Source organism: Echiichthys vipera (genome assembly GCF_963691815.1).
Source record: "Echiichthys vipera genome assembly, chromosome: 9".
Taxonomy (NCBI): Eukaryota; Metazoa; Chordata; class Actinopteri; order Perciformes; family Trachinidae; genus Echiichthys; species Echiichthys vipera.
Window position 1 is genome coordinate 9386138 of NC_139834.1, and position 60699 is coordinate 9446836.

At 41.2% G+C, this 60699-nt stretch overlaps 5 protein-coding genes and 1 long non-coding RNA gene across 10 annotated transcripts; 3 read left to right on the plus strand and 3 right to left on the minus strand.

Annotated features, from left to right (window-relative positions):
- Positions 1-1331: 1331 nt before the first annotated feature.
- On the minus strand, positions 1332-13447 carry LOC310951566 (protein phosphatase 1 regulatory subunit 3A). 2 transcript variants are annotated; one of them, XM_083919855.1, is made up of 5 exons: positions 12335-13447; positions 8861-8907; positions 7247-7332; positions 6882-6908; positions 1332-3182 (listed from the first exon to the last, which is right to left on the minus strand). In XM_083919855.1, exons 1-4 carry the CDS (start codon positions 13198-13200, stop codon positions 6882-6884), a joined length of 1026 nt encoding a protein of 341 aa, XP_083775981.1. In that variant the 5' UTR covers positions 13201-13447; the 3' UTR covers positions 1332-3182. The 2 variants fall into 2 exon arrangements, with proteins under 2 accessions (XP_083775981.1, XP_083775982.1); XM_083919856.1 differs by having other exon boundaries at positions 7247-7329; positions 12335-13445.
- Positions 13448-15848: 2401 nt separating this feature from the next.
- tspy (testis specific protein Y-linked) lies at positions 15849-24262 on the plus strand. 3 transcript variants are annotated; one of them, XM_083919842.1, is made up of 8 exons: positions 15849-17199; positions 17310-17387; positions 17481-17607; positions 19045-19199; positions 20203-20279; positions 20526-20725; positions 21052-21099; positions 22815-24262. In XM_083919842.1, the coding sequence occupies exons 1-8, from the start codon at positions 16231-16233 to the stop codon at positions 22850-22852; spliced, it is 1692 nt and encodes a 563-aa protein (XP_083775968.1). In that variant the 5' UTR covers positions 15849-16230; the 3' UTR covers positions 22853-24262. The 3 variants fall into 3 exon arrangements, with proteins under 3 accessions (XP_083775968.1, XP_083775969.1, XP_083775970.1); XM_083919843.1 differs by having other exon boundaries at positions 17481-17592; XM_083919844.1 differs by lacking the exon at positions 21052-21099.
- A 4260-nt stretch (positions 24263-28522) lies between these two features.
- On the plus strand, positions 28523-40205 carry sema3ga (sema domain, immunoglobulin domain (Ig), short basic domain, secreted, (semaphorin) 3Ga; the record flags this gene model as incomplete). Of its 2 annotated transcripts, none has more annotated exons than XM_083920364.1 (18): positions 28523-28937; positions 30868-31004; positions 35594-35754; positions 35861-35923; positions 36042-36161; positions 36365-36458; positions 37112-37231; positions 37350-37495; positions 37609-37723; positions 37819-37888; positions 37994-38138; positions 38236-38458; positions 38553-38641; positions 38734-38775; positions 38885-39042; positions 39126-39193; positions 39284-39411; positions 39798-40205. In XM_083920364.1, exons 2-18 carry the CDS (start codon positions 30893-30895, stop codon positions 40203-40205), a joined length of 2262 nt encoding a protein of 753 aa, XP_083776490.1. In that variant the 5' UTR covers positions 28523-28937; positions 30868-30892. The 2 variants fall into 2 exon arrangements, with proteins under 2 accessions (XP_083776490.1, XP_083776491.1); XM_083920365.1 differs by having other exon boundaries at positions 28524-28937; positions 39828-40205.
- Positions 40206-41493: 1288 nt separating this feature from the next.
- On the minus strand, positions 41494-46095 carry wasb (WASP actin nucleation promoting factor b). Its single transcript, XM_083920366.1, has 11 exons — positions 45869-46095; positions 44971-45111; positions 43969-44055; positions 43731-43824; positions 43379-43408; positions 43238-43273; positions 42961-43159; positions 42657-42832; positions 41979-42550; positions 41723-41831; positions 41494-41629 (listed from the first exon to the last, which is right to left on the minus strand). The coding sequence occupies exons 1-11, from the start codon at positions 45968-45970 to the stop codon at positions 41571-41573; spliced, it is 1605 nt and encodes a 534-aa protein (XP_083776492.1). The 5' UTR covers positions 45971-46095; the 3' UTR covers positions 41494-41570.
- On the plus strand, positions 43843-50000 carry LOC310951897. The gene is made up of 3 exons (XR_014593359.1): positions 43843-43981; positions 46159-46229; positions 49943-50000. It is a non-coding gene; the product is annotated as an uncharacterized lncRNA (long non-coding RNA).
- On the minus strand, positions 46312-60114 carry LOC310951896 (sodium-coupled neutral amino acid transporter 3-like). The gene is made up of 17 exons (XM_083920367.1): positions 59984-60114; positions 58272-58403; positions 55623-55730; positions 55368-55452; positions 55110-55225; positions 53394-53467; positions 51587-51679; positions 51406-51487; positions 51220-51302; positions 50979-51037; positions 50727-50876; positions 50438-50517; positions 50249-50349; positions 49952-50076; positions 48090-48234; positions 47850-47953; positions 46312-47745 (listed from the first exon to the last, which is right to left on the minus strand). The coding sequence occupies exons 3-17, from the start codon at positions 55658-55660 to the stop codon at positions 47641-47643; spliced, it is 1440 nt and encodes a 479-aa protein (XP_083776493.1). The 5' UTR covers positions 55661-55730; positions 58272-58403; positions 59984-60114; the 3' UTR covers positions 46312-47640.
- Positions 60115-60699: the final 585 nt, after the last annotated feature.

Sequence of the window (60699 nt, forward strand, 5' to 3'; positions counted from 1 at the left end):
TCACATTTGGGCTAAATAACGGCTGTGATGGATCAGATAAAGCCAATAACCCAATGGGTGCTAATTTTTTTATTTTGAGTGCAATGGCATGTTGAAGGAGGGCTATTATTGTTTTCTTTCTGCCAAAGATATTATTTAAGTAAAATATGGTACTATTTCATCAGTTTATGGGGATGAAACAACTCATTTGGAACAAACTAAACTCCTCAGTGATATCACATTGGTTAAGAAAGAGTCAGCAGGAGTGAGGGAATACCCTCTTAAACACTCAGAAACTCTTTTGAAATCACTGCTTAACATGGCTTTCTGTGGTGTACTGCTTAAAAAAGGCATTCATTATTTTAGAGTGAATGTCTGCCGTAGAATTCACACTGATTATCCTCCTTGGGTCAGTTTAAAGTCTGCTTAAATTTTTAATACATTCCACACTCGAGCATATGTGACCATCACACAAATTAATCACTCCCACCCTTTTCCCTGCACAAGTCTATGAAATGCAAGTGTGCTCTGCTTAATAATTGTGTTTTAAGGCCAAATACATAATCCACATAATCCGAAGGATACCTGACATCAAAGGGCATTTGTGGGTTTGAAGTTAATAGCATAGATTGATTTAGCAGGAAAGTCTTTTATATGACTCTTTAAAGGGATAGTTCGGATTTTTTGAAGTGCAGTTGTAATAGGTCTTTATCCATAGTCAGTGTATTACAGATGGAGGCCACGGTTTAGAGAAGCAGAGACGAGATGCATGGAAGCTAAGCTAACTGTATTTTAGCCACATCAGTTCAAATGTATGCTATATTTGGCATATTTTCACCACTTTACATGTACCTTTCCGTCAGATAATCATTTACGATGGGGTTTTTGATAGCTGTTGCCCCCGGTTCAAAGCAATATATTGCTTAGCTTCTGTGTCAATACTCCTGTCTGCTTCTCCAAACTAGGGGCATGCTGACGAGTATTTAATGCAACCCCACTTTAAAAGCTCTGAACGATCCCTTGAAGATATCAGCCTATCATGATTATGATCAGAAATAGTCTGTGACATCTAATGATGCAGCATCTGTCGAGGTTTCCTAAGAACTGTCAGCTGTAAAACAGTGATCTCAGCTTACGATGGCCGGTGTGCTAAATTACTCTAGCATGATGACACTATGACTTCAGTGCAATGCACGACCTTTGGCTTCTGTCTGCAGCTCATGTTGCCGTGTATTTCCACTTCATGCTAAGTTGAATGCACCCCAGTGACAGAGGCGCTAAAGGTGATGTGAAACTGCCATGCTAATGAAAAGACAAAGAGATAAACAAAGACACATAGCGGAGGATACAGGATATAGGACCATGTTTAATGGCAATACACTGCAAAAACTTTCATCACTTCACACACGTCATTCAGTGCTTCAGTCTGTCTGAGGTTGTCAAAGTAGTGCTATAAAATGTTGTGCAACAACAACAATATGGTTTTACTGGCAAGAATTAAAAGGAAGACTTTTTAAATAAAATGTGCAATAGTGAGGAGACTGCTGCTCTCTAATAATAAATATCACTTTCACATGTCATGCTGTTCACTTTTCCACTTCCTCTCAAGCTGTACCATAAGTTCAAACTGTTGGTTACAGGTTGTTTTTTTAGGCATTAAGGCAAAAATAAATCACATAACCACATTTTGCTTTTGAATTTTGTAATCAAAAATCAATTTGTATGACAAGATTCTGTAATGTCCCACTATGGTATGTTTTTGTCCTTCATTAAAGACACAACACATGGAATTCACAAAAGTTAAATTCATGGCAGTGGGGTTAGACAACAACCTTATCTACGCTCACAACAACAATGAAAAAAACACAAGTATATTATAGAACTGATCAATCAGAATATAACACCACATATACGTAGACTATCTCCACATGACAAGAAAAAAGTAATCACAGACCACAAAACATCTCTGATAATATACTGCGCTTTAATTTTAGAGTGATCACAGTGTTGATGTAGAAATGGGGTAATAATAGATTGCTATTCTATTACTTAACACTTGTATTACAGAATGGATGAAAATATCGCCAATATTAGTGTAATTACTTTCTCCTTGCATTGGACTTAGCATGGAAACACTCACAAATTGTACCCTTTCATTTAATGAAATACTTATCTAAAAACTCACACAGTGATACACGACTTCATGTGTTTTTTTCTTGTGGCTTATTTTGGAATCATGAAAAGGCACTTTACTTGAGAACGGATCAGGATGAACTTTAGGGGCATAATCACAAACGGTGCAAGACCAAAAGTAGTCCAATGAGGAAGAGGGTGCTGGGTTCCTGCATCACTATCGAAAGGGAGACAACTCCACTCAGAAAGATGATGGATGGCATCAGACTCCTGATTACTTCATGCTCAGACTGGAGCTCAGAAACCTCTGACAGTGGGTTTGGTGGATTCTCTAACAATGTGTCAGGGGAACACTGGGGAACATCTCCCTTCTCTTCCCAGACTGAGGCAGACTGAAGAGCTAAGTTTTGGCTCTCTGTGAGTTCAGGTGATGGTTGAGCTTCACCTCCTGCTTCCAGAGATGCCTCTCTCTCCGCCACAGGAGACAAGAGTGAAGGCGTACTGCCTCTGTGATTTGCTGAAGACCCGGTGGAAGCTTCTGATAATCCCGCAACGAGTTCCCTCAATCCCACTGCAACCTCTCGCTCAAAGCCCTGAGTCACGCTCTGAGCAGGCAGTTCAAGACAAGTAGGACTGGCTGAGCTGTCGGTCGATCCGTCCTCTCCGGTTGTCAGCCACAGATTCGTTTCTGTGTCAGGAAGACGCACAAATGAGGCGTCAGAGGGAGGGCTTTCCTCTCCAATGGTCTGGGAACTGTCTGATCTCAGCCTTGACTCTTGTTGTCGAGAGGGAGTTGAAGAAGGCAGCAATGCACAGGAACTTCTGTCTATGGGCTGCTCGGACGTTTGGTTGCCTAATTCACAGTGGAGTCTGGGTAAAGGCTGTGACTTATTTTGCTGGACTGATTTACTGGCACAAAGTACAAAGGATGAATTAGTTTGAAGTGGGGTTTCAGCAGACATACATGGGAACTGTTCACCTGGGGATACAGTGTGAGTGGACGGTGTGCCATCAACAGACGGAAGCTCTTGGTTGGGTGGGACACGGGGACCAGATGGGTGAACTGCAATCTGTTAAAGTAAAACAGTGAGACAACAGTGACAGCCAGGAGAGTAGAAAGACAAAGGGGAGAGATTTGTATTCCACATTAACATTGCACACAGAGAGAGGAAAAGCATTTTTACTGCAGTGCGTACTAATGCTTTTCTGTGAAATGGATCCCATGCTGACAATGTAATTGTGAGGAAATGCAAACAAAACAGGTGCAGTATGAAGAGATTGACTGTCATTTTCTTTCAAAATGATATGCAAAAATTTGAATGCTCTGACTTCTCGTCATAAGTACAAACAGAGAGTTCATACAGTACAAATACATCCAAAGGAGAAGGGAATAGGCTCAATTTTATTATTTTATTCTAAAGTGTACCCAATGTATATATTTAAACATATTGGTCTTTTTTTTTTTTTGTACGTTTCTGACTTATTTCAAAGAAACTTGTGAGGACATGCCTCTCTGGTAAACACAAGATTTTAAAGTGGGGCTATTGCATGATTAATTGTAAGGAATCTTAAATAAACTAATCAAAATTGAATGCAGAACAGACTGGGGGGTGGGGGGTTTTTCTTCTTTGAACACCAGGAACTAAAACTACTGCCATCCCTAAAATACCCTCTTTTTCCCACTTTAAAAAAAAAAGGCTACAGAGCTTTGCCTTCCAAGGTCAAATCAAGATGAAATCACAAAAAATATAACGACATAACAGCAACAGCACCAAGAAGAACAAGTGCAAGACACATAAAACACACATAACAGAAGGGCTAAAATAGAGCATGGGTTTTATGAATGTGTTAAGACTTCACATGTTATTCTCATTCCAGATGAAAATCCAGCTGTGACCTGGTATTCTTTTTAAAGGCCAAACAATTAAAAATCACAACAATACTGCGTAAAACATAGGTGCATAAATTTGTGTGCTGCTGTTTTTTGGTGTTGGAATTCTGTTTAATACTTTTACAGGTTGGTCTCGAGAGAGCATTCAGAGAAAAATCTATTAAGGATTTTATGGCACCACAAAATGAGTAAAAAGCTAAAGGGAAAAACAACTTTTGCACACAACTGAATGCTCATCAGGTGAACCACTAAAACAGTGGGGTCCTGGAAATGATATACAGACAACAATTTAACTTGAGAATTATTATTACACAAAAACTTGGAGAATTAATTAGTCAAGAATGATTAAGTCTGAATGTTTAATCCCTGAATCCCACACAAAATATACTGGATGACATATAGATTAAGAAAAACAGTTACAATTGGAAGGAGCTGATGTTCATACAGTACTTGACTGGTTCATCTTCAATGTTAATGCTCTACCAAAGGGGAACAACATGCATGTGAATACTAATGTAAAAGAAACATTAATATTAACTTGATGAGTACATGCCTAACAGATATGTAGTATCACATTACATCACATTAATCTGTTAGGAGGTGGAACATCATACTGTTTTTTTAAATGACTCCGGGCTGACATCATGCCGACCGACTGTAATTTCCTTTTCTCCTGAAAAGCAAATGTCTTCCAGTCTGATATATTTTATGTATGGTACTGTCCAAAATCAACTTTTGTTTTGCCAAAAAGTAAGCCCCCAGGTAAACCTAGTTTTATGCAGCTCAACGGTTTTCTCTTCCATCATATTGAGCATCATATTGAAACTTATTTAGTCACGTCTTCATGAACCCTTAAAGACCAACCATAGACCCACTTTTGTGTTTTTTAGGGGGTGAACATACTGCCATACAAAGCCTAATTGCAGAACTACAAAACCATAAGTAACATGAGTAACAAAACAGCAGTTTTGGGCATGAAAATACGGAGGTTAGGATTCATTTGGGTAAACATTAAACCATGGCAAACCAATAAACCGTAATCTGTCATAATGTGTCAACTATTAATTTGTTGGGACAGCAAACAAACTTTAAAGCCATTTTTTATTGTTTGTATTATTTCGTAGTTACTGCACCTTGGCTTTTTAGGGCAGCATAGACTGTTTAAAATATGGATGTAGTCCCTGTGACAGCACCCATAGGAGCCCAAATGAAGCTCAAAGTGGGCGGCTCCAGCTGTCACCATCTTGACAGCCCCTGGCAACGGCTACCTCCCGGCAATTGACAAAAAAATAGGCAAAGCAGCGGAGCATAGATGGAGCTGAGGCAGGCTGAATGAAGCCCACGTGTCACTTAAAGCAGCCGGCCCTTAATTATGCAGAATTTTAAGCCTTGATACAATTTAAACGGGTGACCGGCTGTAAACATGTTTATTCGTGCTGTAATGTTGGGCATTTTAACATGGGGGTCTATGTAGATTGACTCACTTTTGGAGCCTCAGGTGGCCATTGGAGGTAGTGCTGTTTTTTGGCACTTCAGCTTTGGCTTCATTTCTCAGCACTGGAGGCTGCCGCTTGGTGCCACATGGAAGTGGTATACACAGGGCTGAAGTAGCTCAGTCCGGACTTGGTCTCGGTCTTCTTGCACTTCTCTTGGTCTCGTTACTTGCTGGACTCGGCTATTGAGAACTTGTCAAGTTGTTCCTGGCTCCTGATTGTAGAGAACATTGCCTAATTTCTATGCATTGATAAGTTTAATAGCATATACTGTAGATCAATCTTGTTTATAGATTCATCCAAACTCCTCAATCAATATATCAGCATTGGAAAGACACTACTGCCTATTATGGTCTTGAACCGGACTGCATTTGTTCTGGACTCGGTCTTGACTTGGTCTTCACTGCCTTTGAACTTGGTCTTGACTTGGACTCGACCGGACCTAGTCTTGGACCTTACTTGGACTCAGTCCCGTTGGTCTCGACTACAGCCCTGGGTTTACTTCATCTGATGTAATTTAAGATGCAGCATTGTGTGTCAAACTCTTCTATTCATAAATCAGACGTTTTTGGGTTGATACCATTTGTTGGACAGATTATAGTTTTAACCATCATGACCTAGTTGCATATACCAATATCTTCACTCGACTTCTACAGCCTCTTAAAGACAGTAAGATTGAGATTACCGGCGGTCCAACGGGGCTCGAGTTAAAGGAGCAGTTCGGCATTTTTAGGAAATTTCATTTTTGCTTTCTTGCCAAGAGTTAGATGAGAGATTAATACCACTCCCATGCATGTTCACTAAATATGAAGCTGTAACCAGGAGAAAGTTAGCTTAGCTTAGCATGAAGACTGACAGAGGAAACAACAGAAAGTCACTGCTCTCAGCCAAGAAATAGTCTGGCACATAAACAAGCTATAATGTGCCAATTAGTGAGCTGTGGAGATGTTGGTTGATCTTTTTAATGGACATATATGAGGATGATATTAATCTTCTCATCTAACTCTTGGCAATAAAGAGAATAACAGTACTTCCCAAAATATCTTACTATTCCTTTAGAATAGCACTGGGGTCACAGTCACTGTGAAATACCTTTCAGTTACATTTCAATACCAATAATTCAATACAAACACCTTGACAACAGCACATTAATAGTGAGGTGTGGTACATAAACACAAATGATTTCAACATATATTACACATGAATCAATATTAGTGTACTGCATCACTTAAAACTGAAAAGGACATGGATTCAAATTAAATGTGGACAACATCAAAAGGTGCAACAACATGAACAGCATGCATCACGGTCGTAATACAATGTGAAGCTGACAGGGAAGAAAGCATACAGTACTCGTGCTACAGCGGTGAGAAGCGAGATATTACCTAAGTTGTTGCTGAAGCTTCAATGAGCTGTGAACAATATAAACAACCAAGCCAGTGATGATGAGCTTTAAAAGTTGTACAGAAATGTTTGTTATGTTTTATTACTTGCATAAAGGGATAAAGCACTGCTTACCTGTTAAATGGCAATGTGTCAACAACTGCATGCAAATCAAGATCATTTGAACATAATCCAAGTAATCTGCTAAATGTCTGTATTCTGTTGGTAAGTAAGTAAATGGGATTTGACATTTGCAGGTCATAGATAGTACATAAAGAAAATAACCCATATGAACCCTCTTATTGGTTAACAATTTACTCCATAAAGAGCAACTCCTTTCTTTCCTATTCTTCTTATTTACACTTACCTCTATATCAATCTCCGGCTGTATGAAGACTGGGCAGACAGCTGTAGGTCTGATGAGCCCTGACCTGGAGGTCCCTGCTTCTTCTGCTGATGTGAAATAGATAGTTACTTTGATTAGTCTGAATAAAGCAATATACTTTTTTTAGGCAGTTTTTCAAGAGAGAGGGGGAGACGGGAGCAGCAAAGGGCAACAGGTTGGAGTCGAACCCACGGCCACTGCCTCGAGGACCTTCAGCCTCTTTACATCGAGCTACTGCTCTAACCACTGTGCACTCTGTCACAGAAAGGCTGCATGACACACTGACCAGGATGCTAATGAAAAACACTACTGAAGCCCCTTTCACACATGTACTACATGGAATTATCTACACATTATCTGGCTGAGCTGAACAGTTGCATTAATACACAGACTTTGACAGCTTCCTAGTACAAGGGGGTTGGTGGCCTAAAGGTTAGAGAAGCGAGCTTGTGAATGGAAGGTTCAATCCCCAGTGCGGTTGGATAAATCTGTGTGGGGAAGTGAAGAAGCAGTACTTGCCCTTCCCTCATTACTACAACTGAGGTGCCCTTGAGTAAGGCCCATAACCCCCAAATGCTCAAGTGGAGCTGCTCAGTGGCCAGAAGAGCAGACTGTTGGTGCAGCTTCCAGGTGAATGTGTAACTGTATGAATGTGATCAGGGCATTCCTGAAAAAGAGAGCATTGCTCTCAGTGTTCTCCCCCTGAATAAATGATGAATGAAGAAAACAAACAGGGAAGAAGAAGGGTGATGAAGAGTGGTTTACACCCTAGAGAGTTGACAAGATTCAGGAATTTATTTCTGTAAGGTCCGATGCTGAAATTGTCAGATCAATTTAAGGATTGGCAAGAGTGAGTTACATGTACTTAATGTAATAGGTGGCGCTTGCACATGATTGATCAGGCTGATTATACAATAAGGCGATAAGAACATCCTCCCTATCGATACACAGAATATCAGCGTTGCACAAAGTCATATGCTGTATTTCATTTCCTGGCCTGAATTTACACTGATTGCAATCATTGTCATTTGATATATTTAGCTGGTCAGTGGGAATGGAGCTATTTACTGGGGAGCTGCCAAGATTTGGACACGATATGGGACCAGCACAGTGGTACAAGTAAACATGACGTAAATAGGCTTGGGAGGATCACCCCAGGGATTTTTTTTTATATATAAACAAGCTCTATTTATATGCTTTTTCAATGTACTGAAAACATTCAGGGCCCCGACAAAATGACCTGGCGCCACTGCTGCCGGTTACCATGGTAACTCACTCCTACCTACCATGCGCATGGCGAGAGGAGAGGGAGACACGCTACTGTTGCAAGTTGAAAAAAGTGTCTGAAAAGTGACTCAGTTACGTAAGATCCAGTACATCCCGCTAGTCCGAGTTATGAGACGGAGCTGGGACTCTTTTTGACTAGACACTGCACTTCTTTGGAACCTCAGTAATCCACCAGCCAAGCATGAAGTCTATCGGATAAATGGTTGTCAAGAAGTTTGGAGGACAGACAGACAGAGTCTCCTTTTATTTCAGTTAGATAGCAAACTGATATGTCAATAGGGATTTTGGACATCAGCATTCGTACTGTACCTTCGAACTCCTCCTGTTCGTCCTCTGAGTCGACATCATCATGCATGCTGAAAGAAAAGAGAGACATTTGGGTTATCGAACAATACAAAAACATGGCAAAACTATTTAATAGTATTAAATGTCTATGTGATTTTACGCTTTACACACAAAACAATATTGTATTGATGCAAAACATGAGGCAGAATAATACTTATTCTTTTAAAATGCACAGTGTAAAGAGTTATCTTTATACAGTGTAATACCGGTTAGCTATGGGCAGATGCAGTAGGTGAGACCTTTCAAATAAAAAGATTTGGATATACGAGACAAGAAAATGTCCATTTGTATATTATGGTTTTATCAACATATCCTCCACAGGATTCAGACAGTTTTGTACACAGCATCTGAATCAGCTGATGAATGCAGCGGCCGTGTCTGAAAAAAAGAACACCACGTTGGATCCTGAGATTGAAAAACGTAGTTAATGTAATAAAGAAGGCACATTTAAAATAGTAGAGGAAGGTGGTCATCATCACTCGCTAACATCAACACCTGTTATGGATAATTAGGCTTGCAATTTGCTGATGCAGTTCGGCTGTTAATGTGCTGAATTGGCCATTTTAATAGGATATGGCTGGGTATCTCTTTGTACTGTACTGTACATTTTGTACGATTCTTTTTCTGAACTGCTGCACCGGCCAAATGCCTCAGTGATGACACATCTCATTAGAGTGTTTGTTAAAATAGATGGCGAGGTGGGAAATTACAGATTGAGGTATTGTGGGCTGACGGTGAGGGTCACTGAAAAGTGCAAGCACAATATAGGTCAGCAGAAGTCGTATTTTTATATTGAAGTTGATGTATCAAAGGTAACTGACAGTGGTGATTTTTTTTTTACTTTGATCCATGTCCTTCTAACACCCAGGATTGGTGTTTTTCATATGTGGTTACATCAGATCCTAAATATTAATAAATGGATGGGGGAGTTGATCAAATATAGCCATGATTCACTTTTAAATCATCTGCATAATAATGGCCAAGAAGCCACTTCTTCTAAAGAGGGGGTGTTACAGCATTGCCAAGAGTCCTGCAAAGGATGCCAAATGGACTTAAAGGTCAAGACGTGTGATTAGCATGTGACGGGAATCAGCTGCCCAAAGAGAGAGGGAATAACCTGAGCTGTATACTCCTGCTTATTGCACTTCCAGTTTAATATCAGCTGGGTAGATTTAGAGATCTGATAGAAATCTGACAAACATCTTTGCATTATACGCGTCTGCTGAGCTCTGCACGCCCTGTCAATAAGTTTAAAAGCTCTAGTTTGACAAGAATAGTATCCAAAACAAAAATTATAGCAGGAGAATGTCATTTTTTTGTTGAAGAAATAAACACAATTTCTGAAAGAAGCAGATATATGCAGATCATTATGCGTTTGAAAGTTGCTCTTGAGAACTTTGCTCTGGTCCTCCACACTCAGGCACATGTCTGGTCCAAACCCTTAGAAAAGATCCCCTAGTGCGACCTGAGCCTGATATTGTAGAGAAAAAAAACATGGTTTATTGTGAATTTGTTGACAGGTGTGTGTGTCCAGTATAAAATATCTTAAGACTGATTAAGACATAGGTTGGTAAGGATCAATATAAGGGTCGGGCAATATGGCCAAAATCTTCTTTCTGATAAAGGTCACTTTCATATCCTGATAATGATATAAATCGGTGTAGCATGTTTTCTGATAATCCAAAACAGTCTGTATGAATTAACCACACAGTAACGCCTATTCTGTAGGCTATACTCATGTGCATTTAATACTCAACAAATTAAATAATGCGTATTTTCTTAATTTATTAAGAACTTTTGTGCAAAAGGAACATGTCGTGCAAGGACCAGAACGTTAAGTGCGTCCAAATGACTGAATTATTGCACTAATGCAGTTTTTTCAACATCATGACAGAAACAGTATAGAAAAATATACTGTATACTATTGCCCTAGTTAACAGAACTAATTATGTTCGGCTTACTCCAGTCAGATCTGGACATGTGACCCCATTTGGCCCAATTCATGTTGCAAAACTCAGCAGCGAGTTGATGGAAAAAAAGATCAGGACTGAGGCAAAAGTCAACAACCTCACTGCCAGGATATCGACGCAGATTACATGAAACAGTAAAACAGCATTGTTGCTGCTCTAGTCTCAGTATTCACCCTCAGCTACGTCACAGACATGTGTTGTACCTGTATTTACCTGAGGTGGATACACTTCAGTTTAATATAAACTGAAACCTACTGTGTGTGTAATCCATATTAACATACAATAAGAAAAATAATGTAGTATCTAGACTTGTTTTATCCCGCAGTAACCTTTCCTCCCACTGGCTGCCTTATTAATGTGTTTGAATCCAATTATCAGTGAACTTCAAAGCACCTAATGAATGTATAATGGTTGCTACAGTGGGGATGCCTGCACAGTTTCTGCTCCCCAAACACCCCCTTTACAATCAGTGACTCATCCATCCTTAACAACCCATCTGGTCCTGTCCAACTTCCAAACAGACCTACATGACAGCTACATCAGTGTACACCCTGTTTGCTCCTTTTATGGGTCCTTATAAGCTTGGGGGGACTGCTGTCTTCTGTCTCCGTCACCGCGCATTGTGAGATTCATCACGCGCCTTCACGTTAACAATAAAAAGGCATTTAATTCCTCCTCTCAGGGATTAGCTGATTTAAGGAGTAAAGAAGGATGAGGTGTGGTTTGAGTGTTAATCTATAACTACTCAAGGGGAAGAGGCTGCAATCTGCTCCAATGAAACTGCCCTGCTCCCCTATGACTCTGATAGAAAAGGTCAGAGGTAAAATGAATGCAGGGAAGCGTCAGGCCTGAAAACGACACCTGCCCTTTGCCTATTTTGATCGTCCTCACACACCACTGGATGACTGGCATTCTAAGGGGTGTGTGTGTACTCTCTCCAAAACTTTTTCTCACTGTAGAAGCTGAAGACATCTAACTTAACTTGGTAGCTTTGAGTCTCACTGACTGTGTTTATTAAGGTCCTGCTTGTCTTTCTATGCTAAATGCAGTCTCCGGGCAGAACTACTGAATAAAACTGAATGCTCATTTCAGCCAAAGAAAACCTCACAGGGATAGCAGGCAACTGGAGCTCTGCAGCTGTTGCACAACCCCAATGTCAAGTGCTTTTGTGACTTATCTCTTTATGATTTGATAGCTAATGGGCTATTTGTTATAAACTTGGTTTTTAAAGTATTATTATTCAAAAATGATTGTGCCTCTGAGCTTCTTGATTTCCCTCTGGACACTTTAATGCAGAATGTTTTACCATCAATAATAAACAGTGAGCAGATGAATCTGTGGAGGTCAGAGGTCGAGGGGATCTCATGCAGGACAGTGGCCGAAATGTTGCACAAATGGACCGTTAGTTTTGCATCTCTTCCACATCTCTGTCTGACAAATGAAAGCACGTGTGTGACAGCAGATTTACCTGTAATATTTTGGAGGTTTCAGGATACCTCTTACTTGCTGCATGTCGTTGTTTGTCTGAGCCGCATCATCTTCGTAGGACAGGAGCAGGGTAGCCGCATAATTCATAGAGGAGTTATTGGCCCAGTAATCACCATTAGAGGTCTCATAGCGGACCACAAACTCAATGCGAGAGCCGTGTGTGATATAAGGTGGTGCAAAAGACAGCTTAAAGGAGAACTGATCAGTGTTGCCATCATGGGAACCCTGAACATACTCTGCTGGGTGATCAAAGTAAGTCACCCAGTTGTCCATGGTGGATCTGACATAAACTGCTTTGTTGAAGGAGATGTTCAGGACTCGTATTACCCCACTGAAGGCAAGTGGCTCACTCTCTGCTGTGGACATCTGCTCGACCTCCACTTTATTAGAGTGCACAGCCTGCAGCAGGGCACTGCCGGTGGGCGCGTTGAACTCTGGATGCACATGATAGGTCGCTTCTCGGTCTGGCTTTCGATACTTTGCCTCCTCTTCCTCCCACCTCGCACTTTCCTCTTCATCGTCCGATTCAAAGGCAACAAATTCCTTCACATCCACCAGATCCCCACCTGTTGTATCGGCGAACGCCACTCTCTTTCCGGGAGACAGCGCCAACTGGATCCGCATATACTCGGCAGTTTCATCGTAGATGGAGTGGCCTCGCTTTCTGGGCACCGGGGAGCATCTCGGGATGAGACGGACGTTCTCGGTGTCATCGTCTTCTTCTTCGTCTTCTTCTTCATCATCCTCGTCATTATCCTCGTCGCCCATGCACCTGTACTCTGCCCGCTTACCGGTTTTAATCGTGGTAAAAAGCCCCTCTTGACTTGGTATGGATAGAAAAGACATATTTGCGGAAGCGTGCACTCATGGAAGCTGTGCGCCGAATAGAGTACATGTAAAAAACACACTACCAAATAGGCCTACTCATTATTTGCGCAGCAGTGCCCAGTGTAGATCCAGCGATGTCCCTGCGTAACGCACAGAGCCTCTCTAGTCAACGTGTGGCGTTAAATGTCACCCATGGAAAGCATGCCTTTACTGCCAGCCCCTTTGATAGTGTATCCCCTGGTTTACATGACTTTACGCATCGCAGTTTGGCTGCAGTCGCGGAAGGAGCAGCTGCTATTTTTAGCACTGACCTACAGGGCTCTCCATGAACCAAATGTGCCTTTAAAGTTGGTATAATCCTGCGACCCCCCCCCCTTGTTCTGTTTGGTTCGGGCTGGCTAAATGCCCACTGCTCGGAATGGGATATTAAAGTAACATCACACGAGCCAGTTGCCAGACATATATGAAGGTTTGAGTCTGACACATTTTAAACCGGTGTACAGACACATTCAGGAGGCTACGTAGTGAAACCTCTACAGACACCATCCTGTGGAAATGTATTATTCCCATTACTATTAATAGACTATTTCAGGATCGGGTCCATTTCATCACCATGGAAATGTCATGGAAGTCCCAAGAGGAAAACAATCAAGATATTCATTACTGTAATTCATTTTTTATGCCAATGCATGCTATCTAATGTGTTACAACATGCACCTCTGTAAGCCTAAATAGGTTTATCTTTGTGCTATAAATAATGTAAGCAAGCTGTGTCATCCATAGACCTAAAGGACGACTGTTCATTCATCTGAGCATTGCTTTGAATGCTGTGATTGTTATGTAATCCCACTCATAGCCTGTTAGGCTGATTTGTGGGAACCAGAAGATCCTAAATTAAACCCCAGCTGAATATATAAACATTGTTTCCTACTGTGTACATAGGCTATTATATCCTGTATCGTTTACTGATACTTTTGTTATTTGCACTATCCTCATTTGCCTCAGTAACCCTGTACATGTCCCCACTGTGGGATTAATAAAGTATTATTCTATATTATATTATCTTAATTGACACAAATAGTATTTTAAAGGACCTAATTGTATCGTCAGAAGAGTAGAAAAAAACAAACCGTGAGCATATAAACCTGATTTGGAGGCTTTAATTATGTGTCCAAACTGGTTCCCATTCCTGTTGTTATCTCAATCATAACACATTTGTTCACACATTCATACAAAGCCAAGTTCTGTACGCCCGACTTGTCATTCAGGTCTTGAACCATACGTGATTCATTAAAATTAAAATGTCCTTCATTTTAATGTCGCCTGTCAAGCGAGTAATCCCACAGACAGAAGTAAGTGATAGTCGTGTAATTACGGTACAAGGGAAGTGGTATTGAGACCACAGACCATACATGTTTCCTGTGTAGGATAATACAGACATTTTGGCTTGACATCCACAAATGGATAACAACAAAATATCTCATAACATCCAGCCTATAACTCTGGAGAAAATGTTATATTTGGTATGATACTGCAAAACAAAAACAATTAACTCTGTTGTGATGCAATTATCTCTGGTAAATATCCTAAAGTCCTTAGAATTGGTAAATGAAAGAAATGCAAAAACTGTGTGATATTACACTTCCCCACTGTGTCAACTAACTGAAATTAAACTATATTTCCCCTTCTGTGTCAAATTATTATTATTTTCTCCTTTTTATTGATATTATAATTCTGTTCAGAATTTATTACTAAAATAATTTCCTATGTAATCCAATCTTAGTCCTGTATTACCAAATATATATATCTCCGATTACAATGCTGTTGTGCACAGTGGTGGAAAGTACATTTACTCAAGTATTGTACTTAAGTACAATTTTGAAGTACTTGTACTTATAATCTACTTTATACTTCTACTCCACTACATTTCAGATGAAATATTGCACTTTTTACATCTCTACGTTTATTCTACTTACTAGTTACTGTACAGATTCAGCTTACTAATACAAAATATTATCAACAAATATAATAACATATAGTTTTAGATTAAGCTACACAGCAGTATATAACGTAAACAAAATGAGCCTCACCTTTGTTATTTTTTGTACACTTTTATACTATACTTGTACACTTTTGTACTTTTACTTAAGTAAAATTTTGAATGCAGGACTTTTACCTGTTATATAGTATTTGTGTGGTATTATTACGTGTACTACTTTTAAAAGCTATGAGCGCTACTCCCACCACTGCATTAGGCAAAAGCGCTTTTACCATTTATGCAATGTATGAATATAAATGTTGCCCTATCAGAATCAGCTCTATTCGCCATGTATGTGCAAACATACAAGGAATTTGACTCCGGATTTCTTTCTCTTTTTGTGTGTTGTGTACAATACACAAAAGACGTCAAAAACAGAAAAATACAAAATAAAATTGAAGTATTTACCAACGAAGACAAGATGAAAGATATAAATATACATACATGTTTAGTGCCAATGTCTATTTTCATTATTTTTGTTTCAAACGCTGCGCACAGTGCGCAGTTTCACCGCTGCTACAGATCATCATGTAAACACACCCTTGTCAGTGATTGGCTGAGAGGTTTTAGCGCGGCGTGCCGTCAGCCAATCAGAGGATTGTTTTTCTGTCACGTCGGTGCACGGATAGTAAGCTAACGGATATTGCAAAAACAAAAAACTAACATAAGGAAACGCGTATTTATTTCTGTAAGGCGATATAGCACAACGAGAAGGTTTGTTTGATTTGGACCGAGTCTTTCTTGTTGGACTCCTGAAAATGTGTTGCGGCCGTCACTCCGAGGGCACGCGGACTGGGTAACGTGAGCTAACTTGTCTTTAGCTGTTAGCCTGCTAATTTTTAACAAGGCCGCGTAGAAACACACGAGCTGCTTCCTGTTCCAGCTCCATTGAGAATGTAGGTTACATGGTTACAGGTTATAAAATCACAGCTGTTAGCCAAGTAGCCAGTTTAGTGGTGTAAAGGATTGAATTTAAGCTTGATTTAGTTGTGCTTGCAGGTTAGCTTAGCATGAGTGAGCTGACGGACTGCAAACAGTCCGCTGACTCTGCAGCATCGCGGAAACGGTGTCCATCACCGGACCACGATGAGGGCTGCACGGTGCCCAGCAAGTCTGCAAAAGTAGGTGGCGCATCAGCGGATGAAGCGGGCGTCACTTCGGAAAGTTGCAAAAACAGTGAAGCTGAGAGCAAAGAAATAGCCGGGAGCGAGGGCCAATCGAAAGGTAGTGAGGAAAAACCAGCTGCCGTGCAAGCAGATCAGGGTTCAGATGGCACCAGTGCACCGCCTGTAAACGACAACTCCAGAGCTGAGGGTCACGATGCTGGCAACAGAGAAAAGCCACAGTCCTCAGATGCACATGGATCTGCAGACTCAAAGGTTACAGAGAAGAAGACACCAGCAGCAGCAAAGTCGCGTCCCTCTGCTTCTCTGGACAAGACCGACTCTGCAGCCATAGCAGCTGCTGAAGCACTCGCCAGTCTTACAAAAGGGGACGGGGAAGACAGACAAGAGACTCCTTGCTCATCTGAAAAGGCTAAACAGGTGAAACAGGGCAGCAAATTCAAACAACGCGGGGGCCACCAGTCCTCCAGGATGGGCTCTAAAACGCAGGCGGCTGCCGCAGACAGCTCCACGTCTGTGCACAGCACTGACAGAGAAGATGCAGATGAGATGCCAGAAGCAGATGAAGGTGACGAATCCATATCTGGATCTTCCTCCACTCCGAGCTCCTCTTTTCCGTCAGACAATGAGGACAATGACGATGGGGAGTGTGCCATCGTTTCTGTTAAGATGGCCCCAGAGATGAGGCAGTCGGTGGCTCTCCTGGCGCAGGTACAGATGAGACTGGAAGCTCTCGAGAAGAAAAGTGCCCGGCTTCACCAACGGCTGGAGCTGAAGATCAGTCGTCAGCGGCGCCCACAACTGGATCAGCGCAGCTCCATCACAAAAACTATCCCAGGCTTCTGGGTGACAGCTGTATCCTTAAAATGACAAATGTCCCTATTTTTTTCCTCATTCCTATGTTGTGTTAATTAATTGAAACAAACACATTTTTGGGGTCTTTTCTTAACTTGAGTTTGTTTCAGCTGTTAAACCATCCTCATCTCTCAGCTCACATTGATGAGACTGATGAAGATGCTCTGAGTTACATGACTGATCTTGAGGTAGGAAGTGTTGGTGTGTTCTTACAAAGTCTGGCTATTGTGTGTGTGTGTGTGTGTGTTGTAGCAAAATTAATCTCCTCATTTCTTTTTCAGATCGAGTCCTTCAAGAATAATAAACTGGGCTACAGAATCCGCTTCCACTTCAGACGGAACCCGTACTTCCAGAACAACATCATCATGAAGGAGCTGCACCTCGGGATGGGAGGTAAAGACAAACATGGTGATTAAGTCAAGGCCTAGTTGTCATACATAATGAATGCACAGTGTTAAGTCACACTTTAGCATTTCCACTTCATCATGGCACTGTAAAGGTCATGTATACTGTAGAGCCAGGTGATAGTATTTATAATATATTGCTATATTATGTAAGCGTATGTTTATTAAAACCAAATATAATTGAATTTGCCATGTACATTTTGCTTTGCGCATAAAAAGATAAACGGCAACATATTCTTTGCACAGTCCACTTGACACCCACACTGACCAAACACTGAAGCCGTGCCGTTAATGCTACAATTAACTGTGATGTAGGGCTTGGTGATAAGGAGAATATCCAATGTCACAATATTTTTTTATATCAATTTTGCATCAATGTTTTAGGGTTTACTGTTCAATATCAGTTATGTTGATATAATGACTGTGTAAATTAAAATAAGTGAACAGCTAGTTAACAGCAGCTTACACTAAGTTCAGAAAAGACCATATCTAGCCTCATATCATCTTTATAATATCAATATACTACCCAGCCCTAATGTGAGGTTATTGCAATTGTTGTGTTATGTTATGTAAATATGGATGGGCAGACTTCGGATTGTCACAATAAGAGATTTTGACATCACAGTTATTGTCAGAGCAAATATCACAGTTTCACAGTTTTCACAATTATTAATTGAGGAATTTATTAATCGAGTGTATGGAAGGAAAAAGACTGGAGTTACATCCAGGTAACTACTACATATCCCTGCAAGATTCAGATCAGTTATATTCCAGCTTAGTAATGTTACATTCTATAGTTAAGTTGTTTTTTTTAACCTGGACTTGAGCGTTAAGGGGTGGATCATTATCTCAGAGATGTTAGAACATATTCAAAGTGTTGGACCCCTTTAGAGTCACTTTTCGACGGCACGCTTTACAAATATCGATATCGATATCCATCTTCTACAATAACTCCCTGCTCAATTTGTAAACATCCATAATGCGCCCACGCTGCTGATATTAGGGTGCTTTTTTGGCAATTTAAGGCTGGAATGGTAAGTTCCTTCTGACATTTTTACAGAAATTCTCTTCAACACTGAAAGTCTCACACACAAAATAAAAAACAATGGCACACTTTTTACTCGACCTATGAGATTTGTCTTCACAGGGCATGTGGCAGGAAGCAGGACACCATGGATATCGTAACTTATACAATTTGTGATGCCATGTATGGTGGAATCAATTACTTCCAACATCCCTAGACAGACTATTTCATTTAGACTATTTCTCAAATGTAGCATGGCAGGGCTGGCTGCTAGGTGCATCGCATTATGTTCATTAGCAACTGTGTTTCCTTGGAAGAGTTTTATCACACAAACGTCATGTCAAGCACCTGTTGTTAAAATCCAACCTTGTCCGATAGTACATGATATCTAAAGATGAGAACTTTTTCATGTTTCAGGATCTCCCATGTCATTCTCCAACCCCATCCTGTGGCATCGTGGACAGAACCTGACGGCCCACAGCGAACCCAGGAAGTCGTCTCGTGGGGTCTACCAGACATTTTTCAGCTGGTTCAGTGACCATAGCAACCCAGGACAGGATGATGTAGCACAGGTACAGCTGACTGCACCCTCACACTGACACACGTTCATGATTTTAGCACACAGAAATCGGCAAGTTAAGCATGACATTAACACTGCCACCTTTGGGTCACTGATGTTTAAAAGGACACTTCTCTGGTAATGTGTATTCAGACCTGCCGGCCTGCATCTGTTTTTCAGTGTTATGATGAATCCGTTGTAAGTTAACATTTTATCCCACTAGATAACCATTAATTGCACACATTCAGAATTTTGCTGCTAGAAATAATAGGTTATTTTAGAAGCATTACAATTATGACACTTTTACCATCTCTGTAATTGTTTTTGTTGCATGGTAAATATAATTTGTTCTTTAGCAGCAGGTTTTGTTTTTAATGTGTAAACTGGCATACTGGCGTCTTGAATCCATGCTGTCAGTCTTCCAGTTTCGCTTTTTTGACATTGTATGTTTTGTATGGTGAGTTATTTCCTCTCTTGCAGGCACAGAGTGTACTTGCTAGTTGGCTGTAGGGATGCTCAATTAATAAAAAAAAAAAAAAAAAAAAATATATATATATATATATATATATATATATATATATATATATATATATATATATATATATATATATATATTTTACATGATAATTACGAAAGGCAGACGCTGGAACGTGGTTTCACTTGTCGTGACTTCATTTATGTAACCTCCCTGGCTGCTGAAGTGCAGCTAAAACTGCTAGTGTTAACTTCTATTTTTGTCATAAATGCAGACCAAGATTTGGTTAAAAATATATACATTTTGATAATAATAATAATGATAATAATAATAGTAATGATCATGATTATGATTTCTGCTTTTAATCATGCAGCTCTAGTTTGGTGTAGTTTTGTAGAGTGTTTAAGTGCAACTTCTTGGCAAAGACAGGCTGCATGAGGCCTTCGCCGCTGCTAGTTCTTTGACATCAGTTTTGTGTGTCTGAGCCTTATCTAAACTCACTGAACTAAAATGTATTAAAAAGAACAATTTCTGTGTTTAGATACTTAAGGACGACCTGTACAGAGACCCTCTGAGATACTACCTCACTCCACTCTGGGAACCGAGAGAGAATGGCAGGTAAAACAAAGAGTCTCTCACATGAGCATTCAGTCACATACAGCGTAATGTGTAGTCAGTGGACAAACCACTTATTAAGCTATAAATTCTAGAAATATTCTCAGCCCCAGGGCCTTGAAATTATAGTTCATGTGTAAACTTTAACAGTTTCCTCTCTTCCTGCCGGTGAGACCAGGTGGGATGCATACCGTAACAATGAGTGTGTCCTGTTAACACGAATGTGTGTGTGTGGATTTTTGTCTGCAGTGGGGGGAGTGGGGCCAGCGGGGCCAGAGCAGCCGACAACGGCAATGGAGACGAGTGTGTGGTGATCTCTGACTCAGACGATGAGCCCGGGGAGGAAGCTGGTGAGGCTGGACAAGGCCACAGTAGGGAGGAGGAAGGGGAAGATGAAGAGGAGGAGGAAGAAGAAGAAGAAGAGGAGGAAGAGAGAGGGCCAAGTGCTGGTCAGTGCAAATGTAGAACTTATGGACAACTAAACTCCCACTGGTCCACCTGACTGGTTTGGGTACAATAACCATTCATAAATAATCATGCAGACACACTTTTCACATTCATTTTTATATGGTTATGTATGTACTTTTAATCTTATTTCAGCCTATTTTAAACCTGGATAAGTGTGTGTTTTTAAATCCACAGTGTTTTCTCGTGTTGTGAATGAGAGGCTCAGGGTTTGTTAGCATCAGGTTCACAGGCTTGTGTTGTAGCTGTAATATAACTGTGTGGGTGATGCAGGCTGAACTGAATAGACAGGAAATATCTCCTCCTTTAGATGAGAGTCCAGAGGAGGAGGATGATGGTGGAGAAATTGTGATTGACGGTAAGACCACTATCGCAAACAATCAGGAAACCTGTAGGGTGACTCATCTTGTTTTTCCACACTTTCTACTTCTTAACAGGGCTGCACGATTATGGCCAAAACGCTAATCATGATTTATTTGTAATCAGTATTGAGATCACGGTTAGGTATCACAATTATTCCTTCACTTTTAGGCACAAAATGTATATATATATACATTTTTGCACTTTGAAAAGAATCTTCTGCTTTCACTGCCATGTAGTATTGGGCGCTATAACCAGAACCTTCTATCCTGATAACTCATTTCATATCTCGATAACGATATATATCATGACATAGCATTTTCTGACAATTTAATAAAAAGTCTATATGAACAAATATTTTTTATAATCCTGTGCAAATGCATACTTGACACATTAAGTTTATTAAGAATTTCAGTGCACAATGAGCGTAACAGTTTCAAGTGAGAAATTGGAGATAAAATAAAAAAAGAAATTTCCATCTATACACTGACTGTTTACATGCATGCACACAAACACTGTGTGTGTAGTGTTAAAACAAAACTGTAATTTTTATATAATATTCCCTCAATATATTATACATCAGGTTTTCTGAGACATTTGAGTCAATATTGCTTGTGCTTGTTATTAATTTCGACGACCCTTATAATAATAATATTTATTATATGGAATCATTGCCCAGCCTTACTTCCATGTTGTGCTACATTCCTGCTCATTAACAAATCTTTGCATTAAAATAAGTCTCAATAAGAGTTAAAATAAGGTTCTTCTTCGGTATGTCTCATACAAACAACACATAAATAAAATTGTAGCCAAAAGGGGAGTAGCTCTTCACCTTCTCCAGACATTTGATTTTCATTTTGCCCGTCTGCCCTCTGTTAATCTCTCTTCTACTCTGGACGGATGGACAGGATGCAGCTGCAGACAGCTCCCCAAAAGTGGAAAAACATCTCCATCGCCCCCTGGTGGCTGTTAGTTTAGGAAGCGCCTGCGTTGAATTTTCCACATACATGCCAATCCTCCATATTTTCCTGGGAGACTCTAGTTTTTTCATTCCCTCTCCTGGTTTCCTCCCGGGGTTTACAATTCTCCCATATTTCTCCTGATTTATTATTTTTCACATATCCCCCCTCCCTCCTTTTGTCTTCACAACCTGTTTCTGGCACTGTGCAGTAGTGATGCACGTTAATCCACATATAGAGTTCTTAGTTTTGCCTTTGAAATGTCCCACAATGTTTGCTGCAGTGATAGTACTGCATGGGTGGAAACATTAACTACTGCTGAACCCAGCAATGGTGTGCACAGACTCTCTAAAGGACAAAAACTGAATGAATATAAGAAATGAATGAATAAATTAAAACTGATGAATATTAGTGTATTGCATTCTTTAATAGTCACCTGAATGCAGGAAACAAACCTCACAGTTTTCACACTGTGGCTTTGAAATCCTCCTTATTTGTGGGCTCTCAAGGTTGGCAGGTATGTTCCTAAGAGCGCTCCGCTTTGTAAACATCAATATTGCAGTTATGTTCATTTAATTATGGGAAGCCAAAACCGTGATTAATATTCGATAATTGTGCAGCCCTACTTCTTAACTCAGCTGCTTTTTATTGTACAATCTGACTTTGCTTTCATGCTAAATAAAGAGCTAGGGGTGTAATTATCATATTTCATATCAGCAGGGATCCTTTGAACCATCTTATTTTTGTCCCGTAGGCTCTGATGACAGCGAGCAGGAAGAGGAGGAGACCTGAAGAGGAGGAAGACGAGGTTTATGCCGATGGAGAGTGCGAGTCATCAAGGGACCAGAGACGTGGAAGATGAAGAGAAGACCTAGGTTGACGAAGAGTACCAGAGCAATGTCATTTTTATGCACAGAATATCCGTTTTCGTTGTTTTATACCTAAAATACGTAGAAGCATTTAAATCAGGGTTAACTATAATAATAAAGCCAAGGCAGCATGGTTTCCCCTCTATTTTATACAGTCGGTACTGTGTATTCCGATTCACTTTTTGCAAAATGTTCTTTTCTAAACCGGTTCTATATTATTATTATTATTATGCCCGTCAGTTCATACAAGTGGTGTTCTTCTTTGCAACGAGGAACCTGCACACATGTAGGGGATATCTTGATTGCCACTACTGGTTGGCATCATTTTTTGCAAAATTATCAAAACACACGTAGAAGCCTCCAGTGGCATTATTTAGTGGTCATTTCAAGGCAAAGTTTTGGCTGTTTTTAGAATCAACGCAAGACAAATGCGCTAAATTGACCTTAATGACAGTACGTTTCAGATGCACTGAGTACTGAACCAAAATTTGTTCTCAGGGATGATCATGGTGGTAGTTTTACTGAAAGAACCTTGCTGATTTTCTGACATTTCCACTCTGGTTATTGTTGGCTGTGTGTAAGGAAACGTGTACTCTACTTTAGTGAATAGGAACGGATATTGTTTTAATATGCTACCTGTGTTTTTCCTCCTTCATCTATGTGTTCAGTCTTGTTACACACTGACCACCCCCTGTTTACAACCTGTAAACCATCCCTGGTGTTTAAAATCATGACGTAGTTTGACCAGCGTTTTTGTGGATTCCTACATTTTGTAACCCACTCCTACAATTAATAGCTGAGTTTTTTTTTAAATTATTTTTTTCCTTTAGAGTCTAACTTAATTTGGAATTGCTTTCTCAAAACATTAAAGATCTGTTTTCATGTAATGTGTTTTTAAAAAGATGGTATTTATTACATTGTTTTTCTACACGTCCACATTATGGCATGTGAGCATGAAATGTAAGACAGGATCACATTACGTACCATGCTTTTTCTGTGCACGGTGTCAGTAAATGTCGTTGAATTCAAAGCAACATTATGGGGTGCACCGTAACTAAACTAGTATTTGTATTTGCTTACTTTTCTTAGCAATGACCTGTAAATAATATTTCACCATTGTCTTTTGGATAAGACAAGTACACGTGTTTAATCCATGGATAAATTTATCAAATAATCTGGAGTTTTTTCATAAACATGATCAGAAAGTTATATTTTGTGTGCTGTGTTTTATAGAACACTTTAGTTTAGAGATACCTACTTGTTTGTTGCTTTGGTTCATTTTGTTTGCTTAAAGATAAATGTCCACCTTTTGACCTAATAAAATAGGCAGTTGTTTCAACTTGCTGTCTCTGATTTCTGTATTTTCATGTCTGCCAGAACTGAATTTTGTGCACGGCAGAACCACAAGATGGCAGCGTACTTCACCTTATATTCACATCATAAAAGTTTGGTTATGAATGAGAAAAGTATATCATTTAGTACTTTAATGTGGTTATTAAGCTTTTGGATGTGCTTAAATTAGACTATACACGACTGCCTGAACACCTAGGAACTCCTAATAACAGCGTACATGTGTGACGTATTTACATGAACGTCACCTCTTTGATTTGCTCGGCTGCAACATGTTCCTCTTGAAGAGAAGAATCAAACAAATCCCACTGAGATACAGCTGTTCTTTAATGTATTCCAGCTTTGATATGACAGCAGTGTGTGATAGCTGACATTTCAAATGTAGCACAAATAGCCCTGGGCAAGACATATTTGGACAGGCCCAGACAAAGGAACGGCAGCAGTGTTGCAATGGTACACTTAAACCCTTGATTCCACTTTTAATGCACAGCTATAAATATTCCACTAGCAAAAACCTGTCCTGCTGTAGGCCCAGCAGCACCCGGGGTATGCAGTCTCGGATGGGCATATACTATTAATACTGATGCTGGAAACACGCAATGCCCCATGTAATGATCCCATGTGAAACACAGTGTTTGTATCCTCTTTGAAGCAGCTTTATTCAGCCCACCGCTGAGCACAACATGTTTTTATGAGTATGAATTAATAATGGGGTTGGTTCCTACAATATTGATTGTGACAAACTAAGTACAGATTGCTGGGACAACAAAGCCATCCTCTGGGCTGCTTTGTGGTCTGAGGGTTGTCTGTGAAGCCTTTGTTATGTATAGGGTGGCAAAAGCCTAAATGGATTCACCAGTGTAAACTACACTCCCCTGGATTGAGCTGGTGTTGCTACTGTACACAAATCATCTTGTCATGCTTCTTCATCCGCTCACGTTTCACATAGTAGTTCCTAGGAATCTGCTGCTGACTGATTCACTGCAGACTGAAAAATGAAAAGATAACACGCAGCACCTCATTCTTCACCCGTGTGACTGATGTTGGGAAGGATCTTCTGTAAAACGTAAAAGAAAATGGCTTGTGCTGCTCTCTGAGGCACATCCACTGTATAGTGTGTAATCTGATAGGTTGAGGTAGGGCCCCTGAATACTAACTACCCGTGTGTGTTTCGGCACATGGCTACATGCTTGTAGTCTTGTTTTGTGAAAGCTTGTGTGCATGCATATTTGCAGAAGCTGCACGTCACATGCATATTTGCAATTTTTCAACACGTACGCGTGATTGTCTGCTTGTCAGCTAATCAAGATTAAGCACGACATTTGAACTCTGCAGAGGGGGAAAACAGAGAGGGATGAGAAAGGAGAAAAGAGTGAGTATGATTGAGGGAAATGGATGAGTGCAGCGATAAGCGGAGCTGCCTGGGCCCTGACAGATACACACAGCAGATGGATGACTCTTATCTGGGAGATCACAGAGTGCATACTCACGCCTAGGCCCAGTTACAGAGAGCCACAATCACACCAGACAGATGAATAGGCCTGCCCCCCACCAATCACATTGCACATACAGTACACACACAGAATGCATGCGCACACCTACACACACAACCACTTGACAGAGCGAACAGATTGCAGCACTCGCGTTACCTTCACGTCTTTGACATTGAAATTCACCTGGAGTCCCATGTCTCAGGGATGTGTGTGCAAAGAGGGGAGAAAGGAAGGGTGTGTGGAGAGAGATAAGAGAAATCGTTTTTATTTTAATTAGAGCAGCAGAGCAAGTGCATGTGTGTGCGTCCCATGTCTGCACACTGTATACATGTATGTTGGCATACAAATGTGTGCCAAAGAGAGAGCCACTCTGTTCTCACTTTTTTTTCTCCAGCATGACAGATTTCTTTTTCACTGATGTCTGCCATAGAGGTTAAAATGGAGCTGAAGTCACACATACTCCAAACTAGAAAAAAAAACAACATTCTGGGCTCTTTTGCACTTAACTGTTAACCAGCTATTACCAAAGGCTTTTGCACAAGTGCTGACAGATTTACCTTTTAAGACACTGTGCTTTCACTCCTCACGTCCTCACTATCCTCCTTTTCATGTACAGTAACTCCCTCCCTCCTTAACACACACCCCTTGTTATTTGGAAAGATCTCGTCTTCACCAGCTGTTGATTCTCCCAGCTGCATTTAATAGCGAGTGAGAGTGCCAGTCTTGTCTTCGAGGCAGATGGTGGCTGGCTGGCCCGGTGGAAAACGTGGCATGTTGGATGACTGCAAACGATGCTCCATCTCAGAGAAGCTGCAGTTACAGTATGCCTGTACAGTGTTTTCTGTGAAAAAGAAAAAAAAGAAAGGAAAACCTGCAATCACCTCACTTTCAATGCAGAGACGAGCAGGCTGTGACTGGAATGTGTGCCACGTATGCACCCTTCATGTCAAACATGATTTCCAAAGTTGCTCTCTTTTGATAATCATTGACGTGTGAAGTTCATGGATGTCACACAGCACCTGCTCCCTTTATCTCGCCTTTGCATGTTTACATTTTTTGCTGACCAGAAAGATAATAATTAGAAGATTAGCTGAGCCTTGTGAGACGTGTTGTGGTTGAAAATAGAGCGATTAATCCAGGTGAATTTTTGTACCTTTATTTTCTCTACCCTATAATTTCCTCTCAGGGTCATGCTAGTCTATCCCAGCATGCATTGGCAACACCCTGGACGTGCCTCTCTGTAGCAGGCATGTTCAAACACTCCCCAATTCATCAATATACCATCAGTTGGTCGAATAATGGGTTGTTTTCCCTCAAGGGGACACTACTCTGTCCCTAGAATTGTCTTGATTGATGTGTCTGAGGGCCAGGGATTTATCCGGAGCCTTTGGGCCTCCAGCGATAAATGCACCTTCACATTACCTATCCATTAGACGAGAAGATCCTCCTGACAGAGCTTTTTGTGGACCAGGGGGAAAAAAACTCTGTTTGTTCTCTGTTTGTCTCCACAATTGAGAATCCATCCATCATGTTAGGGGCCTGTTCGGACACTATTTCCTGCTCCTGCTCCTCACGTACACACAGCAAAAATACCTGTTCTACTGATGAGGGAATCTCTTCAGCAAGCTGAGAGAGTAAGTGGATGCATGCTATTCAGATAAGCCCGCAGGATGGTACGGTCATAGACATGGACGGCGTCAGGAGGTGGGAGCTGGTCAGTGTACCGGTGTCCATGGCCAAAGTTGAGAGCACACGGAAACCTGAACTTGGCACACACTCGTGACTCATTTCCTTTAGCTGGAAAAGGAGGGATGCCTCCTGTGGGGCAGGAAACAAAGACTCCCTCCTGGACACATCTTGGACACACCACTGCCTGTAGATCGCATCTGGCTGATACCTAACTTGAGGTAAGGTCACCGCTTATACAGACAATGAAACTATCTAAATTCAAAAAGTTAGAATTAAAACTTTCAAGAGGCTTTGCCAGGAAGGGCTCTCCGCTGTGACCTTTTACACACTGACACATCAGGTCGACTCATGTGTTTATTCTATTTTACTGTCTTGCAGCTCAGAATACATGCCCCCCCTCTGCTTTTGTGTCTTCAGTGCACCATACTGCGTCAGAGCTCACCACAAAGCCAGTAATGATGAGAGGGGCTCTGAAAGCTGTTTTAATTTCAAAGCTCAAGGCTCTGTTAACAGGATGGATGTCCTTTACGTCCAGTCCCAACCCCCCTTCTAGCTGCTTTGTCACTGTTGTCATGAGCTCTACAGCCGGCCAGAGAGGAATCCCAGGAATCTTTTTTTCGGCTGACCTGCTCTCGTGTAGAGCTGAAGAGTAACGGCGACATTGTCTGAGAGAGGCAGACCCGGCTCCTCTTTAATAGTGGATTTCAAGCCCTGAATCATGTATAAGAATAGTCTGTGTGGCCCTCCTGGTGCATGAGAAAAACATTTATATAAAGCAGTGGCTGCACGCCCATCACCATTTAACTGAATTATTCAGCTTAAATAAACTTTGCCAAGCAAAAGAGAACCATTTGGGCTGAATAACTGTTTACAGTAGAGTGGAGCAGTGTGCTACACTCACCGGCAGTGACAGGGTTAATCATACCCATATGGTGTACCAAGAGGTTTGGTCCACTGCTGCTGTGGGCCAACAGGAGAGGGGAGGCAGAACAGAAGGGAGAGGACAGCAGGGCACACACTCTCCCAACACCTGCACCTGGTCACTTGATTCAGACAACTCCCTTTAAAGGACCAGGGGACCAACCTCTTGTTCACATGATGGTTGCTGCCATCCAGGCTTAAACTTTTGTTGGACAGAGTGGAACTGGGATCAGCTGGGTGTTTTTTAATGTTGCATAGAAGAAATACTGTCGGTTAAGAGCGACTGATTAGGCAGCTCTCTCTCTCTCTCTCTCTCTCTCTCTCTCTCTTTCTCTCTCTCGCTCTCTCTCTCTCTCTCTCTCTTTTTTTTTTGTTGCAAACCTATCGGATTGTTTTATGCCTGCGCAGCGCTGCTGAGAGGAGATTTTCCAATCCGGCTCCGAGGCACAAAAAAGCGGGGAATGCAGCGGTAAAATCCCGTAACTTTGTTTTTCATTTTTTGGTTTATCTGGATCTCAAAGATATATAACGGGAAAGTCAGAAAGCGAAACAAAGGTAGGACATTTAACTTGCCTCTGTTTGAACTTTTAACTCGTGTTTGGAGACTCTGCAGCGCAGTGTGAATGGTGGATGACTGTGAAGTGCCCACATTTGTTCGGCTCCTATTTCTGGATGGTGAGTCCACAGGTAAGTGCGCACTCCTCTGCGGGGAAGGGAACTAGGTTATTGAAATACTATAATTATTTTTTCCTTTTTAAAGTGAGACCATATATTATCACAGCTGGACTTTAATATATAGGTTACCACCCAAAACCAGTAGGCCTAGCCATTCATACAAATACCTCTTAGTATAATCAGGCCATCATCATACAGAAGGACACGGAGCCCCGCAGGCACAGTATTATGGTTTATATACTGACTTGTCATTTAAAAAAATATTGTTAAGGTGTTTCACTGGCAATACTTACCCTTCTATTATTTTTCTATTTTTATTTAAATGATAGTTGATGAAATGTTTTGGCTTGAACATGTATTTTATTTTTTTTTAAATCACAGACTTAAAATGTGTCATATGCTCATTTTACTATTTGATTTATTTACTCTATATTTTAAAAGACATTTTTGGTAACGATATTTATTTATTTTATCTTTTTAATAGTTTAATATGATAAAAGCAGGGACTCTCCATATTTGAGAGGCTGAAAACAGCATTTTATGACATTTTTGCATTCAAAAAATTACTTCAACGCTGAATCTATTATCAATAAAGTTGGCGTTTTTTCTGATCAACTAATCGATGTGGCGACTAATCTTTAATCTCTGATTGTTTTGCATGTATTGATCCTTTGCTGACAAATACCTGTCCCCCTTCATGACGTAAACTGTGTCCACATCATTTTGCCGACCCATCTCATGGTGCATATGTATTATTAACACTTAAGATAAAGTGTTTGATAGGAGGAACAGAGATCAAGCTTCCCTGGTGAGCAGATATAGGCACTGTGTGATAATGCCAGGAAGCCTGCGAGGCGTTAAAGTGATTTGTGATTATCATTTCTACATTTGTTATATGTTCAGGCATGCCAGTCAATTCAGTTTCATCAGACTGTTTCTATATACTGTGTCACACGTTAATTACTGCCTTATTGTGAAACACAACATGTTAAAGTGTTTTTGTGAAATCCCAAAGCTATCGAGGAGTATCTCCACCTCACAGCCCTCATTTTGAGGCTTGTAGCGTGTGCCACTGGGGGTGTTGGCTACACGGATGCCATGAGCAAAAAGAAAAGCCTGTGGGATTTCTTATAGCCCGAGGAAAGCACACCTTCAGGGAGACAATTTAATGGATGTTGTGGACTCAGCTTTTAGTATTCATAATTTATATGGGATCCTCTCCAGCAAAGTGCAGATGTATAATGAATGCTTGAGTTAAGGTCTAACAGTCTACGTTTCAACACCCCTAAACTGTCAGAAATTGTTTCAGCAAAGGGCTACCTGTTTCTTTGAACTGTCATGTATTTCACTCGTCAACTTCTGGAAAGTACGTTGACATGCTTTGTTGAAAGACTGAGACGGAGGCAGAGGGAATTGCTGATGGGCATCAGGGTATTGTTTTATTCAGTTTTTGAGGAAAACGAGGATAAAATATGTTAATAAAATGTAAGATGAAGACAAGAGGCATTCATCTCCTTTTTAAAGACCTTCCTCCATGTGACTATGCTTTCACGTGCCATTATACAGTCTTTACACATAGCACACTACATTTACTCTTTAAATAAATAATAGGGTTTTCATATTTTCCACAGCAGGTGTGAAGATTTGGATGCTGTTCTATATGTCTGGCCTTGGAAGGCGGCAGGCCAAACTTCTGATCAGAGAGATCAGAGAAAGAGTCTCTTGCCTATGTCCTTCCTTCTTTTTCTGTCTCATATTTCTCATGGGGCTCTCTATAATAATAGTCCATTCCTCTTTTTTTTTCGTCCAGATTTAGATCTCTGTGGTCTACCTGCATGACTGTTACCATGACAGCGTCTGGAGCCCAATTCCTCCTGTTGGCCTTATGTGTTTACAGAGGCTCAGGCCTGCAGCAGTCTGCTCCGCGGGTTCGCCTCTCCTTCAAAGGTGAGCCCATAAAGATTAACTAAAACTCTCCTGGCAGCAAGGATTGTCTTAATAGTTTCTTTTACTTCTTTGGTTTTTCCCCACTAAGTCACAAACTCGTGCACACATCCACACCCACAGTTTTGTTTCCTCTTTAAACATATGTAAAAAACGTATTTCCTGCCACATGTCAAACAGTGCAACACTGAAAACAAAAGGTGGATATTACGTGTGGTAGTGTGCCCTCTCGACAAAAGTTTTTCCCCACACCCTAAAACTCCCACGTATAATAGCCGGACCTGTCATTTTCTTCTTTGTTTTTGATGTCTGACATGATGACACAAGAAGGAAACATCTGAAATTTGATCACAGGAAAAAAAAGGATATTTCAGGGCTGTAATGTTTTTGCCTGGAGGTGTTAGCTCCAGATGTGGGTGGGTAGTGGTTTGAAAGGCAATTTTTGGGATTTTCCCGTGTCTCCTTATCTTCATTAACTGAAACCTGTGTTACAAAAATGTGGATGACGCCTTTGATCAAAACAATGCTTGATGATTACAGTTATCTTTGCATCCACCGCAAGTGCACCTGTACATGCGGATGTGCACGCTCACAAACACACACTGAAGTACCTGTAAGTAAGAATCAGCGGTATTAATCACAGGCGTCAATCCCATTTTATAGCATTCTTTAGTGCTTTCATGTGGAGGAGAGTCCAAATGTTCCTGCTCCCGGACGGTCAGGTTTAGACAGCGCGTTCGGTGTCTTGTCTTGTTTGACTGCGAGAAAAATGTATGATTTTGTACGATGTCAACAAGAGACATCTGACACAGATTAGAGGTGAGCTAATCACGATCTGTGGTTGATAACTGGGAGTCGGAGTCTACATGCAGCGCTGTTTTGAATTCATCTGATTTTGTGAGACTGAAAACAGCTGTCTGTGTCAGTGGTAGTTCTAGAGCATTTTAAATGTGGGGGGCCAGGCTGGGGCCACATGCAATTTTAGGGGTACCAAATAACCCTGCACACTCAAAACATTTTTTAAAGTTTAGAGGGTATAAGGGCTAGGGACATTAAGATGGGAGTATTTAATGGCCTTCCCATTTTGTATTATGTCTCATAAAGCCGTTGCAGCAGTTTTATTGGTTGATACCATTTGTGACACAGATTTGGTGCAAAATGTAACCATTATTTCATAAATGATTTGGTATCAAACACTTTTGATATTTGTAGATTTCTGTAATGATTACATTTTTTTTATTTTTCTGGAAACTGCTCAGAAACCCCATTATTGTCAGTATACATATACATCCATCCTCTGAATGCCCCAAGTCTCTGCTTAATGGTTGTAAAGTTTCATGTGGCTGTGATCCTCTTCAAGGTCACAACAGCTCATTTTATACATTGAGGTCAAGTTTCCAAAAATGGTCTCTCTACAGTGATATAGCAGCTATGGGGACAAACATCATCACACATTAACACAATTGGGCTCATTGAATCTTTAAGATTCTCAGCTTTCTAGTCAGACCCGATTAATGCAACTCCAAGACTGTTTAGGGACATCAGTATGCAGAAAAGGTGAAAATAACACATCTGTACTGCATGAGAAACCTGCAGGGTTGTTGCCCCAAACTGCCTGTGACTATCATAAAGTGTGCATGTCTGGGAGGGGAAGACTTGTGGGTACTCAGTGAACCCACTTTCATTCAGATATCTCAGAGGTCAGAGGTCAAGGGACCCCTTTGAAAATTCAGCCTAACTTTGGAGCATTATTTAGCCCCCTTCCCAACAGGCTGAAGTGACATTACATTACATTTCATTTTGTCCAAAGCTACTTCCAATAAGTGCATTCAACAATTAGGGTACAAACCAGAAGAGCAAGTTATTAAGTCAGTGTGGTAGCTACAAATAAGCCTATCTATAGCGTGCTACATATAAGTGCTTTTTAAAAAAATTCATCTTCTAAGCCAAGGTGCAGTCGAAAGAGATGCGTTTTTAGCCTGCCATGGTTGGTAACAGTGGATTCCTGAGAATTTAACGTTATATGATACCATATAACACATATCTTCACTACAGGCCGCTACAGCCTCTTAAAGACAGTCCAGTTAGGGCGGTCAGTGAGGGGTCCACCATTGGTCTACGTGCTGTTTGTGGTATGTTGTCGTACACGTCAACGGTTCCATTTGGCGCTTGAGAGAGTGATTGCAGTGCATTTTTATATGACCTTTAACACTAATCCCCTCGCAGTAAACAGCTTATACACAGTAGTGTGTTGTTTTTTTATACAGCAGGGTGCACAAAGTAGTAGTCTGACCAATTACACAAGTTTGGTCTTGAACTTGATCACTCCCCTCGTGTAAGATACAGGAATTTGCATCTGCACAGAGCTCTGTGACAAATTCATGTCTTGTTTAGAGCAGCTGAGAAGTGCGGAATTATGAGATTGTTGGTGAGGTTTTGACAATAAAGCAGCCACATTCGCGGTCCTCGGCCTCCCCTCCCCCCTAATACCAAACAAAAAGGAGAAATGTTGGATTTACTCCCCAACTCTTTTCTGCCACTCCAAGGATTTATTGTTCATTGTTTGTGACACCGAGCCTCTTTGTTCCCCGAGGCGCCTGTGGAGGAGGCTTCGGGGCGTCTGGAGGACATGTGACTTTCCTGAACGAATGAGCCGGCCTGAGAGACACTCTGGGGTACAGGAGGCCTGCAGAGGATAGAGATCTCCTGTCGTAGTGGGGAAGTTGTGTCAGTTATACTCACTACAAAGGGGACTGAACGAGTCAGCACTGCTAGAGAGCAAAATGTGCGGTGTAATTGAAGCCATGTTTTAAAATCTCATGCCTTCTCAATGCTGTCACCAGTTTGTTCATACTTGCGATTTGCCAGGGGACTAAACGGCAGTGGTCATTAGTGCCTTAGTGACAATATGTTGTCAAGTTGTAACATGAGAGCGTATAGTGGCTTATAGTAGCTTCGTACTTGAATTGTGTGTCCTTCCCAGTGTTTCCCTACCAGCATCAGAATGTTGTCAGGGGATAAGTGTTTGCTGAATGTTTACCAGATGATGGCAGTACATTGTTTGCTATTTTTGGAGAATGGAGACATGTATAGGGGTGTGGTGTTTCTACATTTAGCCCGTTCAGTGAATCCACTACGGCCCAGTGGAGCTGGGCCAGAGGCTTGTTATCCTGTGTTTACCTCTCTGGAGCAGGACCGGACCTCGTCCCCACCTCAAAGGCTCCATCTCGTGTCGTCCGGAGATCCGATTGCGTAGCTTATTTTAGTTAGGCACCTTGACTGCATCCTGTTAACATTGACCTCAAAATGAAAGATGGCAGGCGCTTTGATGTAAATAAAGATTGTGCTTCCTCCTGAATCCCTGTAAGCTGGCTTCTTAGGGGTCTCTGGGAACATTTGTCAATACATAAGCCTGCTGTCTTTGACATGCCTCTGATGTGGCCCAGTGTGCACATATGGTCGTCAATATCTCACACATGCCACAGATGCGTGTGTGCGTGTTTCTTTGTATGTGTTTTAAAATGAATTGTTGGATGGAAGAATGGAAGGAAATTCAGAGGTAGAGTGCAGCACACAGGCATTTGTCTCGCAGCAGATGAAAATTGTTCAATCAAAGCTTTCAGGAGAACAAAAAAAAAAAAGGAGCAACGTTTTCCACTGCAGCATGTCTTAACAGGTTACGCTCTGCTGAGCACAATCCTGATCTTAAGAATTAGCTGTGAGTTCCACTGACCGTGTTTCCTAAGGGACAAGCTTTTTCGCCTAACTCCACAGGGCATGTGGCGCCTTAAACTCAATCAGCCGGTCAGGACACATAAAATATTGAGATCTTAAGAGCGAATATGTTTCTTGAAATGCTGTAAGTTGAGTTATATTTAATCAGTGACACACATTTTCCAGAAGAAAAGTGAGAGGGCTGTTTCTCAAGGGACCGTAAGTTCATCCAAGTTAGTAATGAAACATGTTAAAGGCATAAAAGGAATAATAATGGGTATTTTGAGAGGTAACCTTTGCTCCCCCTGCTGTTTGGTTTTCCAAATGGTGAAGATGTGAGGACCTGTCATGAAAAACCTACCAACCCAAAAACTCAATTAAGACAATAACCCTGTGAATATCCTAATTTGTCCAGGTCATTGTTATCCCTAAAGCAATATCAGTCAAAAGCAATTGGACTCGGTTATTGGTCTAGGAAGACGTTTCACCTCTCATCCAAGAGGCTTCATCAGTTCGTGTACGCATCTGACCAGCCTGGGACTGGTCCAATTAAGACAGTTTATTGTGGGCTGCCTATACATCAGAAAACATTGGATTCCTTCCTATGTCACATGCAGGATCATCAGAATATATCACCCCCCTCGTATCCCCGTATCTCCACCTATGGCTTGAGAACTACTTTTGCAAAGGTACACCATATTTTCTCACAAGCAAATCAGAGCAGACTGGGATATTTCGAGAGGGGGGCTTAAAAGGACAGCGTTTTAGACAGAGGGTAGTGCAGGTATATTCAAACAGACATTAACACATGTAAACATGTTCTAATCCATACCCAAAATAAACATGTCTTCCTTAATAAAGCAACACTTTTCACACAGAACTGATGGACACGAGGGCGGCGCGACCCTTCAGTTTCTCCTTCAACACCAGCGACTACCGCATCCTCCTGATGGATCAGGATCAGGGCCGTCTGTACCTGGGCAGCCGAGAGTACCTGGTGGCTCTGGATATGCACAATGTCAACAAAGAGCCACTCATAGTGCGTACAAAACTCTACCAGCTTTTCTTAAATCCAGTCTGCTATTTGGTATGTGGCATTAAGTCTCTGAATGCACTTATCCTGTTTGCTGCTTTCGAACATACAGATTCACTGGCCAGCATCTGCTAAGAGAAAGGGAGAATGTCAGATGACGGGAAAGGGAAGACAGGTGGGATCACGTTTTATTTACATCCTGTTCTTTCAAATATCTGAGAGTTCTGCTTTCAAGGCGGGACAATGACGATGATGATGTTTGAATTCCATTTGTCTTACTCCCCTTTGTCCAGGGGGAATGTGCCAACTTTGTGCGGTTGATAGAGCCGTGGAATCGCACCCACCTCTACACCTGTGGAACAGGAGCGTACCAACCTATCTGCACATTCATCAACAGAGGCTGGAGGGCAGAGGTGAACACCAAGACATTTACAGTTCCCCAAGTGGGATTTACAGCAAAACTCCCCCAGCAGTAGGCCTGGAAAGTGTTGTCCTGCTAAATATTTCAAGACTACAAACTGGGACACTGATTTGTTTGTGATTTTCCCATGCTCCCATGTGACGTTTTAGCGGTCTATATTTATGCATACTCTCCCTGTCTTATCTGTCTCTGCAGGACTACTTGTTTAGGCTGGTCCCTGGGTATGTGGATTCAGGGAAGGGAAAATGTTCCTATGATCCCAAACAGGAGAACATTGCCGTTCTGATCAGTAAGACATGCTTCATTTTAGGGATGGGCATTTAAAGTATTTTTCCTACTGCCTACTGGCATTAAATTATTATAGAGGACTCGCAAAAAAAAATCTAACATAAGAATGGGTTTCTGAAATGTCTTGATTAGCGTGGGGTCATGAGAGACGTTGCCTTCCACCATTGCCAGGTGTGGCAGAAGTAATGTTAATGGACGAGTAACACATCAAATTTGATACTAGTCACGTTTATTTACGTTATGTCACGTAATGTCATTAAATTATTTATTTAGTAATGTTAGCTTACTTAACCTTAACTTGCTAACTTACCATTAGACGAGTCGAATACCCATACAGCTTACATACTTTAGCTAATGTTATGTGGCAAATTTAGTCATGGGTTAGCCCAGCGCTGTTATCATCAACAATCATACTAAAAATAACTTTATGAGCCTGTTGATCATTGTTGTAAGGTTATAGCATTACTGTACTACACATTAGCTTTGTGCCTGGCATGAGACACCCGCCATAGTAGCATATCATAGTAAGACAGTGACAGTTAAAAAACAAAAATAAAGAAGTCAGTTCTCGATATGTTGAACAAATACTGATGTCCTTACGCTATTAATCAGAAGGTCTCACCTTTCTATTCTCTTATTGTCTCACCTCTGTAGATGGTAACCTATACGCAGGGGTCCATATTGACTTCATGAGTACAGATGCTACTCTGTTTAGGACCATGGGGGGGAGAACAGCAATCAGGACGGAGCAGTATGACTCCAGGTGGCTCAACGGTGAGTATCTGTGGGTGTAAGGAGGTAAATGTTTCTGATTACAGGTTATGGTTCCTCTCATTTTATTTGACAACCACTTGCCTCAATCCTCTCTTTGCTTATCTGTTTTATCCTCCAGAGCCTGTGTTTGTTCAGATCCAGCAGATCCCTGACAGTGCAGAAAAGAACGATGACAAGCTTTACTTTTTTTTCCGTGAGAAGAGTCTAGACTCGAGCGGTGGGGCGAGCCCCAGCGTCTTAGCCAGGGTGGGAAGAGTGTGCCTGGTGAGCCAAACCACATTGTGTATTTCGCATGTAGTGAAAGTATATGCAGCTTATCTTGTAATATGAAACGCGTTGTGCTCATTGAGCTGTGACCTAATTTCATTCTTGTCTAGAATGATGAAGGAGGCCAGAAGTCCCTGGTGAACCGCTGGACGACGTTCCTGAAGGCTCGCCTTATCTGTTCAGTGATAGGAGAAGATGGAGTGGAGACACGATTTGATGAACTACGTGAGGCCACAATGAAATAAGCATTGCATTTAAACTGGTTGCATTTTAATCACAACTGCTTTTAATGTTGTTATTGATTTTATGTCTTCTTCCAGGGGATGTCTTTATCCAGCCCACACAGGATGAACGGAACCCTATGGTGTACGCTCTCTTCACTACAGCTGGGTGAGTTGTTTTCGAGGTTTCAAAAATTTTCTAATTTACTTTAATTTCAGGCAAGCTGTCTCCTATCTCCCTCTTACCTTAATTGTCTGTTTCTGCTCTCTCAAGCTCTGTGTTTAAGGGCTCAGCAGTCTGCATGTACTCAATGGCTGATATCCGCAATGTCTTCAATGGACCATTTGCCCACAAACATGGCCATAACTACCAGTGGACAGAGTACACAGGCAAGATTCCCTACCCACGGCCTGGAACAGTACGTCACAATCATGTTATCTCAAAATTAAAACACAGATTTCTAAATCTGCATCAAAAGAAAATTATTTTTCCACCTAATTTTTCTTCCCATCCAGTGTCCAGGAGGAACCTTCACTCCTGGTATCCGTTCCTCCAAGAACTTTTCAGATGAGGCTGTGAATTTCATCCGAGCCCATCCCCTCATGATCCATCCGGTTTATCCAATCCACCGCCGCCCCCTGGTGGTGAGAACTGGCGTGGACTACCGATTCACTGCCCTGGTGGTGGACCAGGTGGATGCCGTGGATGCACGTTACGAGGTGCTCTTCCTGGGGACAGGTGAGACAGCTGCAGGGCTGGTGGCACTTCTCTGGCTGGAGGATAAATTCAGCAAGACGATGTAGGTTATAAATATAATATCTCTCACTTCTAGATCGAGGCACTGTTCAAAAAGTTATAGTTTTGCCGAAGGACCCAACTAGCATGGAGGAACTGACACTAGAGGAAGTGGAGGTTTTCCGGGTATGTCTAAATATTTGTAACAAAAAACAACCTCTCTAACCTGGAAGATTAAGAGGTTTTATTGATTTCTTCTTGTTATTTTTTTTATACAGTCCAGAGCTCCAGTCAAAACAATGAAGATATCATCTAAAAGAGTAAGCAAATTCTTCTTCAAGATAAATCTGACTTGGTGATTAATTTCAGCGCAAATACCAAACCATGCAACCACACTGAGTTCTTTTTAATTTTCTTGATTCACCACAGCAACAGCTGTACGTGTCATCAGATGCAGGGCTGACCCAGGTGTCGCTCCACCGCTGTGGTGTGTATGGAAGGGCCTGCTCTGACTGCTGTCTAGCTCGTGACCCCTACTGTGCCTGGGATGGAGAGAGCTGCTCCGCCTTCACACCATCCACCAAGAGGTCAAGGACGTCTCATATCTCTACAGTGCACGTTTTCTATAACTATAGAGTATGTGTCAACTTAACTCTGATCTTTGTCTCAGGAGGAGCAGAAGACAGGATGTCAAACACGGTGACCCACTGAGGCAGTGCAGGGGCTTCAATGCCAAAGGTGTGGCAACTTGTTGTGTTTAAACATCATGCACACGTTTTTGTTTATTTTGAGCACTTGTCACCATTTGGTCTCTCTCTGTCTGCGCAGTGGAGAAACGTCTGAGAGAAACAGTGCAGTTTGGGGTGGAGGGCAGCAGCACCTTCTTAGAGTGTCAGCCTCGCTCTCCTCAGGCCACCGTCAAGTGGCTCTTCCAGAGGGAGGGAAAGAGGAAATTGGTGAGGAAGAGCAGTTCCATTTTTGGAAATGTTGAGAGATAGTTTGACTGATTTGGGGAAATACGACTATTTGCTTTCTTGCAAAATCTCTTGCATCGGTTCGATAAATAAAGGTATAAATAATCAGCCCTGTAAAACACCAACATATTGTTTTTACACTTTGGCTGGTAGATTCTGTTTTCTTCTGACAGAGCCAGGCTATCTGTAATCTGTGCTATGCTAAGCTAACTGGCTACTGGCTGCAGCTTCATATTTACATGACAATTCTCAGCGAGAAAGCAAGTAAATGTATTTCCCAAAGAAACAACCACATTGTTTTAAGGGCATAAACCACTCATCTATTTGTAATCTCTATACAAATTGAAATATGCTGTTCCCTCTCTTAGACTCCTGCTGTTTCATTCCCCTTTCTGCAGCTCAACCGTGTGGGAGGTATTCTGAAGACCAACCATGGTATCCTCCTGAAGTCTCTCAACCAATCAGACGCGGGGCTCTACCACTGCCTCGCCACTGAGAACAACTTTAAACACACAGTGGCCCGGGTGGCGCTACGCATCCTGGATCGAGACATCGTTTTAGCTCTAACCGCTCAAGATGAAGATGAAGAGCCAAAGACTCGCCAAGCTGGACCTTACCAGCAGTCATCCCTCGCCTCCACTCCCTTCCCGCCTGAGATTAGACTGATTAACCAGTACTGCCAGTCCTACTGGGAACAACTCAGTCCAAAACAGCAGCAGCAGCGCAAGCGCACCAACCGCAGGCACACAGAGGGCCAGGACCAAGGCCTCGGCTAGAGGACAGTACTGGCGCTGTCCAGCACTGGTCTGTGTGGACTTTTATGGTGGACCTTTATGTTTGACATGCATGTTTGTGTGTCACCTCCATTCATTAGGCAGGTGATGCTCCCATGCTGTTGTTAACGTACTGTATTTGTGGTTTTGCAAGTTTCAGCCTAGAAAATACAAATTGTGTATATTTTACCTTACCTGTGACCACTTCCCAAAGAACCCTTTCAGGTATCAGCTCATGTTAGTTCAAATCAACTGACAGATTTGATACTTGTTCAAGGTTGAAAACCATTACAGGGATTGTTTTAAAACTTCTTCTTGCTGGTATGTTCAGTTGCTTGTGGGAAAAACCCAGCATCTGTGACTTGAGAACTGCTGTGGAAGATCGACGCTTGTAGTGCAAGAAACTACCAAAAAAATTTAATTTATAGGTCTGAATTTTTTGATGACATACAGTAACTTATGAGAGCAGAGATTTTCAGCTGATTCTTACATTTTGGATGCACCAACAAATAAGAGTTTGCTCGTGGTGATGGATCATATATTTCACACCAGTTTGTTACTGTTTTGGAAACAACTGTGCTGTAAAATATGTGCAGCATGTAGTTCATAGGCTTCAACATGCAGAACCACAGGTATGGTTCTGTCAAGTATCTTGAAACAAAAATGTAATATATTGATTGTGAATATAATATATATGGTCATTGGATACTCTTGTATTGTATGAAGATAATGTGATATAAATGCATATTTTGCATGCATATCTGTTGTTTGTTGCAAGTTGTACATTTTACTTGGTGTGTTATGATGTTTGTAAGGTGTAATGTATTCTGTTAAGCTAATTCCATTGGATGTTGTCATATAATGACTCATTTACTGTCCTGTGCTCTAGTGAGTCAGTGTTGAAGATATGCATAGCATACAGTGTTCTTCCAGTTATGCACTTTGTCGGTGGTGGTATTCGAGGGAACTTGGGATCTTTGCACAGATGTATGAGAACATAGTTTTTTTCATGTACAGTATGTTATTATAAAAATGGGAATGGAACTGGCTCAGATTAAGTATTGACTGATTGTTGGTGTTTTGTCTTATGCTGTATTTACAGATTTTTAGTGGAAGCGTAAGGAACAAGATTTGTTTTCCAGCCATTCACCGTCATAGTGAGTAACACAGTGCTATGTGCTGTCATGCTGATGAATCCTACACTGGAGATGTTTTTAGAATTCTATTAAACTGATTCTCTTTCACTTTCAAGTCCTTCATATTGGATTATCTGTTACGTTAATCACCTCAAGGCGTATTCCAGTTTTATTATTAATTACTGAATCTGAAATCCAACATGTAGCACTATTGAGGTTTATAATTCACACATCAGTCATCCCATTCGTCGTCGTCATCGTCTTCATCTCCACCCTCATCTTCACTCTCATCTGAAAGAGAGGACAAATAAAAAAGATTTTTTTTGGGCCCCTTTGGTTCCGCTCTTTTTTCATGAAGGGTGCAGTTACTGTTGTAATATTTACCAGAGGAATGGATGACTTTACTCCTCTTTTGCATGACCATCATGAGAGCACCGACGATGCCCTCACCTGTATCTGGTGTAGGTGGAGCTGCATCAGGACTGTCTATCACCTATAAAACACCAGGACAAGAGGACAGCATTTGATCTACAAATCTGAAAACAACATTTTAATTATGACGCATTACTTCATGTAAGTTAAGACTTGTGTACTTTAAAGCATGTATAAAATGTGTTAAAGAAAATGAAGTTTGCTTTACATTTTTGAGCTTCTTCCCCAGTCGGATCTGATCCAGCAGAGCTCCTCTGCCTGATCCTCCTCCAGATGCAGCAGCAGGTGGCGGGGGTGGTGGGCCACCGGAGAGAGAAGGAGGAGGAGGTGGGCAGTTTGAAGAAATAGAGGTTTGGGGAGGTGGAGGAGGCGGAGGAGGTGGTGGTGGAGGCCCTCCTCCTCCTCCTCTGCTGGGTGTAGATGGGACAGGAGGGGGTGGGAAACCAATAGAGCGCTGTTGGCTAGACGGCTGCAGTGGAGGGGGCAGGTTGTGGAGGAGTGAAGACTTTGCGGATGGTGGTGAGGAGAAATGAGAAGGCGCAGAGTGTGCTGGTGGTGGTGGCGGTGGTGGACCGCCTCTGCTTGTTGCAGGTGGTGGGCGTGGCAGGCCTCCACGTGTAGAAGTTGGGCTGGGGGACGGGAATCCTCGCGGTGACTGGCCTGGGAGAGGAGGCAGGGGGCCAGAGCGGCCTCGTGGGGGTGGAGGGGTTGGAGCACCGGAGCCCGGCACAGGAGGCAGGGGCCCTTGTCTGCCAGGTGGAGGTGGTGGAGGTCCACCAGCTATAATGGTATGGAAGATATGCACATTTCAGCTCAAGCGTTAGAAAACGATGTTAGCCTGTGGGGAGCAGTGATATTAATGAGGAAGAAAATGACGCAGTCTGACCTCTGTTAACCTCCCTTTTGACCGCCTCCATGCCTCCAGACTGCTCGATGACATTATAGATGAGCTGGGAGGTCTTTTCGTCCCTCATCTCATCTTCACTGATCCCAGCTTGGGAGAGCAGCTTCCACAGGTCAGGGTCAAGGTTGTTGGGATCCCAGCCAACATGAGTAACATGCCTGACAGGAAGGAAACAAAACGTTTCACACTGTTTTACAAATAAAGTAAACCTCCCATCCTCTCTAGATAATAATGAAACTTCACTACCTGACATCAAGGCAACACACACATCGCCTCAAACACTCACTTAAATCCGCTGGGTGCCCCTATGTCTGCTTTGGAGAGTTTGGGGCCCTTTTTCCCTTTCTTCTTATCCTTCTTTCCTTTGCCGGTTAGAGCTAAGGAAGCAATGGGTGAGGGTATTGAGCGATAGCGTGAAGTATGGATATCTGGGTTTTGGATGTCGACTGTGGCCATGTGAAGAGAACCAGGGCTTCCAGGTGACGCTTTTGGAGGAGATAGAGTATTATTTAATTTCATGCATCACTGGTGGTGGTAAGTTACAGTAGATGTATGTTATGCACCTTTTTCCGGTGGGACTCGAGGCAGGGAACCTCTATCTACAGTGGCAGGAAACAGGAAAGGAGGAAAAGACATGCATTTACTCATAGTTTGTTGCATATTTAAATGCAATTATGCAGTCATGAAGTTCATTGTTATCTTACCACTCGGCGGCGGGGGGCGCTGTTTCTTATCTGTCAGCAAGAAGGAGGCGAGAGAAACCATTTTGCGACACTTTACCACACCAGAATATAATATTCATTCAGCTAAAACACCGTCAATAAAATAGTATACTGTAGTAAAAATGATGTAGGGTTATCAATTATCTTTTTTCAATTCATTAGCATTCTCAAAGAATACTCTGATAATCTATTACAATTTCTCCTTAATAGGAATCTCGGCATAAATAAGTAAATATTATTATTATTTTTAATTAATTTAAATGTTGTCTTTTACCAGGATCATATCGCAAACAAATCCAATAATATACAGTATAATAAATGAAATGAGGCGTACTGCTGCTGTGTCTCTGGCTGATTTTATCCTCGACAACATGTTGGAAAACGTCCGCTTCCTGCTGTGTAGCGAAGTTCAGTCCGACCTGACAGTCCTACGCCGTGGGGAGGAAGAAAAAACAAAAACGATCACAATGAAGCTGTTTTAATATCAACTTTAAACACGTGTGGCCTAGTGATGCAATGTAAGGGAAACAGTTGCAGTGCATCGACAGTCACTTGGACGAAGTTGTGCTTACATCCGCAGCAAAGGTATGAAAGAAGGGCCGCGGCGAGGAGTAAACGATCTGGTTGTAGATCTCCTGCTCCCAAACCTGCCTCCCTGTCTGTGGGGAAAACACATTAATCAAGTGTTGTGTTCAGTGGTCGCGTTTTTAGCTCCTAGAGGGCACTTTAGCACACGTTTATGCTCCTAGAGGACACTTTAGCACACGTTTATGCTCCTAGAGGACACTTTAGCACACATTTATGCTCCTAGAGGACACTTTAACACACGTTTATGCTCCTAGAGGACACTTTGACACACGTTTATGCTCCTAGAGGACACTTTAACACACGTTTATGCTCCTAGAGGGCACTTTAGCACACGTTTATGCTCCTAGAGGACACTTTAGCACACATTTATGCTCCTAGAGGACACTTTAACACACGTTTATGCTCCTAGAGGACACTTTGACACACGTTTAAAAATACAGTCTTTCAATGTGTGAAGATGTGAGTCAGCTTGTGTCATAGTGTAGTCACACACACACACACACACACACACACACACACACACACACACACACACACACACACACACACACACACACACTCTCTCTCTCTCTCTCTCAAAGGGATTAGATCAGGGGTCTAAATACACTCTTGGTAGGCCCATTGGGTGTGACCCCCTATTTTCCCAAGGTCCTATGTTCTAAACTGACATTGTAAGATTGGTAATGGCTATATTTGCAGTACACGTGCAGTTTGAATGTTAAAATGTGGAGACAAATGTCTAAAGTAAACTAGTCTTGTGTTTTAAGGAGTATCATTAGGCTTGAAACTGTACTTGGATGATTTCAACATATTGGGAAACATACATCGAACATTTGACCTAGGGTAAAAACATTGCTGAGAACATAAAACCCCTTAAAAAGTCTCCTTATTGGGTCATGTATATAAAAATATACTGTGCTGGGGAACATGCAGGACCCTGGGGGAACAGATACACTTACTAATGGCAGCATTGTCTGAGAGTTTACCTTCAAATCAAACATCCGTATGAAGTAGGAGCGCTGAGGGTTGTCTTTGACAAAGCACACCACTCCAGTGTGCTGCAAGCTCCACACAGAGGGGCTGTGAGGCAGAGCCATGAACAGCTGTGCCACTGCAGTGGCCATGGACTAAACACACAGAGACAAAACACACGTTGAAAACAGTTCAGCGTGGATAGGACACTTGAGCGCGTTTTATCGCAGCTCACATGTAAATTGGCAGTTTCGTGGTGAGGATTCACTTCCTTATCTGATTGTATTTGTTCAGATTACAACTTTTCCATGCTCTTCATTTTCCTGCACAGATGTAAACGTATTCAGACTGACAGATCTGTAGGCAGAGTGCTCACCTCAGTTGCTAAAAGAAGTAAGGAACAAAGCAACTTCTGCACTACTCTCAGACTAAACCCAACGACACTGTCTAATTCTGACACCAAAGGAGGAAACAGCGCAGCCACCATTTCCTGTTACAGCTACCTCCTTCTTTGATGACCTAATGTCAGCGACTCATTGTAAATGGCACTGGCTCGAACACACAGTCGATTCCTTCTTATAAAACAGAGTATGTAAAGCTCATTTATAAAAAGCAGCTCCGATAAATAGTCAAACTTCTGTGAGTAGAGTCCAGCTCAGCGTTTCAACAATCACCCGAGCTCATTCAAATTCAGGATGTGATGTTTCAGCACCAAAGGCAAGAGAGAGATGTCTTGCGGGCTGAGACTATTTACCTTTTAATGTAACAACCAGAATAACCGGTTTAATCTTGGATGCCTCCTCCATTCACTTTACGCCAAACTCTTCCATCAGAAAGCGTACAAGCCAGAGCAAATACAGCAGGTTATCACCCCACCACATGGGAACCCCCCCAGGTCAGCTCAGAACTTACAGCACACCTTCTGCCCAGCAGCTCCTCCACCTTCTCATTCTCCTGTGGGCTCAGCAGAGAGCTGCGGGGGCTCTCAGTTTTAGTTTTAGATCCACGGCTCATGGTCCTCTGATAAATCTAATCCAGTTTATCTTAAATAAACATGAACGGCATTTGAAAAGACGTCCTGTCTACGCTGTCAAGCTCTACAGTCAAGGAAGTTTCTCTTCTCTGTTCTGCGTACACATCAACTGAAAGCAGGAAACGGACAACCGCACTTCTCTAACCCCCACTTTTCTTCTTTCTCTCAGACGCAGAGCACAAATGAATGTGCTACTTCCATTTTCAGAGGGAGGCAGTGCTCTATTGCTCTCCTGTGACTGTGAGTGCATTCATTTCACAGCCACACAGATTCATTCTTACTAGTGTATGTGGTCTAATAAGTAACTTGGAACTTTTTATACAAATGAATGACACATTTTATTGACAAATAACAACATTCAAATTAATTTAAAAATATACAGGAGGAATAACAAAGTCAAAATATGTTTTAGTCAAAGTTTAAAGACAAAAACCAAAAGGGAAAAGAGACTCCATTTTTAACTTAAACCCCACAGGTCCATTATTCAGCGTACTGAACAGTTCCATGGACTTCTATAATATACACAGCATTTTTAACACTGACATTTCTTTCATGTACAATTTTCCATTGGCTTTTGCTGAACATAGTAAAAAAAATAGTGTGTTACACCATATTTCAACATGTCACAATATTATATCATAATAATTATAATATATTATAATATATTCTTTGGTTTGCAACAAGGGATTTTTTCAAGAATACATTAAAAACTGTACGAACCACCTCTCTGTGTGGATTCACAAGTGATTGTCAGTAACTGTCTCTTTGACCTTCATGGGTAGCAGCTGAAAACCACAAATTTCACCGTATCTGTTGGATTATTTAAAAAAAAAAAAAGATCACCTCAGGCTCAGCTTTGAAGATGATCACCTCTACAAGAGTCATATTAAGTGTCAGGATGGATTAACAGAAATGGTCACATTAAGAACATTAGTTAAACTCCACGTAAATGTCATGGAAAATTGTATTTTTAGTAGATTGGAGTGGTCCGCGGGGGAACTGCAGACGGACCCTCGCCTGTCATATTTAGCTGGATCTGTTAAGTTCAAGGAAACACTGCACCAGTAGATTGTCCAGTCCTAAGTGAATAATGAAACAGCGACTGAAAGATGAACAAACAGAAGTGTTGATTCTTTGTATGCAAACTCCTGGGAAAATGAAATGCCGGCCTTACAACATACTGTACATTTCTGTTCTGTGAGATCTGAGATGGTAGGGAAGTACATGGGAAGGGTTTTTGGCAGTGACTGAGCTATTCCAGGGAACTGTACACATCCATACTCTAAAATGGGCTTTCCATTTGACTCATGCTGTTCCCATTCATCCTTTTTGTTTTCTTTTTCATTTCTACACAGGCCTCCAAACAACAACCTTACTGGGGGCGTGACATTGGTTTTATTCAGTCAGAACACATTGCTTTGTATTCTCGTGCATCTCCCACCATTACAGGGCCTTTTTGTTTGCCCCATCACATGTCAGACAGCTTTTTTTTCTTTTTGTTTTTACATATACAAGCAAAGGCTCTTCACATATCCTTCGTCTTGTGCAACCAAACTTTTCCTGTTTTGCTTTGCATGATGAGGGGTAATTTAGCGACAGGTAGAGCTTTGGTTGGCATTCTGTTTGTAGTATCTCTGTTCAGTCACGACTGCTAGTGCCCGCCTCCACTTCTAGACTCCCCGGTTGTCCAGTCAATGATGATAAACGACAAACTCATGATCATGAAGACGAATCCCAGTGCAGCAAAGCATGCGGCCTACAGGAGTGGAAGGATATAAAAAGGACATTCGTATCAGCGAGACATTAAAATTATAAGTTAAATTCAAAGTTTCCTTGATAGCTGAAGGAACTGAGTTGTACCTGGATCTTGGGTCTTGAAAGAAAAGGCTCCTGGTCTTCAGGAACAATACGAACGTAGAAGATTCCAGGTAGGATGAAGATGAGGCTGGGGGCAGAAGTGGCTCCTGAAGGTGAAGGAGGAGAAAAGAGAAGAAGGGAGTTTATTTAATGTTATTAACAGTTTTACAGATTATATAGTTCACACTACAGAATTTGCAGTGAAGCCCAGAACAGGTAGCCATTCTTCTCGTGCAAACGTACCGATGATGCCAAAGATGTCGCGGATGGAGGGCACGAAGATAACCAGTATGTTGACCACAAAAATGAGACAAAATGCGATGGCGATGTGTATAACCCAGTTAAAAGGCTTGTCAGGGAACAGGATCTGGAGCAAGGCCCTGCGGATCTACAGAGGGAAGGAAGAAAAGAGTCTTTTCATTACAAATAAGCATCAATATTTATATTGAAAACTATATGAAAGTAAAAGTTCACCTTGTTTTATCACCACATAAAGTCATGTGTATAATGCTTCAACTCCATCTCAACAAACTGACATTTTAGCAGGTATTTTCTGTCACCTGTTGAAGGCAAAACCCTGATTTATGCAGATGAGTGAGACCAGAAGTGCAACATACTTGAAAGTTTCAACCTACGGACAGACATTCAGCTGCAGGGTCTGCTCTTTTTACCCTTATTCAACATTAAAGGAATAGTTCAACAAATCCCCAAAGCAGTTTCAGACAAAAGCAACTGGACTTGGTTATTTGTCTAGGACAAATAACCAAGTCCAGTTGCAAATTGCTTTGGGGAAAACGATGACCTGGACAAATGAGAACATTCACAGGCTTTGTTCAACAAATAGTGAAATTCACCTTTTTGCTTTCTCGGCAAGAGTTAGATGAGAAGATGGATAGCACTCTTTCATATTAATCAATGTAATATGAAGCTGGAGCACACAGTTTAGCATAAAGACTGGAAAAACAGCTATCTTGGCTCTGTTTAAAGCCTACCAGTGCATCTAAGATACACCACAGGCAACAAGTGGAGACTCTTGTGTAACTATTTGATCTAACCTGTAAAGGTGTACGACTACAGTATGCGTTTGCTGATCTGCTGTGTGTTCTTAATAATTTCCTTGTAATGTGGATGTTTTCCACCCCTTTAAACTGGTGTAATGTGAAAAAACTAACTCTTGTCATTTAAAGCATCTACAGATCATCCTAAAGTTATATTAAGAGAATGTTAAAAAAAGAAGCTCCATACAGTCAGTGAACTATTGGAACAGAAACAGCTGGTTTCAGAAATTACACTCTGTACTGGTGCGTAAAACTTGTCCTATTCTCTGAGGGATACATTTGTCTGGTGTAGAGACCATCAGAGAGCTGCTGTAGAGAGCCATCAGCAGTGTGTATGGTTTAAGACGTGCAGTTTATAAATTCAGGATCTGCCTAGAAAACATTGTTTGAAAGTACTTTTTTTCAATTTATTTTTTTATTTTATGGTGTGTTGTTTTATATTTTTTATATGTATAATGTCTTTGATTACCTTGAAAAAGAGTGCCACGTGGCTTAATTCTGGGTCCACTACCACTAGCTACTACTAGGGATTATCATTCATAATGTAGAATTGTTACACAGGTTATATCTTTCACAATGGCATACTCATTGAATATGAGATGTAAACATATGGTATGTATCTCATTTGTTCAAAAAAGTACTACATTTATATCCAAAACTTTTTTTTGGATCAGAAAAGTGTCATTGCTTTTTTTATGAGAAGGCTTCACTATAAAGCAGTGAGGTTATTTTATAGACTGAGTTTATATTTATGTACAATCTAGTGTTTGTTCTGTATAATCTTGCACAATTAAGATTTTCTAATGTTTTTAATACAGCAGTTGTCAATATTGTTTTTAATGAATTCTTAATTTTATTATACAGTACATTTCAACGTATGTATTATTCAACTAATTGTTTTTTTAATCTCTTCTGTTTCTTAGTGTTATTGATTTCATCTGAATCTGCTTTTGTTATCATGTGAAGTGTGTTCTATTTTTAATGTGTTGTAAGCGTAAGGAAATTTAAAAACAATATTTGTATTATTCTTGTTGATAGATGTCTTACCGGGAAAAGAACCACAGGGACGGTGAGAGTGACGGCCACCAGCACAGCCAGGCGCACACAGAGAATCATGACATCCAGGGCGTCCACTCGGTTGTAGGTGTGTAACAGCTCGGACTCCACAGCACCTATCCACAGAGAAGCCCTTTACATATCTCACGCGGTCTTCTTACCCTCATTCACAACACTGGAAAATGCATATGGGCTCTGGGTACAAGTGGCTCATTCATTTGAAACTCTTTCCGTTCACAACTTCAGAACAAGGTGACCTTTGACTCTCAGGAGTAAACAGTAGCTTACCGAAAAAGGTGAGGTAACCAAAAAGAGCTGTCAGCAGGTACATGAGGAACATGGCCAGGATTGAGATGTTGGCAACGTTCTGCATACGTTTCTTGGTGGCACTGGGGTAAAGACATAGAAAAATAACAGTCATTTTACTGAAACTTTTATCACAGCTCTCTCTAATTGGATGATGACATTCTGACTTACTCTCGTAGCTCAGTGTAGATTGGTAGCACCTCTGGGTGGCAGACGAAAGCGAAGGCCAGAATTGGGATGGTGTACGCTGTCTAAAAGCCAAACATGCTTGAGGTCAGTGAGTAACCCACCAAACATGGCTTGAGGAGCACAATCAAATGCTTGTTTTATACCCTGCGCAGCTGTTGACATAACATGCAATAGTGCTGTTGACACAACACTTCTCGTGCACCATACTAACCAAGAATAAATGTACAGGGAACCAGACGCAGGCAACGTGAATTTATGTTTTTCCTCTGACCTGTGAGTTGACAGTAAACAGTTTGGCTTCACAGAAGTCGTCCGTCCCATTGATGGCGGTCAAGTCATGAGCCATGTGAGACGGGTGAGAAAGGTTATGATGTTCATCGTCATCCAGTGGACACGGGATGTTGAATTTCTTGTAGATTACCTGGGGAGACGCACCCATTTGGTTAAACAAAGATAAATATTTAACAGAGGAACAGGTGGTGCTGTTATGTGTATCTTTGTTGGCTCAGTAGGTAAGACTCACCGAAATGAGGAAAAACACCATGCAGGAGAGGGAGAACCCACTTGTATATCCCAAGTACCCTGTGTTGCAATGATAATAAGATATTGCAGAATTATTTATGGGTTCTGGAAGTGATGGTACTTTAATTTCAGTACAGCACATGAATGTAAACGAGATAAAAACAGGCAGTGGTTAATGATTTCACATGGGAGGGTACGGGCGAATTAAAGAAGAAAATGCAATGACAGAATGGAAAACATACCAAGTTGTTTCATGGTTGCTAGAGGAAGGATGATGGAAATGCTAACAATCATGATCAAGTAGTTCCCTTCCAAGAACCACTCTCTAAGAGACAACCAAGCAAACGGATGAAAAAAAAAAAATCAATACATCACCAGACAATAAACTAAATTGAATCATTGAATCAGAATAGCACTTTGACACTCACCCTGTGTTTTCGGTTTTACCCAGGAAAGCTTGAATAACCAGTGGGAGCTCAGACTTGACGATGAAGAGGTAGCTGGACATTGCTAGTGAAAGTGAAAAAAGTAAATATTTTCTGATTAAATGCACGTGCTTACAGATATTGGACATAAACACCAAAGGGAGGAAAATGGCATGACACATACCTCCAATGTTGTGTACTGTAATAATGACTGCGGCCAGCATCTTTCCCGGGGCACCAAAAGCTCGATTCCCAAGCTGCTCATAAGCCCGGATTCCTAAAAAAACATAACATATAAATGAGTGTATTAAGTTATGAATGCAGTATAGACTATGACCTTGTGCAGACCTGGCATTAACAAACATCTTGAGTAATCAGCTCTACGGGTGTGAACGCACCCAAGATGCATTGAGTCAACTTCTCCACTGACGTCAAGTCCTGTTTATTTAGCCTATTTATTTATCCTCGCTCTGTGTCCTGAGATAACTTTTGCTATGATTTGGCACTATAAATAAAATTGAATTGAATTGAATTAAAAACTACCAGTCGACCAAAGTACTGTAAAAGTTGACATGAATAGCACAACAATAGCAAGTAAAATAGCATAAAAAAATGGAAATGGAAAAATACAAGGCACTTTCATAATGTGATATCCATTTTGTATTTTAAAGATTATTTTTTTGTCCCTTTATTATGATAGAGCAGCCGTTGATTGGCTTTCTGTATATATGGTGCCCACTCTACCCACTTAGCCACTGGGCGCCCCACATTTATGTATTTTTAAACACGTGTATTTTGAAAGTATTTCTCAGATCAAAGACAACACACTGCTTTGCACAGATTTGAAACACGCCCGTTTGCTCTTATCCCCGGCTCTCTGGAGCTCTGTGTGCCGCGGTTGCGCTGTCGGCTGCAGGGTAGACGATTACATATTTAGTGGGGCTGCACGATAAGAGGAAAATACTTAATCACGCTTATTTTGACAAATATTACTATATTAGTCACAATGTTGGACGGAATGATGATTTTTTTTTTGCATTTTTATTCTGATTTTCATTGATAAATAAGTTTAAATGATCCTGGTGTGGTTGTTTTTGTTAAGTCTGAAGAATACAATTTACATGCTGGAACATCTCTGCGGCGCCACTGTACTTAATTCAGAATGGTATTTTGATGCATTTTGCCCTTAAAAAATACTGCATGCCCTGCACATAGGTCCACATTGCTCGGGCTGCCGGTCACTGGCAGCCCCCTCGCTCTAACATCTCTCCAGGTGGCAGTAGCTCAGTCCATAGGTGACTTGGCTGGGAACCGTAGGGTCGCTGGTGCAAGTCCCTGTGTGGACCATTTACGGAGCGTAGACTGGTGGCTGGAGAGGTGCCAGTTCATCTCCTGGGCACTGCCGAGGTGCTGTTGAGCAAGGCACTGAACCCCCAACTGCTCGGGGCGCCGGTCACTGGCAGCCCCCTCGCTCTAACATCTCTCCTTAATTGCATGTATAGGTCCTGTCTGTGCATGTGTGTATTTCGGGCCTGTGTGTGTAACATTTATAATAATAAGAGTGAAAAAATTCAATTTCCCCGTTGCGGGATCAATAAAGTAATTCTTCTTCTTGAGATTGTGTGCCGCTGCGATTTGGATATCATACTAGTCCATGTTGCAATATACAAAAAAAGGCCTAAATTTTAGGTTCATAAAATGTTCCAGAATATGTAGGAAATAACTTCAGACATTCCTGTAATCTGTCGCAACGTCTGCTGTATTATCAGGTGTTTACTTTGTGTTTATTTGCATATAAACCGCAGAAGTGAGATCTGATCACAAGTGGTCACTGGAGACACACGTGGGGACGCATTCTAATGCCAAGTGTGAACTGACATACTTAGAGCTCTCCACTTCTGATCGGATCACACAAGGCACATGTGAATGCCAGGTCTGTGGCTGCTGAACATTATCCTAAATTCTGTGAACTGAGTCGAGTTCTGTCTTACCGACAACTCCAGCACTCTTCAGCAGGAGATGAATTGAATATGAAGACAGAATGGCGATGGACACCAACAGGATTCTGAAACACACAAGAGCAGAGATCTGTTGTGAAATGTAATTCATGTCTAGAATTTAAAAAAGTAGTCTCTCAAACCTGCACATTATTCATTTTAGAGTTTACGTTTTTCTACGTAAATAAAGACAGAAAGAAAGAGAGATGTAAAACTGTTTTTTTAGAAACTCCTTCAGAAACTAAATTCTAACAAGCAATTCTTGGGATTGTTGTCTTTTTTCCTGTTTTTCTCCCACCCACGTAAGTGAATTTGGCTTTAAGAGACCAGCTTTCCAGCCATCCTCCACCTCCTCCCCCCCGCCACATAGCACAGGACTGATCCAGGCAGGCGTGTCTTGGATCTGATCACTACAGGCTATTTTTAACCACTCAAATCTGATTTAGTGAAGCTGCGTGTGTATGAGCTCTAATGTACATTCTGACAGATCAGGCCTCGTATGGGAGTGGCACAGCATTACGCCTACAACTCACACAGGTAGACTGAGGGAAACACTCACACACTCAAGGCACTGAGCCCATACCCCCCCCCCCCCCCCCCCCCCATTGGTCAGATGATACACAGACTCCTGTGGCCCTTCTCCTAGCCTTATAAGGACCCTCAATTGACTATATCAAGTTTCAAGTTGAAGTTTATTGTCATTTCTCTCCTTACATAGGGCCATAGTGTCATACATACTATATTCATACCCAATCTGTATCCACCAACACAAACTTAATCCTGATTCTAATGACAACCTTGATTAATAATCTAAAATAATATTAATAACTATTTTATGGAAAACTTCTTAAGCAAGAGGCATAAAGAGCTTTACAGTATTAAGAAGCTAAAAGACAATATCAAGCAGCAGACACATCAATTATACAGCAAAGTAAAAAATATAAAATGAGTCAAAACCACACATGAATACAGAGCCATGTACAAGCTCAGTATACAGAGTATTTTTTAAGAGAAGCCATTAGGTGAGGACCAGCCAGAATCTTAATCTTATTTAACACTTAAATTAAAACAAACACACACTTTACCGAAATAAGAAATATAAATCACAAAAAGCTTAAATCAATAAACTATTATCCGCTTTATACAAGATGGGGACAACATTAGAACTCCAGATACAGTGCTGTGAGCAAATACATGTACCTACATGTAGGGCTGGGTGTCTTTTAAAACATTACTATAGGCCATCAATACCAAACTGATAGACCAAACAGATATGAAAGGTCAATTTGAAATAATACTACAACATTTTATTTATCATTTTCAGACACCACAGGGATGTAGTGAAGCCATACTTTTGAAACATTTCGGTGGTATCTAGGCCCACTGAACCGCCAACATCAAATACACTACACTGGACTTCATAGGTTGTAGCTGCTGCTGTAGAGGACCACTCACACGTCACAGTAAATCAAAGAATGCCTGAGGTCGTTAGCTGTGAGAAAATCCTATACTTATTTTCCTAGATATGGCTACAAAAGGGATTGAATGCAGGTATGGCTCCAGTGGAGATGATTTGATAGTTCTCAGTACTGAGTTATGGTATCGTACCAATACTCGGGCCTACATGGGGAGGAACATACACCGACACTTTGACACATACAGCCTGGCACAAAGTCTCGTCAAAGGGACGACTGTGTTTGTCATACTCACAGGAAAAGAATGATTCCGGTGTTGGACATCGCAAAAGCCAATCCCAGAATTCCACTGCCCATTATGGCGTTGCTGAGGTTAAAGATGGACATGCCGAAGGAAGTCTTTCCCTCAAACTGCAGGAGGATGTCACACAGACAAATCAATTCACAAATAAAAACTCACATCGACAGCCGCAGTAGTATTTACTGCATCTGATTTAACTGCTGCAAATCAACCTGCATTTTCTAACATATGGTTGAGCACAGAAGCACTCACATCTGTAAAGTGGCTTTCTTTCTTCACACCAGATTTATGTGGGAGGAACTCTTCATGTTCAGCCAAAGAATCCAGCCCATCAAACCTACAGTGGAGTAAAAAGCATTGGTTTGGGGGAGCCACAAAAAAAAATACTGTAGCTTCTTAACAGACCAGTTTATAACAACATTTTTAATCCATGACTGTAACCTTCAACACATTTGCTGCGATTTGTTGCACCCGTATCAGTAATTACTGTTCATTTGTGTGTCTTACCCTTCTTCCCTGTGTCCGTTCATCTTCTGTAGCTCCATGCTGTTTCCTTGTGACTTGAGAGATCTTCGTTTGCTGGAGGGGAGGAATCCTCTTCAAACTGTCACCTGGCTGGAGGTAAATGAGAAAACCACTGATTTATGGTATGTTAACCAACATCTCCTTCAGACGTGGCCATTATTTATGCACAGAGAAGGTTTAATGTCAGCTGGGGATTGTTTTCACAACATACATAACATTTAAACGCAACTCCTGCAACTGTGTCCCAGATTTTCATAATTTTTAAAGAAAACTGCAAGCAGGGTGACCTCCGCATGTGTCTTTACCCTTCACTGCATCTGTATGCATCTTAACAAGTTCAGACAAGATCTCAGAATGAGTCTGAGAATTGTGATGAATGTACAGAATGCTTTTATGAGATAGATGTAAGACACTGGCTCTGGTCTACAATAAATATAGAGTAAAAAAAAAGAAGAAAGGTCCATGGCACTCTTCTGGCAGCGAGTTAAAAGCGCTCTATTCCGCTATTTCATGGTGAAATTTTAAAAACGTGTTAGGTAACGTGTGTGTAGCTGCATATTACATTCAGGCAATCCTACATCTTTTCTACATCTTTTAAAGTTAAATTCAAGCATTTCAAGCTTCATTTTTTAGCTTCCCAGCACCTCACATTTGTGGTAAATTACATATTTATACACAGTACATACTGTATGCTGATTATTGCACTTCTTTGTCACATTAAATAAGATGTTATTGTGCTTAAAACAAAATTAAGTTTGGGGACAACTTTCTACAGAAGGCAAAAATTAAAGGATTGTAACTTTTTAACCTTTAATTTAAGCAGTTTTTCAAGCATGTTATTCAAATTGTGGCTTTTCAGACCTGGAAAACTACACATTAAAAGTGTTTTCAAGGATATCCAGCACCTGTAGGAACCCTGCACATTCCACACTCCCTCGGGGCGTAATGTAATATAGAGTAATGTTATAGTGGCAGACTGGAAAAGGTGTTAAAATAACCATAGTCTTTTAAAGGTGGACATACTAGGTAGTATTTGAACAGAAGGAAGAGAACTCAATAAAATACTGAATATGATCAACAGAAAATGCTATGTGGCTTCAAAAGGGCAGATCTATTTATAAATAGAATAAACTCTTGAGACACACACCACTGTAATTTTTCTTGCTTGCCAAGGACAACAAGAATGTTACATTTTTCTTTTGGCGATTGCAAAAAAATCCCTTGACACTGCCTTATTTTTGGAGTTCTGCTCTCTACTTATATGAGGATAAAAGCCTTCCAGATCAATGTGGTGGTTCACAAAATGAAATTCCAGCAAAAAGAGACACTTGGGATGGTAAGTCTGTTTAAAGCTTGTGTGACATGAAAGGCTTTAAATAACAAATGTTGTCAGAGGACTTATGTTGCTCTAATCTGTTGTGGGCCACACAAAGCTGGCATGGACGGACTCTGGGAATGAGCGTAGGTCTGTGCTGCTGCCACGGGGTCATGGGATACTTCACTTCTCTGTGGGTCAGACTGCCCTCAGGATTTTCACAGCTGACCCCTAAGGACACACTCACACTGCATTGTGCCATTCCTTAAGAGTTTCACACAAAAGCAAGTTTTTTTTATATTCCTACGCTCTCATCAATGAACGGGCCTGTGGATGTACAATGATCCATACAGCTTGGTGGTTTATATCAGTGGGATAAACAAAGGGTTCCTGTGTAAACTGCGCTATTTAGTCTAAATACAAAGTAGCCCCTTTCCCTGCACACTGGCCTTGGGTCAGGGTTGGTTAGAGTAACTTTCTTTTGCTACACACCCAAAGACTTTCTCATGGTCCAGGGCCAACAAAGTTTAGACTAGACTTTCAAAAAAAGCCATTTTTGATAGATTTATTCCTACTCTCACATTGTATAAGGTCACTCTTACAATTGGGGGAGTCAAATCTCCAGTAACACTTGTAGCATACAGAACAAATGTATCGTAGAGCCAAGGATTTTCAGCTTGTGGCCTTCAGTGGGGTCATTGCAGAAACTTGTTACATTAAACTAGTTGTACTAGGCTCAAAGGTTTTGCTTTACTTTTCATCTCTTTAGACTTCTTTCCACCTTGGAAAAGGCGAGGTTGTGCCAGAAACCCCCCACTTTGCTTCTACTGATTCTTACAATTGAGTCATGCTTTGCATTCTCATGTGGGGGAGATGGGGAAACTAGACAAACCTGGTTAACTAGAAATGTGTTCCACGTTTTATATAATTGGCCACAAGGCAGCTCTTACAGAGTGGAAACAGTAAAGAGTGGAAAAGTCATAAAAAACAATGAAGTATATCTAACTACACATTTTTTTCACAAACAACATACCCTGAGCCCTTCACAAAGGGCTGTAATTAGAAAATATATCTAAATATGGTATTAAACAATTTATATAATCATCATGTCAATGGCATTTTAAGTTGGAAACTGTAGAAACTGTACTGTTATTACTGTAGCCTTACTATCCAGCACTCATACCACATGGCTCTTGTCTGATGCAAGACTAGCTCACTATTGACAGTTAGCCCTTCCCTTCTCTTCCTCATCATGTAAAACACAAGGACACACACACACACACACACACACACACACACACTTTTCAGTAACTTACCCCGGTGTTCACAGAAAAGGTCTAGTTCTCTTTTCCGATTACTGACAGAATAAATCCTTGTGGAAGTTCACTCAATGTTCAGACTCTTCCACTGTTTGTTTAGCTTTGTTCTTAGGAGTCTCTCCGAAGCTCCTTGGTAGAGAAGAGAGGAGAGAGTGAGAGAGATTAGAGGCTGGGAGGAGTGACTGGGAGATGGGTACACCCATACTTAACCCTTTGTTAAACCTGCTACAGGTAGAGTTGCAACGGGACTGTGGGGGATCCATTCACCAGGTGTCAACATGGGTGGTTCAACAAAGGAAATGAACTAGTTTTCATGAGACAGTCTGCAGTTCAAGGCTACAGGTAATCCCAGGGACCCATCAGATCAGCAGGATTTCTGGTGTTCATGCTGAATACCAATTACCATGTCATTACCGACAATGCATGTAGAAAGGAGGGGAGAAGTGGGTGTCTGCTGAGGGGGGCTTTGTTACAGCATGGGCGGGTCCTCACTGACAGTTTGCATCCTGCTGGAAGTCACAGTGATGGTAATTAGCTTAGGAGATAAGTGCTTTTTTAAGATTGCCCACATGTGATAGTGATTAAGGAGTGGAAACATTGTGCATGCTTAAAAGTTATCCATGCGCTTGATCCAAAACAAACAGCAGCAGCACGTAACATTGGAAAAAAGAACAGGACACATACAAATATCCTGTAAATGTTTCTGCATAGTTTTCAGCATCTCAGAAGTTTTAATCTGTTTCGTCAGTGGCAGAAGAGATGGAAGACATAGCCGTAGATGCAGCAGAGTACACTTCCTGAATAAAGCAACGAAAATGCACGATCAACCTGTCGACTTCTTCATCAAGATTAAAGTGTCATCCACTTCTCAGCAATGACATTTCAGTTGGCTGATAAAGTTTGAGTCAACTGAGATATGAGCTTCGTCTTTGCACACCCCAGGAACACCCACAGTTTCTTTATCTCAGAATGACACAAATGCTTTACTGTAAAAATGGGTTTTTCAGTTCCCATCTCGTGGCAGTGTACAGAGATGGCAGTTTTTTTTTCATGTCTCTCCCAAAGAATTTATAGTTACTGTCACAGAAAACTGGACATCAAAATAAAATTAAAAAAAAACTTCCACATTTCAATGCTTTTGTCAATTTCAAACTACTTGGAGCCATTTGGAAGCAAAATATCAGGTTTACGGTCAGATCTGGTGAATTTTAACAATGAAAAAAAATCCTGGGAGGCCACCTCCGTCACCTTAAATGACCCTCAGCTGCTTGGTCCTGGATTTTTCCAAATCACTTGTTTAACTAACATATCAAATGACATACTTTTATATGTAAAATATCGTTTACCAGGAGGTATTTTTGTCTTGATAAAACCATATATCAAATGTTATTTTTGTACCGAACAGTGATGCCAGCATTTGCAGCCAAGTTGATCTCCTATTTCAGTGACTCATTTTAAATCCCACCTCTGTGCTCAACAAAATGCCAGCATGTCAAAAAAGGGACAGCTTGGATATATCCTCAGCTGGAAGGTTGAAGCAGAAAGCAGCTGAAAAGAATGTTATCTTTATTCCTTCTGTCAATATAAAGAGAATTAGCAGCGGAAATAATGATAACTATTTCCTTAAGTATCTCTCCGCATGGAAGTATGAATGGGAAATTGTGTCATGGAGCAGCTGTAGAGTACTGAGACCTTCCTGTGGTACTCACCCCTCTAGTAACAGATGGATGTCTTCAGTCTAGACAGAAGTTACAGGGTAAACGGTATAACGTGTTGGCTGATTAAGTCCAAAATCTGCTTCTCACAGAGTCAAGAAGTTCCCTGCAGCTGTAAGAGGAAAGGAAAAAAATGGGGGAAGGAGAGAGGTAGTAATTTCCCCGCGTTAAAGACATTTCCTGCCATGTCATAGGGCCAAGCCCCTCCCTGTTCCTGCAGGCTGATCCGGGTCACACGTGGTGTTCTGTTACTTTATAAAACACTGTTCATTAAAGGTATATATGTGGACACTGTGAGCATTTATCCTAGTACTTTACCACAGGAGAATTTAGGACTATTCAAGCAGTGTTTCCAATTGAATGTAAATGCCTACAGCTGACAAATCAAAACTACATCCTGATTTAAATACTCTGCATTACAACGTGGTTATAATGTGGCCGGTAGTGTCAGCAGTGGAAAGTTACTTGTCATTTCTTCAGCGCTTCAGCTTTTCTCATCAGCTCCACTGCCATCTAGTGGGCACTCATTCAATTCTACACAGGACACTCTACTGTATATGTTCTAGATATCAGTCATCATGAGAACAACTAGGACTGCAACTATTTTCAAATATTAATTGATTCATCCGTTGATTATGATGACAATTGACTGATAAATCAGTCTGTAAAGTGTCAGGAGATAGTGGGAAATACAAACCACAATAAGTGAT

Excerpts from the sequence above, each read along its gene's own strand:
- LOC310951566 (XM_083919855.1), bottom strand. The coding sequence starts at position 13,200 with ATGTCTTTTCTATCCATACCAAGTCAAGAGGGGCTTTTTACCACGATT. Across the intron at positions 8,908-12,334 it reads AAACCTCCAAAATATTACAG|CATGCATGATGATGTCGACT; the intron begins GTAAATCTGCTG and ends CTTTTCTTTCAG. Across the intron at positions 7,333-8,860 it reads CGAACAGGAGGAGTTCGAAG|CAGAAGAAGCAGGGACCTCC; the intron begins GTACAGTACGAA and ends ATTTCACATCAG.
- tspy (XM_083919842.1), top strand. The coding sequence starts at position 16,231 with ATGAGTGAGCTGACGGACTGCAAACAGTCCGCTGACTCTGCAGCATCG. Across the intron at positions 20,280-20,525 it reads GAACCGAGAGAGAATGGCAG|TGGGGGGAGTGGGGCCAGCG; the intron begins GTAAAACAAAGA and ends TTTTGTCTGCAG. Across the intron at positions 21,100-22,814 it reads TGGAGAAATTGTGATTGACG|GCTCTGATGACAGCGAGCAG; the intron begins GTAAGACCACTA and ends TTTGTCCCGTAG.
- wasb (XM_083920366.1), bottom strand. The coding sequence starts at position 45,970 with ATGAGCCGTGGATCTAAAACTAAAACTGAGAGCCCCCGCAGCTCTCTG. Across the intron at positions 43,825-43,968 it reads TTCATACCTTTGCTGCGGAT|GACTGTCAGGTCGGACTGAA; the intron begins GTAAGCACAACT and ends CCCACGGCGTAG. Across the intron at positions 43,160-43,237 it reads TCGAGTCCCACCGGAAAAAG|CGTCACCTGGAAGCCCTGGT; the intron begins GTGCATAACATA and ends CTCCTCCAAAAG.
- LOC310951896 (XM_083920367.1), bottom strand. The coding sequence starts at position 55,660 with ATGGAGCTACAGAAGATGAACGGACACAGGGAAGAAGG. Across the intron at positions 53,468-55,109 it reads ACCGGAATCATTCTTTTCCT|AATCCTGTTGGTGTCCATCG; the intron begins GTGAGTATGACA and ends TGTGTGTTTCAG. Across the intron at positions 51,303-51,405 it reads GGTAAAACCGAAAACACAGG|AGAGTGGTTCTTGGAAGGGA; the intron begins GTGAGTGTCAAA and ends GTTGTCTCTTAG.